General features: G+C 33.3%; 1 protein-coding gene across 1 annotated transcript; it reads left to right on the forward strand.

Moving 5' to 3' along the window:
• The first annotated feature begins 15677 nt into the window (after window positions 1-15677).
• LOC132941108 (52 kDa repressor of the inhibitor of the protein kinase-like) lies at window positions 15678-41125 on the forward strand. Its single transcript, XM_061009012.1, has 2 exons — window positions 15678-15700; window positions 40434-41125. Exons 1-2 carry the CDS (start codon window positions 15678-15680, stop codon window positions 41074-41076), a joined length of 666 nt encoding a protein of 221 aa, XP_060864995.1. The 3' UTR covers window positions 41077-41125.
• The last annotated feature ends 30964 nt before the right edge of the window (window positions 41126-72089 follow it).

The following is a 72089-nucleotide window of genomic DNA, read 5'->3' on the forward strand; positions in this document are numbered from 1 at the left end:
GCCCGCTGCGTAACTGGATTCTCACTTTACCGCCCGCCGCACACCGATCGGAAAAAAAGATATTTTGCTGTCCGCTGGACGGAAAGTGTTCAAACTGGCTGAAAGCTCCAACTGGCATCGAAAATTAAACTTTCTGTGCAGGTGTGATAAAATAGTATATTGTGTGGCGAGGGCGGGAAGTGAGCTATTTCAGTCGTGAGCTTCCCGCACGAGTCACACATACTATTTTTTGTCACGCCTCTGTGTTCATCAATCACGGCAAAGATAATGCAGGGATCTATGCAACAACTAGATTATTCTACAACAACAATATTTCATGAAAGAAACGATTTGGTTTTATTTATTTTAAGCGTCATACGTGGAGGTTATAATATGAATATATAAGATGTAGCCAAAAGTTTATGTTTTGTAATGACCGTGGTATATATTTCAGTGTCTGGTTGTGCAGGAGATACGCCAGCACTTTTGGGGATTTCCACTTTATCGACCGGCTTTATGGGGATTCCCACTTTACCGCCCGCTGGACGGAGAAAGTTAGCTTTCTAACGTTATCGACAACTAAACTTTCGGTGCAGGCGTGACATAATAGTATATCGTGTGGCAAGGCCTTGGGAAATAAGCTATTTCAGTCGCGGGAGACAGCCACATTTTGCCCAAGACGGAAATTGCCTTCCCGCACGAGCCAGACATTCTATTTTTTTGTCTCGCCTCTTTGTTCATCGATCACGGAAAAGACACTGGTTGTGCAGGTGATATGTGCGCCCAGCACTTTTGCAGGGGATTTTCATTTTACCATCCGACACTCGTGGGGAATTCCACTTTACCGCCAGCTGGATGGAAAAAGATCGCTTTCCAACTCTTCAACCGTCATCTAAAACTAGGCTTTCGGTGCCGGCGTAAAAAAAAATAATATATTCCATCTTAAGTGTTTGAAAATTTGGTTTCTCTCACGTGACGACTGTAATAGCCCACCGAGTGGTCACTTTTCGCGCGAAACGGTTTTCACGAGCAATTATTTATAGGCGTGTGGCGCAGCAGCAGCAGTATCAGTAGCGTTTTGTCGCCAAACATCCGCCCGACACCGCGGACGACTATATAATATAATATACGCCGCGTATCGCACGAGTCATTATTATGCTTGAGAGGAAACCACACCCGTGTTTTTGTCTCCGTTTTAAAAACGTATGACATGATGGTAAGTTTGTGTTCAGCAGTTCTAATTTATTTTGTATAGTTACCATAATATTATTATATTTTAATAGAGTGAATTGACCTATTATCAAGCTTAAAGGTAAACCCATTAACCGTGTTTTCGCATGGGGTTTTTACGATATTATTTTAATTTTTAACCGAGTTTTGAGTACATGCAAAATATTTTGTAAATAAAATTTCTCATGACTTCCTTAAAAAATTCAAATATATTATCGTAGGATACGCATGTGGAAAAACAGAAAATATGTTTTTACCTTTAAATTTAATATAATATTGATCAATTCACTATATTAAATTAAATAAATATCAATAATGCGGTTACTACACAAAATCGGAACTGCGCTGTACACAGATATTTGCCATGTCGTAGGCACGTCTGTGCGACGGAGACAACACATCACGCGCGCGGCGTCCTCTTAATATTGTAATAATATGTTATATTATTATTATTATTATTATTGATATTATATTATTATGTATTGTACGGACGCATTGTGTCGACGTGCTGAAATATCATCTGATGATTATTCAGGCTTGACAAATGGCCGAGGAGCGAGTATAACAATATATATACGCACGACGGACGGATTCATTGTGTGCGGTGGCGAGCATAATAACATGTTTACGGCACGTATTTCGCACCGGTGTCCGGTCGACGTTTTTGCTGGCATGCCGAGCGCGGCAGGGAATAGGAGTCGTCGTCGTCGTCGTCGGCCGACAATATAATTTCATCGTTGCCGAGTCGGCCGACCGTCCGCAGTGGCCGCGACGACGGTATATATCCGACGGCATTTTAGTACGGCCGATATAATGATCTCGCGCTAACGACGACGATAACGTGAAAATCCGTTCCTGTGCGGTATTATTGTAGTATATGTGCGTGGCAAGCAGAATAATAATATTATTTATTATTATTATATAAATTCGAGAGTCGCAACACGGCGGCGGTGTTACTCTGCCCGGCGTCGAGTTTGCCGCCGCGGTATTGAAATAAACGCCGAAATCACACAAACCGCGCTGATAACTGATTAGTCCGTATAATTATAATATCATAGGTTGACCGATGAGTCAGCACTGCCGCAGCGTTACTGACGTCCGACGAACACACACGTAATATCTTGGAAAAATAACGTAGTTTTCAAAACGTCGTTACTCTCTGTCTATCTCTCTCACTCTATCTATCTCTCTATCCCTATCTCTCCCCCTCTCCCCCTCTCCCCTCTCCGAGTGTGTTTCATTTACGGTTTTCGTGCCGATATCGTTATATTTCCACGTAAACCGTATGTTGCCTAATTTTTATGGTTTCTGGGGCGTATCACGTTATTTTTTTTCCGACGCCCGATAGTGCGCGTATACCGTATAAAAATTTCAGAATTTTATGACGGTCAGTGCGTGCGTTTTATGTAGGTATCCACGGCCAAGGTCCGAGGTATACCCGGGGCAGGCGTCGTGTGTGAAAATTATTATTATCATTATTATTATTTATGTATAAATTATGCATAATAATATTATGTAGATGTTTTTATAAATATAGATCTCAACTAATCGATCAATACACGTTTCTGTTTTCGTTCGTATACGTCCTTATTATTATATCTCTCCTTAGTGTAAATGTAAATGCGACGTCTACCACAACTTACACAATATACGTCTTGTTATGTGCGCGTAAATTGTCCTATATATTTTGCCCAAGTTCGTAAATTATTTAATTGTTTTTTACAAACCGAAAATATTAGCAATGTTGGATAGTTTTATTTATTTATCTTTGTACAATTATCGGGTTGAGCATTTACTGACACGTCGTGGTTTCAATAAACAATAATTAACCAAAAACGGGGACATGTGTCACACATACGCATGACGGGACTAATCTATACTTGGAGTGACCGTGTCAGTAATCGGTGTGTATAGGATGTATTTTGTCATATTGAATGTGATAGCAATTATCATTTTATCCTATAAAAATGGTTTTATATGCAGCAATATTATTGCAGTTTACAGCGATTCTTGTTAGAGTTAAATAATGCTAATGCATAGTTCATAATATTTATAATAAGACAACAAGTTTACAAGTATTGAAGTATGCCTATCTGGTATTTATAAATCAACACATTTAAGTTCTCAATAAGAATGAACGGTTAGCCGCTTGTAACTTCTGAAGTACTTAAAGTTGTATTACAGTATACATTAGTGAGCGAAAGTAATATTATTTAAATATTATTATTACGCATTATTGAAAAACAAGTAATAAGTAATAACTAATTCGTTGGGTTCAATAATGTTAGTTAATATATAAATATTAATTTTCAACTTCAATAATTTTTATATAAATTCCTGGAAAAGATTCTAACTTAAATTTAAAGTAAAATAGTTTTGAAAGTTAAGGAATATTTTTTTTTAACTGGAAATTAAATCGTTAGAGTTTGTAAATATCGGACACCATATCCCATCATAACGTTTGTAGTTGTAAACTTGTAAGTGATTTCAATATTATAGATACTTTTGAAAGATTATTTTGATTGCTGGTTGTTTTTTCCTAAATTAAAAGTTTATTTGTTTCAATGGTTGTATTAAAAGACGCGCAATAAAGATCATTATCAAACCAAACGTTATAATTTGGTATTTGTTGTTGACGCGTTTTATGTAGTTGTAAGAGCTAATACGATAATTAATATTAAACCATACTTATATATAGAGTAAAATGTAAAAGTTATAAGAGTATAATAGTGATATAAAAGCTATTTTGTTTAAGAGTCTTTTGTGCCTGAATTACGAAATGTATGGATTGTTTTTTTAATGGACCAAAAGTCCAAAGCTAAACTGCATTTAAGACTAGTATATAAAATTTGTCAGGTCTTATTAGCTATTTATAATGTTTGTTACTTTACCTACCTTATTTAAATAAGTGAGTACACGACATCTAATGACTGATAATTGGTACCTATTTGGTATTTGGTAATCAGAACTTATGCACAAACTTGGTACTCCATGTATAGATAAAGCAACGGAAAGATCATCCGGTGATCTACAAACAGGAAACAAACGACACGTGCGATAAAAAAAATATATAATGTATAGGTGCTCATCGTCTTTTGGGGGAATTGGTTTAAAGTATTTGTTGATATAATTCTGAATAGACATATATAGGTAGGTCGTCAAATATATGACGTGGATCCAAAATTAATATACCTACTCACCGCTCAGAGTTTGTAGTAGGTATATATAGAATGGTAAGAAATCCTATTAAGTCTTTGAAACATTCCCTTGCTGAATAAACAAATACATACGTATACGTCTGTGTATGTATCTGTATTGTGAATAATACTTATTCAGTATTCCGAAAACGTGACTTTTAAAAAATTTAAAACATAAATAGTGCACTTTAACATTCGGTCTTTAACATTCTTTCCTTGCCGATCATTTATAAAAAAAAAAAAATCTGTATTTAAAGTACACAACATTAACATTATTTAGCCGAATCGGTCAACTTTTGAGACGGCAAGCAAATCGAAAATGTAATATGACGTTCGGCATATATATTACAGTTAGTATTTACTAGGTACCTATATGCGCAATGCGCATTATATAGGTAATATACATATACGCTCATAATATTATGTGCGACTCCCTATATTATTATCCATTTCAGTGAAACGAGCGTAGTATTCATTAAGTTCAAATAATTTATGTTAAAGGGACACTTTTTTTTTTCGAACAGGTACCAGACCCGTCCCAATTACTATGCAGGACCGATTAACGTTTTAAGTGTAGTAGAATGGGGTTTTATGTAGATGGAAAAATATAAAATTAACAGTTGGAAACATTTTAAACGCCAGCAATGAATTATAATTTCATTAGATTTAATATTTTTATTCCTGCAACAGCGGTGCAGTGAAAAAAATTAAATTTGTTCCGACGGTAAATTTATTTATGTATAATTATACAATTGATTACAAAGTTTTTATCAACTGTTAATTAATGTTTGTGTTATAAATTATACACTTAATAAAATAAAACGTCGAGGTGCGTTTAAACCAAATGATAGGGGGGGGGGGAGAAGGTATATAATGTCATTGAGTGTGACAATTCCAATATTAACAATCTAGTTTAAGTTTATTTTACACCAATGAGCTATAGTTTTTCGACTTTTAATATTTTATTACACTATATTATGTAGCTATTACTATTCTACAATAATGTCTACGTGTCTACGTGTAAAGATATCTCAGAGATTAAACACTTACTTTTAGTACCATTAAGTATTGTTTAGTCTTCATTTTTATTGTGATTATTTCTGTAAGTACTTTAATCCGTATTAGAGCTTAACAATCGTTTTTAATTTACTTATACTTAAAACGTCTTCAGAACTTTGCGTAGTAATAATTGTTTTTGAATTTTGTTTATTATTACTTTCATACCCACGTATTATATAATAGTATATTATAAATTTATAACCATGTAAGTATGTGCGTATCAAAATATAGTTTACTACATACTGTTAACAGTAGTTTTAAAATAAAATATTTTGGTATAGGTATATATATATATTTAAAATGCATTTATGCGAAGTATTTTATTATTAAACTTAAAAGTCTATTATAACTTTTGAAGCGAGTTAATTATGTGTTATAATATATTCTAAAAGTTTAAAGTATACTATATATATTGTGGGAAAAAGCAGTTGAAATATTTTTAAAATTAAAATGTTTTAAACTGTGAATAAAATACGTTAAATAAAGTGACGTACCGTAAAATAAAATCAATTGATCAATTGCTCGCATCATTAAGAAAAAATCAATCAACTTATAAAAAATAATTTATTGATAAATTCATACTGTCTATATAATTAAAACAAAATATTTAGATATATTGTCAAAGAAATGGTTTATACTTTATTGAGGTTTAATACAACAGCCAATAGTGCTAATGATTAAAGCTCAACCAACGAGCAATAAACCGTTGATAGAACTTTTCAATTTTATAACTTAAGTCGTGACATGGTTTTTGATTTCCTTTGTGAATTTGCTCAAATTATCAAATTATCTTTAAGTTTGAATCCATTATTGATTTTATATTTTCTTCATGTGATATTATTTTATACTTTGCTTTGTTACTACTTATTTTACTATCTATTTATCTTATAAAATCCATTAAGAGTTTGTTATAATTTATAAGTTTGCTGAGGGACTTACAAAATATATTAAATACCTTTCTGGTGGAGTTATAATAATTCAAATAAACACCATGTTTTTTTCTGATATTTAAAAAATATGTTTGTATAATATTATTAACACAAAGAACACGTGAGCCAAGACCACATCATATTTACATAATATGATGGATAAAAGATTTTTAACGTGTCGTGTACAAGTGTGAATCTTGAATATCTTACTCATCCAAGTCCGATAGCTTACTTATTTATTTATTGCTATGATATAAAATAATAATAGTATTAAACTGAATTAATATTATACTACAGCTAATTAATCATAATTCATAATTATTTTTAACATGAATAAACATTTATATACTTTATTAACAAACAACATATTTTTTTATGATTAAGATCTAATGATTCTAGCCGGGCCACTGTCTCTGGGGTTACTTTGATGAAGACTCCCAGATGAACATCATATCCAGTCAACAGTCCAATATAATTAAGTGCTGCATCTTCGCAGGTCACTTTAAACTACAATTTCCGTTTCACCCTCCTATTGTCCTGTGCGTACTGCGTATGCATATTATGTGGTTGAGTCTGACCAAAGTTTTCCTCCGATAGTTATTTGAGTCTACCTATTTGGTTAGGAAAAAAACCACCTGTATATACTCTGATTAATGGAAGACCAATCAAAAATAATTATTTTAAAATTTAAATCGTCAGTTAATTTTGAATTTTTCAGTCTGGGTACACAAAAAACGAGTGTGAGTGAAGTTTTTAGAATATGATATTCTATTTACACGTCATATTCAGGCATTTCTGTTTATTATTTTCTCCAACACCAAAAGCAGGGGTGGTTACATGATGGCAAGGACATAATAATTTAAAATACCTACCTATCGCCTAGCAGCAGGACGAGGTCGGTGAACAATTAATTTTCAACACCTCCGGCGCGTGTTTGTAACAGTACCTATACCCATAGTCTATATATAAATAAATTATATATCTGAGCGTGTGCCTTTAGATATATATAGGTGCAAATTATCGTATAGACGTATCAGTGCATATTATTGGCTCGTCTTGCAACGCATTGTCTATAGTATATTAGTATATTATTATAGAGTGACACACATACTATAGCGCCGTCGCCGCTGTTTCATCTCCCTCCTACCTCCACCGGTTACGATCACGACGGCGATGGCCATGAATAGTATACGGCCGGGTCTGAGTGATGGACGGCACAGTCGGACAGGTACAGAGAGACATCATTTGATGTTTAGACTGTATTTTGACGTCTTGTTTGAGTGCTATGCATTTAAATAGTTAACACATACACGTAGTATAGTAAAATAATATATTCTACATTTCTACCCACAGCGACGTGTGCGACGACAGTCAATAATATGTCCATTGCATCGTCGAAATTGTCACATATCGCGACGTTTTTGTTGTATACCTACATATTATTTTATGTAAATATAACAATAATTTTTAATTTCTCATTTTATACACTACGCTCAGTAACGATGAAACGCGGATGTACCTAACAATATTCGAACTAATCCATACATATATAATGTAGATACTATGTATGATATATGTGTAGTATAAGTGACATAGCGTGTACCTATGTATTGTTTATTTTTATGTGTACATAGAGAGATTATAAATAACATTTTAAAAAAACGTATCAATTGTTACCGAATTTAGTGCGTATTGTAATATATAGTATATTATATATACCGATTATATGTGATGTAGATTCAACTATTCAAGAATCATGGATTAAATCTCGGAATAAAGAATGTCAATATTGTCATTTGTCAACATGCGATCGAACTTGTGCATATTATTGTACTACTAATATGCCTACATAGTATATTATATTATTTATAAAAAAGTTATATATATTATATATATATTGTTATAACTTAATATAAATATTATATTATTATTTATTACAGTTAAATTTCTAAGTGGAACAGATTTACTATGATTTGTATTTTCTTGTGTCTGTTATCATAACGTTCTGGAGCAGAAGATTTACTCCAATCTTCCACATTGAGGGTAGCAAATTTGTTCTGGTGACTATTTGGTACATTGAGGGGTCGAAAATTGAAAATTAAATTCCCAGCATTATGTCAAATAATCGAGTTAAACTAATGTACGATGTATATAATACAAACGTTTTAAATCGTTGTAGGTAGTATTTTGATTTTTGGTTAAAATTCAGAAAACAATTATCTTAGAGTTTTGAAGTTCTCAACGAATACTTATACTATTATTTTCAAAATACTTAAGTAATTTTCCAAATACTATAGACATTTATAATGTACAACTTTTTTAATATTTTTTTTAAAATGTTTGCTGATAATTTATTATATTAATATTTTTGTTGTTTGAATAATTATTCATAATCAATGATATTGGTAATAACTAATAGACCATTTCTGTCCGTAATGAATTCCAGCAATTATTAATATTAGATTCAAAGTAGAGGTGTATTGGTGGACACTGCACATACATTTTATCATCCTATCAGCAAAGTTATTTTGATACCAACAGAAAATGTCGACGTCTATATCAATTTTGGGAAGATAAAATAATTTTTCGGTAATTGTTAATTAGTATGAAATAAATATATTGTTTTGTAATATTAATTCCAATTATTTCCAATCTTTTTTTCAGTAATTCGTCATTTCTTCGAATACCGATCAAATTTAATAACTATAAAGATAATTTATTATTATTTTCTTTATACAATGTTTATTTAAATCTAGATACACTAATGTGTTTTCGGGGAAAAAAAATTGCAAGAGTCTCGTATAGTGTTGGTCTTGTTTTGGTCTTGGTCTTGCTGGTACCAGTACCATCTTGATCTTGGTCTTGCTAGTACCAGTACCATCTTAAACTTGGTCTTGCTAGTACCAGTACCATCTTGATCTTGGTCTTGCTAGTACCAGTACCATCTTGATCTTGGTCTTGCTAGTACCAGTACTATCTTGATCTTGCTAGTACCAGTACCATCTTGGTCTTGGTCTTACTATAGTACCATTACTCCCTGGTCTTGGTCTTGGTATTGTAGCAAGAGTTTTGAGAGACCACAAGACCCAGATCAATACATTTTGATCATCACTATCCGGAACTTGATGTCCTAAAAATCTTTGAAAAATGCACACAAACAATTTTTAAAATGACTTATAAACATTGAAAAATACCAAAAATTACTTGAACATATTCAAAAATGTACTTTTCACAAAATGTATGTTTTATACAATTCGTGTATCATAAATCATAATTATTACACAGGGGCTAGCTCAATGTTTACTCTCAAAGGAGCCATCAAAAGTATTTTTTGCTTTTTTAATAAGTTGATCGACTTTTGGGAAATTTTTTCTGATTGACAGGACCTAAAATAGTATATACTTATAGTTAATTACATAATCGTAGATTGTGACAACAGACGATAAAGATAATCGACAAGCTAATGGAAACTGAATGTGTTACAACAAAATGTAACTTTCAACAAGAAAAATACAAAATAAAAGTACAAAATAAATTAAATGCACCAAAAATACTAAAAAATGACCGTAAAGCAATTAATTCCCTAAAAATGCAAAAAATGCAAAATAAAAATTGTATCATTAAATTCTATATATTCTATGAATCAAATTGCTGTAAAGACGAGCCTCGAATGTATTTGAAAAAAGGAATGCAAATGCATCAAGTTCTAGGCCCTACATAATATAATCTAACCTTAGAAATTAGAATTAGATTCCTCTACATCTGTCTCATCCTCAATCAGAATCGTTTTTCGTACTCGTACAATTATATAGGTATCATAAACTCAAATTTAACACATCCATTAGGTATATTTTACAGTGACCTATAAGTACTTAATTACGTGATATGTATACTTGAAACCTAAATATAGTAGGTTTACACTATATAGCAGAAATGAGTTCCCTTGCTGTTTTTTTTTTTTTAATTTGAAACGTTTGACGGGCGACGATAACGCAATATTAATTAGTTGGAGTTCACTGGCTTTTGATAAAGCTACATATAGTCTGTGTGAAAACGAAGAGAAGAGTGTATTATATATTTTAATAATATGATGACATACAATTATTGGTAAATGTCGCTATATAGAGTAATTATTATCAAACGTCCCTTGTGTTGGATGGAATTTAAACTAGCTGTAGGGTAAAATTTCACCATTACAATTTAGTGTATAATATAGTATCCCTGCACGCCTCGCTACAGCTGCAGGTTGGTTACCTATAATAATAATAATAATAATTCGAACTCGATTCATTTTCTCCCTTACCGGCGAGGCGGCGCGTTATCTCGTTAAAACATTCGCAAATAAAACACCGCACTATTACTTAATTATTAATATTTAATATAGATTGAAGATAAAAGATATAATGCTCACAGTGCTACACGTATAGCCTTACAAAATATGTCGAACGGTATAGTGAAAAAATACGTTTTTTATATTATCTAATATAATAGACAATACTTAGATGTAGTGAAATAACAGATAGGTAATAGTACGCTACTATATTAGAATTACTATTACTATTTAGTAGGTATTATAGTTCCATTACATTTAAATATTATATATTATATAAGATAATATTAAAAATGTATTCTTAGGTTCAGGTAGATAATAATAGACAATAAATAGCTTAAATTAAAGTTGAGAGCACTAGCTGCAGCAGTGTATTATAATATGCTGTACCTTTATAGTAGAATTGGTACATTCTGTCCCACTAGGACATATATTTAATATATTAAGAGTTAAGTCTTATAATGTCAGATATATCAATATTTTTTGTTTTTTGATATTTTAATGTTTAAAATTTCATTGATTTGATTTTTTTAATTTCTCCTATTTTTGATACTTCAATACTTTTATATTTTCAATAAATATAACATAGGTAAAAAATTACACTTTTTCAGTTATATATTATATAATAAACGTATATTATTTTAATTGTCAATACTTTGATCATTCGATATTTTCAAACAATCGGTAAGTACCTATACTTATACCGAAACATTGCATTTTTTTCGGTTTACCACTTAACCAGTATTTCGATGACATATTGGTACCGGGTACATCCATATTACAGTAATAACTGTGGTCTGTAGTATAATATTATATTAGTATCGTAACTCGTAATAAGTAGGAGTAGAATCAGTATAGTAGTTGTATAATAGTAATAGAAGTAGAAGTAGTAGAAGTAGAAGAAAAGTTAATTATTTCCGCGACACCTTAACCTGCGAATTTCTTGTCCAAAACGTTATATTCAACTGCAAACAATAAAGTTGTTGTTGGACATCAAAGAGACCGCATCGTCATTAATTAAGAAATATAATAATAATAAAATGTTGTGGCGCGTGAAAGGACATAATCTTCTGCAGCGGCGGTCCTGAGTTATATATTATTATAAGTACCTACATACAGCGTTGTCACAATTATGAGTATATTAAACATGGTGTAATAGTAATAATAACAAATTTATTATTATTTATAATATTATTATTAAAAATGATATCAAAAGAAATCGTTTACAAGCCGTTTTTCCGATCAAACACGTGACACGCAAGCTGGTGAGTGGAGTTATGAATCGCAAGTATGACTTTTAGAGTTGTTTTGTTAGAAAAGTATATAATTGAACATTTTTGAATTCCTGGTCAAGAACACACGCACCATATACCGCCAGCGATCGTCGCTCGAGAGAATCGCGATCGCTTGTCCGCGGGACGCGCATGTGCAATCGATGCGCTCGCCGTGTTACGTCATTTCGTTTCCGTTCATACACACACGATTATATACGCATGTACGCATATACACATCGTTTATTGTGAACAACAAAGCGGCAACTGCGTTTTAGAACCGCAGGGAAAAAAATGTTTAAAAAAGTTTAGACGATAAAATCGCAAAATCGTATAATAATCTCGCAGGTTTTTTTTTTCGATCGCCGCTCTCGACGACGACGACGAATGTCGAATATTATTCCTTCAAACGATTCATATATACCTACGTTAGCCCCGACCGCAGACGAGGTCAAGAGCAAAAATCGCTTCGACGAGGATGTCCATTATATTGTGTACAGATATATACCTATATTATACAGACGCCCTCCGCCCCTCCTATATATTATAACGCCAACTTTGCTGTGCATATAGCCTTCGCCAACTGCAAAACATAACACCTTAAACCGTGTCTGTCCATGTAAAATAATAACAGCGAATAAAAAATAACTACATGGAAAATCATCAATTTTTTCATATTAAAAAACATTGTCGATCATCACGCGTATCGCGTATGTTATAGGTATTAGGTTATACCGCCGTATACTTACTATAATATTTTTGTATCTTAGACGTATTCCACGTGTATAATAGTGCGCGAATGATTTCAGTTTGGTATTAAAAAATAAGCGATATAAATTAGAGGTATTTAATACTAATGTATACAGTATACTGCAGAATATATTATATATTATGTAAAGTTTGTACATGCGCTTATATAATAATAGGTAGCAGGTAGATATTGAAACTAAACTGCGTGAAGCATTGAATACAGATTATTAGTTTTCAGTTAAATCGCAATCTGCGAAAGACGTTAATACATGTGTAGGTAGTATATTTAGTTAAATGAGACTAATGAGAGACGTTTATTTTGATGATGTGTTTGGTGTATGACAAACACAAACCTTATCTATATCGCAGTTAATTGTATTATAACTATAATATGATGTATAGGACCCAATGCATGAAAATTAAAATATGACTAAACCGATATTATTTCGGAAGGGTAAATTATAATAAATACATACCTATCAACTATAGTTGAACACGTTTGAATACCGATTGACATTAAAAATAAGGTGATTAAATATCACAGTTTGAAGCAGACTGCAGTGGGCAATTCTTCAGCTGCCGTGAAAAATATCGATAATCGATGCATATTTATATCTGTGTATGTCAGAGAGTGTGTAATGGTGATAGGGAATATTCGTGAGGGTTCTTATATATTATATATTCGCAACTTGTAGCAGAGGTCTTTACTTGAAAATGTTGTGCCTGTGTTCACCCTGCAGCACAAATATATAGTGCTCCGGGATCGGGGAATTCACCGCCCCTTGTCTATACCAAAAACCACTCCACCATCCGGGCACAGTTTCAGAAAATAATAAGGCATGCGATGATAATATAAAATATAAGGTGTTTTTCACGAAATTTTCAATATTGCCGTAAAGTCTCATCTTGTTATAATATAATAACAATATGCTATGCTAGAAAAATCATGCGAAAACAATATTTTATGATAACAATTTCATCATAAAAGCGATAAAATGTGTATCGAACGTAATTTATGTTCACGATAATTTAAATTTTTACGAAGATTTTAATAACTTTACGCGCGCTTATACAATGATTGCGAAGGTACTGCGTATATACTACATAGTTATACCCGTACTAATAAGTAATAGTATAATACTATAATGCGGTAACTTATGTGCAACAAAAATAAAATGTGAATTCAATTTCAGCATTACAAAGTTTCTATCTAAACATCGTTTGATTGATTTCCAAACTTCTGTAAGTCATTCTATATTTTGTATATTTTTATTTTCTGCAAAAAAAAATCAAGGTCATTCGGGTGTAATAACTTTGTAGAAGTCTTAAGTAAAAACATTGTGTTTACTGGACATCGTGAATTACCCATGCAATGATATCATTAGGTTACGTAGACGTCACTTTGTATATGAACAATAAAACGCATTGTCGTTTTTAACGCAGGACATAACGACTGCATTATTCTTACATTGAAGCCATTATCAAACAGAATTTCCAGCCAGACTGTCACATAATGTCGGTAATTTTCTTTTCTCCTAAATGACATGTTCAATGTTCATTATTTCATTGAAATTGTTGTTGTTTTCTTTGGACTATCTGCAGATGTAATATTTAAAAAGAACATGACGTTACAACTCTATATATATTCACCTCGATCAAGTATCATCTTTGATTTAAATATATTTCCTATTTCAAAATGTATACCGTACGTGTCACCTTAACGTATGTAAATCAAAGCAACTGTTTTGACATCGCAAATTCATAACAATTATGATAAATTATTTTATGTAGGCGTTTATGTTACCGAGTTATATTTGAGAATTATTATTTGTATTTTTTTATTACACGACAGCAATAATATAATTTTGATCGATATCATATTATAATATATTTTATAACGTACGAAAAAATAAAAACCAGTAGTCGTCTTATGTAAAAAAACAAATGAATTTTTCAATAAATTTGTATAAAATTATAAGTTACATAAACAAATCAAACTATAAAATATTCTAATTCACTGTAAATTGATTTCAGAAACTGCATTAGTGAAACATTTAAATTTATTCAGATGTGCAGGACTGTGGTGTCTAATTATAATTAAACTCGTACACTGTATATTATACGTATTCAATTATATAACTGAAGATAAAATAACATATAGATATAAATATATAATACACATTTACGATTTACACATACCAATATTCTTTATAATATTCAATAAGTATACAAAATAATTATTAAGTTTTGACAAATGTTATGACAATTATTGTTGTTTAATCGCACTTGCAGGATATAGGTATGCATACCTACATGTAAGTGAACTGTTTTTTCAAAAATATATTATTGATGAGCTGAAATAAAATATTTATATCAATAAACTTTACTGATGTTTAGTAGTTGTTGTGATTATTTTACAAATTATTATTGAATACGTCGCGGCCGTACCTATATAGGTACACTCATAGGCGTAGTTATGGGGAGGGAGCTTAGTCCCCCCAAAAAATTGACCACCCTACGTCTATGTACACACTATACTGTACTTACACATATTAGAATATAGTATATTTACCATCACAAATCCTAAGTGACAACATTAATCATATTATATTTATATAAACTAGGTAATTATTAATATGATATATAAAATATCGTTATACAAATTAAATCCAAAAACTTAATTAATGCCTGATGCCTGATGGCTGATGGTGTGATATTATAATAAACAATGTTTCAAAAAAGGCTAAAATAGATCATTATTTTAATCATATTTTATTTTAATACATACATAATATCCTCCTTTACAATTTGGCATAAATATTTATTTATAAAATAAAAATATACATTTATGCATATAATTATAACTCTTAACCATAATATAGGTGTCACATAATGCATTTCATTAGATTTAAACTATTTATTTTTTATTAACATGAAGTACTTGCTGACGGAAAAGTGAGGTCGGTCAAACACGGTGTTTTAAGTTAACAATTTAACATAATAATTGTTATTTGATTTGAATAAATATTTTGAATAAACATATCGCCTGCAGGCTGCAATAAATCCAAACCAATATAAAGTACACATATACTATAATTAAATTATTAGTGCAACCTATTTAGTATTTTGTTAGCAAACAGCGTTTATGATAATATGTAAAACAAACATCTATAAAAGTCATCATCAGTGTCCAATAACAAAGTTGTATTGTTATAGATGTAATCAAAAGCAGCAGTTGGTTTTATTAAATGATTGGGGTGCAAAGGGTTGTCATTTCACTGAAGTATAAAATGTATGAAGGGTGAAATGGATTTTAATTGACTTATTTATAAACTATAATGACTAGTGTGAATTTTTTTTAACGTTTATGTAGAATATACGAACACTAATATGTTAATTTACTCATATAATTAGTCAACGCGGATTGTAAAGTTTTTATTCTTTATTTTTTACATTTAGTGGGGTATAATATTTAATTGTACGTTTGATTGAATTCAACGCAATACTTATAATATTATACAGAAATACTGACATTTTTAAATTGTATTTTTTGGTATTAGAAAATCCTTAAGCGTTTGTATGATATCAGACATTTTAACGTTGAAGTAATTTGTACATTTTATTATAAATATACGTTTATATTAATTTCGTGTAATCAAAATTATTTTTAATTTAACGACGTGCTGTGTTCATTTTTAGTATTAATTAGAAAAATTGTACGCTAAAAAAAAGCAATGAGTCTATACTAAAATTGATGGTTGGTGATCAATTTGCATGTCAATAATTATCAAAATATTACATATCACCCCTCTGATGTGTGTATTTATTATCGATTAAAAATAATAAACTTTGATGAATCCGAGTAAATAGATTATAGCTTAAAAGCAATATATTTTCCGATAAACATAATTCGTTTATTATATTTTTATCTCGTGTGGTCAGTCTTTTTTTTGTTTGTCGAGAAATTTTGCATAATGTATCTGCACTATAGCTATATATATAATTTATGTATTAAAACATTAAAGTAATTACATTTTTTTTTGAATTGACAGTTCATTTTTAGCAATTTATTTTTGGATTTAAATTCTGTTCTAAACTCATGATTATATTTTGTATTGCAAATTTATCGTCGTATTTAGAATAATAATTTAAATATTTATGGTTATACCTAAATCCATTAGATTTTGACTTTTGGCTTTGTATAAAAACATTTATCTCTGCAGCAGTATATAGATTTATGTTCGTAGTATTCCTCGGTTTGTTTAAACTTTGTTAGGAGTGTGTTAAGACCATTGATTTTATGTACACTACTTTTACTGCGACTTTGACCGTGGACCCGTAATATATCTCACAATTAAAGTTATTTTACAAACTGCAACAAACAAAAAAATAAAAATGTGCAAGAACGTAATAAATTTATCCGTACCATTTTACAAAGATGGTCATAAAGAAAATATTTGAAAACAAAAATTCAACTAAAGTGTATCACGCGTATATTTTGTTAATTTGTAATGTTTTATTTTTTAAACGTATATCTGCATCGACTGTACAATTTAAATACATGTATACAATTTTGTAACTTTTTTATTCATGTTATTATGCATTTATAGTTGGTGAAACACATTATAATATTGTATAATTTGTTATAATTCAAGCGTAAGAAACTATGGTAATAAATGATTATGAAGCGAAATTTTCCTCTTAGTCTCGACGAATTATTAACGAAGAAACCCTGTAACCCGAGCAACGAGATCACGCAGCGTTTCGGAAATTTCGGGTCGGTTGGGGTTTTGCTTAAAGCGATATTATGGTACCACATAATACTGATACCGGTAACACAAACGTGGTTAATGTTTACCGAACAAAATGCGTGGATGACTTAGCGAGAGCGTAAACATGGGATGGATTAATGGTTTTTGCGTCCTTTCGACAAAATTCTTGAAAATCAATACCTTACATCGAGCAAACCTATACCTACTATGGACTCTTATATACGCGCAACTTTATATTATATAACATCATTAATATCCACAAAGAAAAAAATCGTTAAAAATGTAAAATTAACATTTAAAATGTAAAACGAAAGTTTTATTTTTACACTAAATTATAAAGGTACGCAAAATTGTGCGTAGGACGTGTACCTACAGCGCGTATATATCAGGTGTGTAATTAATGTGGGGGGGAGGGAGATAGATCCAACCCAGAGCCTCTATAATATAATATATAGACCACTCACCACTGCTTTCCTTGAAAATGCAGTATTTTATGTGTGAAAAATTGATATCCCTCCAAGAAAAATGTCTAATTACGCCACTGGTATATGCAATGTACATAATATTATATTGTTTAATTCAAAAATCCTTAAAATTGATTGAATACAATGTATATTGTTATAAAATAAGGTTGCTGCTGCAATGATGGTATTTAGAGTTAAAACACAGTGTCGGCCATATGCGAGGACCCTTCGCATCCTTGACGAAGCCCATAAAAACGAAAAATAATGTGTACAAGTACACGCGTGGTGTAAAGTTGTCGTTATTGGAACATCATACGAATGAGAAATCGGAAAACATTCGAACTCAAGTATAGCCGGTCGCCGCCGTTCATTGTCACACATATTATTATTATTTACTATACTACTGTATACATCGATCGTAATTTTGTGCCGCGTTGATAATAATAAATTGTATTACTCTTGCGGATGTGTTTCGGATCTTTTTTTTTAAAAAACAATTTCTGATCGGCTATCAACCGTATGTGCGCGTGATATTCAAACTGACGAGTGATGACTGGCATAGCGCACGGCGGGTGTGCTGCGGGTTTGTCACGGTATAATAACAACGAACGGGTGATATATATTATACGTTTACGTGTATACACCTACGCGATGCGTAAAGTGTGTTCGAAATCCTTTGTCAACACATATATACACACGCCGAATCTTGTGTGATCGTTCTCGTAGACAGAAAGTTTTATTGGCGAATATAAGTGAAACAAAGTGCGCACGGGGTCGTGGTCCGTGAAATGTCCTTTTAGTCTAATAAGCCGGACCACAGCAGTCGCGGGCTGCGGCGGCGATAAATTGTCCGGGATACGCGACCGTGGGCCCGACGTGGTTTTTCGCGATCGTTTTCCAAACCGGAGAACACTGCAGCAAAGTCCCGTGCGTGGTGGTTTTTTTTTTCTTATTATTCCACCGGACCGTGAGAAACGCGCGTTCTTCTCGCGTGTAAAAATATACGACGGTCGAAATGAATTATTATTATTATATTATTACGAGTGAGAAAAAACCGAGAGAAAAAAAAACGTTATCCCACATGAATGTATATACATATATTATGTACACGGGCGAAATTGATCGAAAGAAGATTCCCCTCGCCCACATACTATTACAGTACCTATATATAGTATTGTTATTATGTTATATAATATATACGCGCGCGGTCAACTCCTAAATATTGTCCGCGGCGGCGACGGCTATGCTGCCTCAAACGACGTGTACGGGGGTTTTTATTATCACCCTACCCATTACGCGCATATACGAGATATTATAATAATATACAATATAATGATAATAAAATATACAATATAGTTGAGGTACCTATAATATATAATATTATAATGCGCGCGACGACACCCCCGGTCAACCGATATCCCATTGTACGACGCCCGCGAATCGTATTATTGTTATTATTGTTCGATGGGAAAGTGAGCGGGGGAAAAAAACAAAACAAAAATACAACCTTGACGGATAGCGTGTAGAGATTTATTGAATGCAAAAGTTAATACCGCCGGACCCCCACCCGGCCAGCCACCCACCCACCCGCCGTACCCTACACAGTCTACGGCGACACACCCCGCCGCCGCCCCCGACAAGGCGCGGAGGACCCCTTTCGTAACGGTAATTCGGCCGCTTCGACGGCGCGGCGGCGGCGATATAGAAAATTTCTCGTTCGTATGCGCGTGGGGTGGCGGCGGACGTCGGCCGAGCGGCATTGGGTGAGAGTGAGACAACGGGTGAGAGGGAGTGAGAGGGAGCCAGCGAGAGACGGCGAGCGAGAGAGAGTGTAATAGTATATATTGCAAGCCGCGACGGAACAGCGTGACGTGTACGGCGACGGTGTGGGGCGGGGTGAACGCGCGCATCTAATTATTATTATCGCCGCCGTCGTTGTTATTGTCGTCGTCGCCGTCGTCGTCGGTGCCGCCGCCGCCTTTTTCGTCGTCGTCGTACAGTGTGCGTGTGTGTGTATGTGTGAGTTCGCGGCGCGCAGTGTGTGTGCGTTGCGTGAGTGTGGGTGTGTGTGTGTGTGTGCGTATATATATTGCCGACGACGCCGCCACCCTCTGTCGCCTATATTATTATTATTATTATTATTATTATTATTATTATATATACAGAGCCGCTGCCTCGTCGCTCCGCTCTACCGTGGCCGCCGCCGACTCGCCCGTCCGTCCGTCCGTCCGCCCCCTCCTTCCGACCCGCCGGCCCGCTCGCCACACCGGCGACTCCCCCGCCGATAACACCGCGGCGCGTAACGACACTGCGACCCGCCCGCCGTCCCGTCGACCCTCTTTTAAGCCGTTGCCGTAACGCCGGGACGAGGTATGGGGGAGAGTGAGGGAAAACGACGAGCGCACTATACATAATATAATATATAATATATATATATATATATATAACGACTACGACGACGACGACGACGACGACGACGTACGTACCGTACGTACGTATATATATATTTATAATATAAAACGCGAGTCGTGTGCGCGAGTTAGCGTGAGTGTGTGTGTGTGTGTGCGGGCGCGACGGAGGGTAAAACGCGTCTCGGCGGGATGCACGCGGAGCGGTGCGGGCCCGTCCCGAAGGGGAGCGCCGTTCGTCGGTGTGGTAGTGTGCGGGTGTTGTGTGGAGCGCGCGCGAGAGAGTATGAGTTTGAGGGAGAGAAGGAGCGAGAGACGGCTAGCGAGCGAGCGAGAGAGGAAAAAAAAATAAATGAATATTCGCCGGCGTCGGTCTGTCGGGGGTGTCTTTATTATTATTCAACGGATAAAAACCCCATAGCGTCGTATAGTAGTATTATGGCATATAGTGATGGTAGTAGTGGTAGTAGTAGTAGTAGTAGTCGTCGTCGTCGTCGTCCTCGTCGACGTCGTATATATATATAATATACCATTATAATATTATATTATATATTATTATTATTATTATAAATTACAATATATACTCGCGAACGCGGTTCTCCCGCGCGCACACACACATACACGACACACACGACACACACACACACCGGACAATGACGCAACCCCCCCGCGCATTTTTATCGGTTATCCGCCGACGCCGCCAGCTTCCCACGGTATACTGTTTCGCCTCCCCGCCCGCCCGTCCGAAGGTTTTAAACGATATTGGCACGGAACCGTTCCGCCGCGTCGTGCGGGTGCCACCGCCGTCCGCTGCCGCCTCCGTTCGTCGTTGTCGTCACACACACGCGCGCAGCTCTTATATTATCATTATATTATTATTATTATTTTTATCGTCATCATCATCATCATCATCATCATCGTGACGATGATGATCGTCGTCGTCGTGGTCGTCGTGGTCGTGGTACACCTCTCTGGTACGCGCGCGTACTAGTTCTTTACAACAACGCCACGTTAAAACGAAACGAAAACGAATTTCGAAAAACACGATTTACCCGCTTCGCGCGTCTTTTCCACGTCCCCACGCTGCGGTTTCGCGTGAGTTTCGTGTGGTCCAGATGTCGGTCGACGACGTCCGTCCGATAATTACCAACATATTTTCGCGAAGTCACTGTCCATTATTTTCCATCTCTGCGGTACGTCATTTTACCGAAAACACATGTGCGCCACCCACGCCCTCACGTTCAATACATTCGGAATCATCGAAATTATACCACACACGCATCCGCGTTGCACACATGACAAAAAAAATATCAAGAAGTCACCCTTGTCACGGATTATATAGCGTTTCCTAGTTATCGATCAAAAAAAAAAAAAAAAAAAAATAAAGAAAAAAATGTCTGTACATGCATAATATCCCCGCGGCGCGGCGTCGTCAAACCCCGAGCCCGGGGAGACACATGTTCGGTCGTATGCGTTCCAGAGAAAGAGAAATAATCCTCTGAAACACCGGGGTTCTCGGAAAAAGGACCATAAGCATTCATATTTGTTCGTATTTTATCGTATTTCGAACACGCTTTTAAATAATAATATAGAACATTATATCATATTTATCGTAAAAACGTTGTGTCAGTATCACGGTGCCCGGTAATATATTATAAATATAATATAATATATAACTATGATCAGCGTGCAATGATAACGAGCTGCAGTATACTATGTATAATATATTTTACAAACGCACACCCGCATGCCACCCGCACCCGAGGCACGCCGGATTGGTCATTTAAACCATACATAATATACTACTAAAACTGCCGATCGGGTAAATCGTTTTCGGTAGATTATCTCGTCCCTTTTCTTAGAACAGCACAGTGTGATTCCAGAAGAACAAAAAGAAACGGTCGGGCATTTATAATAGCTGCCGCTGCGCATTACGACCATATTTATTGTAGGCATTAAAACTATTAATTCAACACACACATACGGTCGGGGCATGTATTATATTATTATAACATATTGAAACGCATTCGTTCGGACGTTTGGTCATATTATTTTCGAATTATTGTGTACATAATAATAATATTATAGTGTGCCCCCAATGCTCGTATTTCGTTAGTATTTTTATTATATATTCGTTATTCGACACAACGCGAGTTTGTGTGCCGCGGGAGGCGACGAGAAAGACCCGAAACGTCATGTTCGACACGTGTTCCAGCGGCGGCGGCGGCGGTAAACAGAAAACACATGCGTGTTCTGCCAAAGTTGACCCGATTTCTGGGAACCGCTTTATAACCCTCAATTAAAGTTTAGCAACTAAATCTGCGTCTGACGATTGAATGCGCGTCTCCGCATAATGTTGTAAATCGTTTGTATATAATAATAATTTATACCGCGGATAAAGGGTTGTCATGGTGCCCGCGATCCGAAGAAGAATGAAACCGTTCGTTCATTGTTTATATAAAGTATAAAAAAAAAGGTCGTCGATTATTGTTCACGCGACATTTAGATGTTATACATACAATACCTACGTAGAACGTTGTTTATATATATGTTTATGTATATACATCCGTTCGATTATATATATAATATATATACATATATTATGTATATACCGTTACTTAAATGTATAACAAGTAATTGATTTGTGCTACTGACTCTCGGGGTAAATATTTATTCTCCACTTGTTAAACATATTTCCTTAGGCTCAATAATAAACCGATTACTTAAATAAACCCGCGTTTATTAGTTGGATTTATTTATTTAGTTGCCGTGGGGAGGGGGAGGGGAAACTATCAAACCATAAAACAATTGAAAAACAATTTTATTATTTCCGCCTTTTAAATTGACCGCGTTCACAATAAACCTTTTGCATTATACAACTATAATTAAATAGTTTTATGGTTGAAAAAAAAAATGTGTCGCAAAACAATTAATGATGTTTATTTATATAGCAGTTGATGAGTTTAAAAAGTTTATACATGAAAACTTTCAGTGAAAACATCCTAAATGTATTAATGAAGTTCGATCAAAAGTGGTCGGCAAAATAAACTTTAAACAAAAATAGTTTTTTAATATAATGTTTTTTTTTTTTTTTATTTGTTGCTTGCTTGTTTGTTCGGTAGATATGTTTAATTTTATAATTATTTAACTTGTTCGTCTTTAATATAATTAATTAGATATTAATTTTTAAATATTTAATGTTATTATGTATTTTATTACCTTTGCAAATTGGATTATAGCGAGTTGTATTACGCCATTCCACAACCACTCTTATTTTTAAAGATCATTCTGTTAGGTATTACCTACTTGATAAATATTATTAAAAATGGGTCAAACATATTTTATTTTTGTTGTTATTATACTTTTCAAGCATCAAATAAAATTAGTTACACATATTATGCTCTGAAGTTGAGCTTTCGATATGGTTCTTAATTACTCTCTTTGAGTTAAAAAGTAAGTAATTTTAAATGTTTTTACTTATACTATATATTAAAGCTAACAATATTAGTATTAATAATTGTAAAACAAATAGTGAACAAAAACTAGGTATTAAAAAAAAAGGGAACTCTCTCTGCTGTATAAATTATAGGTCCCGAGTGTACCTCTGTACCTATATAGTCATTGAGTTATAGGTCACCATAATGGATATGTTAAATTTAAATACATCACTCAACGATAAATCATTACAGCACAAATCAATTTCTGTATATCTTACGATGTGGATCAGCATCTAAAGATAGTTTATCTTATATTATGTTATATTAGTATTTTCCTTATAATTGTCATAATTAAATAATTTCATTTTTCCCTAAAACATTGATTATAATGGTATATATATTGCTTATACTATGGCTTATTTTGGTGCCTTAAATCCCGAACCTTACTTATAATTTCACTACTATACAATATGTAATAACTATATATGTAGGTATAACTGCAGTTATAAGTAACCAATACAAGTCAGCCAATTCAGCCAATACCGTTATACCGGCGTATCGTATAGAGTGGTGTGAATTCTGTAAGTTTCTTGGTATGAATATCTTCAAAGGATCTAAGTATTTTAAAAATGTCATTACAATTAATATAAAAAAATAGTAAACGTAGTGATGAGAAGTTTCGTGCCTCTGCAATTAAATTTTTAATTGAGGAAAATTGGTGATTTTTGTTTAAATATCCAATTAGTCAAAATTGTAATTATTACAAACGCTTATGAAAAACAATGGTGACTGTAATGCGTAATTACTTCAAGTTGACCAAAACGTTTGATGGTAAGTAATATTCCTAAGAAAATTAACAAGAATTTTTCAGTAAATACTGAATAAAATGATCCATTTAAGAGTTATTTTTTTTTATATTTATGCGAATTTTTAATGTTATTTTTGTTAAGTACATTATGTAAACAATAAACATATTTAAATTAATACAATGAATTGTATACTGAATTTTCCTACGATATAAACAATGAAATATGTTCAAATATAATAAAATGCTTTGCGATGTTTAAATGTTTCATAATGCTATCTCGATTTACAAATAAGAAAAAAATAGCACCTTATGCAGCCAGGTACCTATATTTTTAAAGTTTAAATCCAGTCTATATTACCATCCAATGATATTTACTGATGATTGGCGATTACCGAACGGCAACCCTCTTTGCGATTTGTTTAACCAGATAATAATTTTATTGCGTACTACGAGATTCCTTTAATAGCTACTCGGTTATTTTTATTTATTATTTATCATCGTCATTATTATTATTACTATTATTTAACAAAGACATAACACACTTAAACCTGTTGCTTCTTTGTTGTGTACACAATAAATCACCAAGGCAACATAAGATAATAATATATATTGTACAAGGCACTTTAAATTTTAATACAGTTAAACCACCAAACTTTTAAATGTACAATATCTGCGAATAAACGGTACCTATTTATATTTAAATATGTATGTTCATCAGTTTTACTCTATTTCTTAAAGTTTTACAAATTTAACGTTTTTTTACGGTTTTAAATTCTACGGAACTTCTATTACTTGTTACGTCACGTCACATTACTTAATCGTTAAGCATATAACCACCAACTTTAAATCGTTTCGCCAATAATATGCAAAGTTTTATCATAAGCATAATTATTGTGAATTAGAAAATGATGTTAACCATTCTTACATTTTAACGTTCTTGCAAAAATATAATTTATATATACAAATAATAATAGTAATTTTTGAGGTGGTACCCGTATTGTACTTATATGCAATATGCCCATCGTAAATATTTATTAATTGTTTATTATTTATATTAATAATACAACTGTAATAATCGTATAATAATTATTATTGTACAAATATTAATATTTAATTATATACCTAACCACATAAGAAATACACACACACACACACACTACATAGTCCCATGCAAGTGATCCAACATAATCTTTAATAGCTTATGAGCATTTTAACATGAATAGTATTTTTGAGGGGTAATTTATCTGAAGTTTTCGAGGAAATTGTGAAAAAGTTCATAAAAACAGTAAAGACGCATGCAAACAAGTGACCGCTTTTAACAAAATCTCGGTAATCCAGAACCACTCACTCAGAATTGTTTTTTTCTCTGACACATCAGTTACTTCCAAACTTAAAGACGAATGTCCATTATAATACCCTTGTATACCATACTTTTTTGGTTTTCATTTTTGATGCGTGGATTTTTAGACTTTATATACTCTACAGTCAGTGTCGTCATATGGATACAGTTGTCAGTTTTATCAACGATATTTACTATAAAAAATCATAATCGATCATAATCAAATAGTAAGCATTTCATATTATATTCTATTTTAATACGAGAATTATTAATAATTGAATATTAATAAATGTATAGCTATTTTTTTTTTTTTTAATTTTAACTTAAGACAATCCATACATTTATGTAGCACGCATTAAGTAATTATAATAAAATATATAGTTTTTTAATTTAGTCAACACCGATAATTTTTATACATTTTAATGGCATTAAAACTTATAATAACTGCGATTGGTTGAAATAAAATATTGATATTTTATTTGTGTTACAACATTGCCGATAACAAGTAAAACGACGACCGCTATAAACCACAACGTTCTTGAACAGTATTTATTACATGGTTAATCCTTTAAGTTGGAATTATCTAAAATCGTATACTACACAGAAAAAACACAAATAATAGTGACTTACATAGATTTACGTAAATACTAAATCCATCACTAATAAGATCGATGATATTATAGAGACTATAGGTGCCTTAATACATAAGACTGTATAATATAATACAATATAGGCGTTATTAATCAGAAATAATATTATTGATTTTTAATTAAAAATTTATCATACAAATGTCAACGACAATTTATTAGTTATTACTCAATCATTTAAGCCACCAGCAGTAATTTAATAGAATATAGTATACATTTCATAATATACGTATGATTAAAATAAGCACAACGAGATAGTAAGGTACACACGAGTGTATTGCTCCGTTCTCTATATATATGTCTTTAAACATTCATACTGTATGATATAATAAATTCTAATCATCAAATTGTAATTTTTATAGGTTGAGCCATATTACTAAAAAATAGCCATACTAAAAAAATACTATTTACATCTGAGATAATAAAATCTGTTATCAATTTTATTTATTGTAGGTATTTAAATGTAATTAAGATTTAAAAATATATTTGATTTATTGCGCTTAATTTTAAGTATATTATTCTGTTATTCTGCGCGTGCTTATACATTTGTCATTTTGTCTATTCCCATAACCGATGATTATCCCATCTTGTCAAGTGAATGATATTTCAGCGGATATAAACTTATTTGTTAGATTACAATGAACACAGGGTAGTATTATTTTTATTACTATTGTTTTTATTAGGGAATAATAGAATTGAGAGTGCGCTCAGTCGTAACTCGTAGTGCCACCCGACAAATATGACTTAAAATAATTTCTGCCCAATTTGTCAACTATCTATGTAGTTTGCATAATTATTTGTAATGTGCAATTTGTGATTATAGCAGCAGTTTTTATATTATTCAGCTAATGTTAATTAGCCATTGAATTGTAGGTGACCAAGTCAGGATTAAGGGGGGGGGGTCCAGGTGGGGCCATGGCCACTGGGCCTCAATAGAATTTATTTAGGGACCTCAAATTTGTCCACTACTTTTTTCGTTATAGGCTAGTTATAACATACCATAAATCACCTAAAAAAATCGATGATTATTTAACGAGAAAAAAAGCTTGTAAATTATAATTTATAAATAAAGTGATACATTATTCATTATTTATTGCTATGTACCTAATACTTATATATATTTATTATAACAGGTACCTAATATTAAATAATATATGGATTATTATTTTTTTTTCATACAGGGGCCTCATTTAAAACTTTGGCCCCTGGGCCTCAAAATGTCTTAATCCGGGTTTGTAGGTAACACAGATTTTCTGTAACCTCTTTATTTGCCAAAGTGACTGCATAGCATTACGTTAATATATATGAAATAGTTTAGTAGATTGTCGAATGGATAATTAACGAGCCCAGAATACAGATTTTTTCTGAAATGAAAGAAATGTATGACATGATTTTGAATATTATACTTATTGTGGTGTATACCTCGCATTAAGACAGTGGTCCGAGTCATTTGGGCCAAATTTACTCATAAAGGTTTAAGGTACTTTTGACAACAAGGCGTATACAATTACGTATTGTAAAAAAATAAAATTGTGTCAATGGTTACTACTATATTATTATATTATTATGACATTATCTAGAATGCAACTAATATCAACTAATAGAATATTATCCGTCCATTTTTATTATTAGTTATTAGTTATTACCCGAGATTTTAATAATACACAATATAGTGGTTAATATTGATATTTCAGTACTGTTACAATAATCGGCTAATGTTAACCTTAACATTATCCAGATGTAAACTACAACTGCTACTGCAGCCGTTACATACTCATAATATATAATATAATATCATTGTCGATTATTTTCTCGTTCTATCGGTGTAGAACGATCAAGCCAATATTGTTTATATTTATAATTTATATTATTAATGTAATAGCAGTGCATAATAATTATCTAATTATGTTTTCAACCGAAAATATATGCCGCTTAATTATAACAATTATACAATATAGCTACACCTAGCACACTTTTTACGAGAAACCAACAATTATAACTGTAGCACATTGGCACCAATTAATGATTACCTAGTGATAAAACATGTTATTACATTTCCGAACTATCTTCCTGCAACAGTATTTATCGTGCAATTTTATACTGTAATTATCGGCTGTACAATACAATATATAGGATGATTCACCAAGAATGCTCAACCACATTTTTTTTTCCAGAGGTAATAATGAATTTATTCAAATACTGATATTATTTAGAATCGTTAAGTATATTTAAGGACCATATTTCCAATTGTATAGATCTTATATCATTTAAGAAGTGTCCTGTGGCGATACAAACTTGTTCAATTCAAATAAGAACCGACCTTTTTAGCAAAAATTATTAAGAAAAAGATTTTATTGTAGATTTTGATTTATCTAATATCTAAGACCAGACCTCGGCCTTAATAAAAATTTGAACCAGTAGTTTCTGTGAGTAATTCAAATGTATATATTGAAAATAATGGTCCTTATAAAAATATAAAATATATGTACCTATAATATTGGAAATAGTATTTATTACATACACGAGCAGTTTTTAGTGATTATTAGTGATTACTGATTAACAATTTAAAGAGAAAAATGGAGATTCTTGTTTAAAAAAATAAGTTAGTATGGCCACAGAACCCTCCTTAATTGTTAAAAAAAAATCTAAGTGTTTGAAAATATGGCCATTAAGTAACTAGCATTCAGTTGTAAACGGTGTAAATTTCAATAAATTAGTTAATAAATATTTAAATAGGAAAAAATTAGGACGTGTATGCTTGGTGAATTGCTCGGTACACTATATTATATTATATGATTGTAAGAGGCAAAATATATAATATTTAAAATAAAATGAAATAATTTAATATACAAGTATGCAGCATGCACCAGTTTAAAGCTTTATCGGTGTAAATGTAGATTAAAGTTCATAACATGTTCAGTGAAAAAAATTGACTATTTAAAGAGTACTTTAATTTTTTAAACTATTTTTAATTCATCAGTATTTTTAGTTTTTTCAATGTTACTATGTGAGGTAGGTCTTTGACAAAAAATATTGATTTTTTTATATTTTAATGGACTCAATATTAAGTTTTTTTAGAAATTAACATGGTATTTTACAATCATTAAAATGTAAATATCAAAAAACGATTTCCACAAAACCTAGCAAAAAAAAAATAGTTTTTATTTGGTTTAATCTAAGTGGTGTTTTTACAATAAATAAAAATAAAAAATAATCATAATTCATAATACAGTCTCTGTATAGGTATAGCCCACAATGTCGTGCGACGTACTATATATACAAAATTGTAGTCATTGACACTTATATACATAAAATACGTATCAAAGTCGTTCAACAATATTAATTATATATTGTGGCCACGTGAATATATCGTCAATACTCAATTATGTTATTATATATGTATACATTTATGATAAAATTATCTCGTTATATAGTCTTACCGAATTATCGTTAATACGATTGTCTTGTTTTTATTTTTTTATTATTTAATCATTTATGTTATTTGTATTTATGACGTAAGTGTGTGTTAATTCACTGTACGCCTATACAGTTTCCACACGGAATATATAAGTACCCCAATTAGTATTTTATGACTATATATACACAACAGTGTGCGTAAATGGAAATGTTTATTTCTCAAAGGCCCGTTTCGTATTTATTTTTTTTGTATCCCGAATACTTTCTCTCTTTTTTTTATAGTGGTTGAATAAATAATTTACATTTCCAATGAATCTGATAAAATTGAAAGATTCAAACCGGTAATTCGTGGCTTCAATAATATACGTACAGTTTTATTTGTATATTTCTACGTTTACGTTAATTTTAAATTACCTTTTTCAGACTAACATGATACATTTTTTTTATTGAGTTTATTACATAAAATAAAATATTGAATTTTTTTTTACTCAACTGCGACTTATACTTTATAGTGTTTATACTGTTTGCGAGTATCTACCTAATTTTATTTAAATTATATCACATTATTATTTATTATCGAGGCAAACTATAAATATTTTATTTATGCAATGTGTTCATATTATTATTATTGAATTACACGATTCGTCAGTAATGCCTGAAATATTTAAATGACTAGTATGGAATATTATATAGGAAACAATTGTGACCACTTATGACAAGTTCAGTGTATAACAATAAAACACGAAACATACATTTTTAACGTGCAGTGATATGCAATTTATTGTAAATAGGTATTCATTCGTATGTGTTACACACACCTATATAATATTAAAATTCTATCAAATTTAGGCTCGAAAAGCTGTTAGTAGTATATTATATATGTATAATATATTGAGCATTATAATAGTTATAACATATTCATAGATATTGTTTTGTTGATTTTTAAAATTTTTTTTTTAATATAGGTGTCTATTATAGTCATATTACAGCAGCTGACTGTTGAAAGTATCTTATATAAAGTTAGTTTTCTTCTTGTTGTGGCATTTGACCATTCCCTTTTTCCTATGTACTTTCCATATTATGCATTTTGAGAATTGTAATATTGTCCGCAGTTACATTCCAATGGGAGGTTATTCATATGGAGGATGAATTCTAGAAATAATGTGCACATATCCAGTGTGGCGATGTTTATTGCAAACCCGATTTCATAGGAAAAAACCCAAAACTCAAGATAAAAGGAGATTTTTGTACTTAGACTTTTTTAATTATTCAACTAAAAGTTATTATTTACACTAAGTAATTGTTTGATCATTATGGTATATATTAACGCGGTGGCGTTTCAGTAGTCACACCAATGTGACTTGAATTGGAAGACAAACTGCCTAAAGTAAGATTTTAACTATTGGATTTTTAGAGAACAATCATCGTAATATAATATTTTGCTTTTATTTCAAAAAGAAAGCATTTTAAGTATAATATGGATGTATATAACATATACATATATAACATTAAATCGAGGAGAGGAATTGCGAACGAGTCATACAATTGCTGCAATTCAAAGCAATAATAAAATATGGTACCCGATATAAGACGGCATAGGTATCGTCGATATTTATTGGGATAGTTTGTTGTCGCAATAATTCACTACTTCATAGTTCATAGTAAGCCACAATTAGTCAGCTGTATTTCATATTTACTGATGTCTGGCTCTTATCTGACGCGAGACACATTGATGCGAGTACCTACCTATGCCACTTAAGTTTTACTGCAGATAGCAAGTATTACATATTTGAAGAAGGTTGAAATTCTTATTGTGTACCTATTTACCTACTTGTTTAGTTTGCGAGAAGATTATGCGTTGAATATACAATTAAACGTTTAAATAAATACAGTAATTAATTCGAGTAAAAAAAACCCCGACTGCCAAAAGGAAAATTCGAACTGACATTAATAAAAAGAGATTGCCCAGATTATACAATATAAGACTAAGCGGTAATTGTGTGTATGTGTGTGAATACCTACCTATGATAAGTTGAAACTCGAGCACACTATTAACGAGCGAGGGGTGATAGTCATTGCCGACAAAAGATTTAAATGGTCAACTTGAGTCTTTTTATACATACCTCTCGCATAATAATAATAATAATTATAATAGTTTCTGCAGTGTGCTCATTGTCTTATCTTATTCTCAAGTGTTTATACGGTTAGTTGTTACTAGTATTATAATAGTCGCATAGACTGTAGACATATTATACTTGATATACCAACTAGTGTGTTCTACATGATGGGATCGTTTGAATTGTTTTAGCAATGACATGACATTGAAAGGGGGTCGTATGCAACTCCGAGTTAAGTTTCGGTGGTGTTTACGTACAATGTAAATATATACGATCTGGACGAAACTATACGATACGGTTATACTTATGATACATACATGATGAAACCACCGTGTTCGTGTGTACATATTTAACTGATCGAAGTCGGAAGTCCACTGCACTGTATAATATAGCCGTAGAAAATACTAAGCGCGTGTACATTATTATACGCACACAAATGATACGACATACCGATACAATAGCGTGCGCCTTTCTCGCAATTAAATGGATGGTATATTGTGTTTGAATTAATGGGGGCCACTGACTGCTGCAATCATTTGACAATAAATCTTAATATGAATTTACTTTTAACACTATATTATTGCCGACCGATCCATTTATAAATAGTTATTTACAATTTCATACATCGTACACCGTTATTCGCTACCTACCTATATTATAATTTAGGCAATTAATTTGTTCGGCCGATTCGGTTGTTTGCTTAGTCTATCGAAGTCAGGTTTTTTATTATTGTTCTTTAATATTCAATTAAAACCATTTTTATACTCACCTAGGCGGCTAGACGATTCGTAAATATATAGTCGGTAATCAGTAGCACATCACGCAGACATCGATTCATGGTGGGAGGATGATCTTGTAGCTGCACGTACATATATATCGCTAGCGTTAGGGTATGCCCGTGGCATATACAAGGTTATTTAATATTGTATTGATATTAATATAATATTTCACATAGGCTATATTATTATCAAACCAAAAAAAAATGGCAGCGTAAGGGTACAGACGTACATATCTTGGTATATAATACCATAGTATAGCCAGTATATATGTCGTCCCCTTACGCTACCATTTTAATTCCTTTACGTGATGAAATGATATAGTGAGGGTACTATTGTAATAACCTTGCATATTTAAGCCATGGGTATACCTATACTATTATAATATACTATATTAAACAATATCAAATATTATGTATTTAATGTTAAGTGCATATATATCCTATAATATGAAAGCTAAACAGCGGTCCTGCGACAGACATTTATCTATAGAGTTACTACACACTTGATTCACGCCGCTTTACGAAAACATGCGTAACAGTATGGATAGGTATACCACGCGCGGTTATCTGGTAAATTGTAAATAATATAATATGGGTTATAGTTGTATATAGGTAACCTACACGCGTGCAATAGATGAAAGCCCGACGGTGAACGGTTATACTCAAGCACATGTTGTATATATACCAATTTATATGTAAGTACCCGGATATATTATACGAACTAAAAAGTAAAAATCAGCAATATATCCACTAAAAAATGCTTAAATATGCTTTAAAAAAGTATCGGATAAATATATTTAAATATAGGTTATGATAAAGAAATTCTAAGTGCCCTTAACTTATTAATATAATGTACCAATATGTCAATGTATGTCCAATAGCGTGGTGTATTATGCGCAAGGTATTCAAAAGCCATCGAGCGTTATGATCTGAAACTCACAAACTATATTGAGGTAACATATCGATTTTATTCCAAAATATAACGGTCGGAAAATGTTAACCAGAACTTGTGTTTTGTTATATAAGACAGCACCCATGCATGTTCCGAAAAATAAAATTAAATATATAGTGGAAACCGCAAAAAAACGCCAAAACGCCCTTTTAAACTTAAAAAATAACAAAATATGCGAAACGTACAACGAAAAAAAATTCACATGTACATTATATGCAAATGCACATAAATCCGGACTCGATTTATATGTATATCCGTTATACGAACCGCTACACATCCCTGCAGCAACATATATAATACTATATCGACGTTCAGTGTATATATGATATTATGTATATGGCTATATATATATAGGGCAACGTTACTCGAGTATATATATATATATATATATATAATTTCGCCTAGCAATAACGCATTTGAACCCAGTCAACGATAGGGTTATATATTCGTACGCCTATTCCTGGAATGTTGCCATGTAAACATGGTTTTGCCGCGACTGGTGACTGCAGAGTTCTGCTCCCCCCGGTGCCGTTTTGCGATCCCTTTTGTATACATGACGTACCCTCACCTCTGCGCGTTTTTCGGATTTTGTTACTTTGACGCGAACACGCCTACGGCTGCTATATAGTTTAGTTTTGTGCTGTTCTCTCTATATTGGCGATCACGACTTTCCCCTATATATATATTGAACCGTTTGACGCAAGACCCGTGAAAATTGCAGGTCCAACCGTTTTGGCTCCAAAAGTCTATACCACGTATGCCTTTACAGAAACCAAATGTTTATAGGAAAACGTTCATATTGCACACGACGTATAAAAATGTATTACATATAATGCGTGGGGGTGCAGTGGCCTGCAGTAGGATGAAAAAAGTGTCCTTGTGGGAAATCGAATTTGAAATTTTCTAAATCAGTAGGTATTTATAGGTACGCATATAGATATTTCAATACACCAGCAAGGTATTGCGAGATTTGTTCGTATCATTAAATCAAAGTTTGGGATTTTACTCGCAATTATCCACTGCAGTTTAAAATACAATATAGAAAATAGAAATGTATTCCAAATGAGTTTTGGTGTTCTATGTTAGGTACCTATTAAAATATTTTTTATATTTATTCATTACGTATTTATTATTTTCGTATACAATAAAATATAAATCCTAGATAAATTCCTGAATTCCAAACACTATTTCACCCTGGTTTATCCGGTTAAACATAAAAGGCCTCTGAAATTCGCAATTTTGACATATTTAGGAAAATCTTCGACACTGCAGTGCCTTTTGATATACAATAATATATGAACGGATTGCGGCGCGAGACGAGTGTTTACAAAGTAAAAGAAAAAATACATTATTGTAAAACCAAAAGATTCTTCACTTAAGTAGAATCTTCTTTGCTACACTGTGGGAATTTAAAACCCCCTGGGAACATTTTAACACGAACATTAAAAGCAATACTAAATCTGTTTTTACCCTGTTTATAATATTGCGGGACATCGTCATAAATTCTTTAAATACTTTTATACTTTATTTAGAAACAAAAATCCCGACATACTTTTGATCTTATTTAAGCCCGGTCAAGTCAATAGGAAGTGTCATTACTGGGTGGCTTCTTTCAACAACTCACTCATGTCACTGTAATATAGCCCATATTCTTATTGTGCCTCAGGGTACAGATTGTATAGGTGTTTCTTATAAAAATATAAAAAAAAGACCGAAAAGTGTCCGTTGAAAATCGATGAAAATAGTAAACAAATATAATACGGTAAACAAACTACAATTTAGTATAATATATTAATTGATTCAATAAAACCACGCGGGTAAGTATTATATTTTGAATTATTCTAGTGTGATGTTGAGAAGTGATGCGAAATAAGTTTGCAAAGCTGTGGGTATATATATGTGCCTACTGCCTAAATACCGGCCTTAATTATTGTTATAGACTTCCTCAATAAACATCGATTGTGATTCCGAACGTCCCGATAATGACTCGAATCGGTATTTAATCCCGGCTCTTTTGTAATTTAACTCGGTGTTTAATCCCGGCCCTTTTGTAATTTTATCACTTCTTGATGGCTCGATTTAAAAATCGATTACTCTCTCATTCACCGTATAATAAATTTCCCATTCAAACATCAACGCGCGGGGACGGTACATTTTTTTCCAATTCAATTTTTTCCCCCATTTGTTATTATAATACGATGAATAGGCGGCGATGTGTATGTGTGTGTGCGTATTATATTATAATATAATATATTGTACACTGTAGTACAGCCATCATTATTTCGCTTATTCCGATGGCCATTTATAAACACAATATCGGTACGCGTACACAATGGTGGTTTACCATTCGATTTGTTTTGTAAAAATAATAATATAATCTATTAAAATATTATTCACTGAAGCTGCCAGGAATGTGATCTGCTAACGTGTAATTTGTAAATTACAAGTAGGTAGGTATAATGCACGACGGTTAAACCATTCGCACAACATAATGATATGTACGAATGTATATAAAACGCTTCGCCTCGTGCTGTAATCGAACATATTATTTCTCCGCGCGATTCTCCAATTTTTATTGTCGCTTTCCAAGTACCCACGTGTAATACATACACCCATACGTATAATAGGTACACGGTTCTTTTTTTCATTACCCGTATTTATTTATATATATGTATGTATGTATGTAATATACGTATGCGATCGTTCGCTGTAATAAATTAGACCCAAACAGCCACATAATTGTTATTTCGTGGACTCTGAACAAACGTCTGCGGTGCCGTCTGGACCATAAATTCGTGCAAGGTATATACAACCGGTTGCGGGCGACGGTCTGGTGACCCAATTCCAGATATTGTTGTAAACTATACAAAACAAAATAAATACTAGTAAATCAAAGGCTGTCTGATGTGTCGTCGTCGTCGTCGTCGTCTTCTCCGCCAGTGGTCCGTTTAATAATCGCGTTATATTACCAGGTAGTTTTCCGATTATATATAGTTGTATCTGGGCAGGTATTTTAATTGAAAATGCCCACGAGGGATTCTACATGACTTCAGACCCTTTGTACGTTATAACATAATACGCACAGTGCACACATACTACGAGCAGCAATTAAAAAAGCAAGCTAAACTAATATGGGCGACTATGGACGAGAATTTATTAAATAATCGTATGCAGTTATTGGCCATTCCGTTGATATACATTAACGTTGTTTGTTCAAGTGGCTTTCAAAATGTTGAAAAATAATTTCTCCAAATGCAGTTCAATAAACGCACCTACACTTTTTGTTTTTGGTCGAAATACAGGTAACTTTTGTGCTTTTCTTATGTTCCGTAAAGATGGGTAGGTACCTACACGATTTAAATGGGCCTTTTTACGACGGAAACCATAAGATATAATGATTACTTAAACGCGTATTTTATAGTTGAAACTACAGAATAGCGATAGCCATTATTAACAATTACAATCATTAGACGGTATTTTAGTATAATGTTATGACGTGTACCTATATAACAAAGCATGGTGATGCATTTAGGGTTATTTTATAGCTCAATTAGGTTCCCTATTCCAAATTCGATTTAAACGACTATGCGATTTTGGAAAATATGTACGAATTGTGTTACAAAACTATCCCCGCCAACAACAGACTACTAATATCAAACTACTGGTATTAAAAACTTTTATAACAATTATATTTTTTATACTTGTAATAGATTTATATTTCACTCTAATGTTCTATATACGTACCTACCATGATATTATAACAGACAGCATGAAATGTGTTTGGTGTATATATAGTTTTTGTTGTTTTGATATCGAGTAACTAAATCGAACTATTAAATTGTACATGTTTGTGCAGTAAAGCATAAAAAAAAGTGATCGTAAAAATATAATACACCTATAATATTATAGAGGGGTGAAATACCGAAATATGGATTTATATTACGTAACACCCAATAAACGCGAGATTAACGAATAAGACCCGCTGCGTAATATATATATATATATAGGATAATAAAAATATAAATATAGTTCGCCGATGCCAAACAATTATTATTATTGTATACTCCATGAAATACGCTTTGGTGTGTGTAATAATAATTATTAATATAGTAAGGAGGACTACTATTCGCGAGAAATTCGTCAGTCAGTGTTATATAATATATTATTACGTTGACAACGCAAGACTCACGTTTTGATGTGCCGCCGATTACAAATAGACTGCAGCGTTTATAATTAATGAAATAATATGCACATACCACCTCCACGCCTATTGTTCGAGTCGTACAATTATAAGTGTACTTACAACATTTTATTAGGTAAAAAAAAAAAAAAAGTGTTCAAAGAGGTGGTTTTTTATTCGTATTAAATTAATACGTACATAATAATATAATATAAATGTAACTCGATTCCCCTGACGTTATTTTAATTAAAAAAGTTTAATTTCAATAATAAAAAAACAAAAAAAAAAAAAAAAAACGCACGCCGAGAAAAGAAAAGACTTTTTTTCTCGTATAGTCGCTCTCCAAAATGTCTTTCTCCGTGTCGCTTTTCGCCGAGTTCATTACGAATATTGTGTTATTATTATACATATAGGCGCAGTACGGTGGTGGTAGCTAGGTACAACTTATATTTTATTATTATGCACACAATCGGACGAGACTGCTGCTACACTACAACTATTATACTATACTGCTTTTCGAGTTTTTAATTTTACACTAGACCGCCGCCGTGTCTGTTCACTGCAGGAGTAATTGAGTGGTGCTGGCCCGAGTCTCGTCGCCGCCGTAAACAATTATAATATTATAATACTATTATATAACATCGATGGTACCGCGGCAAAAGGAACTGAGCAACATTTTTCGAACTTTTCAGTAGAGTGAAAAAAACGTTTTGTTGTGATTTTAATATTTTTTTTTTTCTTATACTTTTGACGAGTAATTATTACTTTTTTCGTGTAATTTTTGTTCGTATAATACTTATTTTTTATTCGCACGTCCTTTATATAAATAAACAGTTATGATTGGCTTTCGATTTTATTATTTACGTGGACACGGACATTTGAATAAATTTTTTTTTAATAACTTTGGTGTAGATTGGTTTTTTTTTACATAATTCACCTATAATGCACTTTTATTAGGTATATTATCGTATTATTATAACTTATGATCTCATCAAAATAAAGTGTAGACAAATATTTTTTGTAAAAAAAATCAAAAATCAATATTTAATAAACGTCGCTTGTCCCCTAATCCCTATACAATAATTGTGAAAATGTCGTGTATACCCCATTATTGTCGTTTAGACCATTTTTTTTTTTTTGAGCTAATAAAAATATAATATAAAAGCGTAGTTTATACTGAAAATTTAAATTACGTTTGTCGTCGCACTCCTTTTCACGCATGCGCATTGGAAAACTAGAAAACACATAATATTTTTTCCCGGTTCAACACCGCTTTATGGTCGCTCGGAGTGTCGCTTCCTCGCTTGGACCCTCTTGCGTCTGTTGAGCATCGACATAATAGTAGCAAACAATTACGAGCGGCCGGTAAAAGCGGCAGCCTCGCGCGGAAACGGCGCAACAAGACTCGCCGGGAAAACGTTACCGACGTGTGCGGTGCACAGCCATGGATTACTTTGTCATTTAAAAAAAAAAATTTTAATTGGCTCGGACACGAACCTATGGAATACGTTTATTGAGCGTCGTGTGCAGCGTGTATGCTCGCACGAGCCGAGAACGTCGCGGGAAAAGCAGTCAGACGACGTGAAATCGCGCCGTCGACCACCGCTGTCGACAACCGATCGGCCCTAAGGGGTGCGTTCGAAAACTCAACTCTAGTTAACTCTATAAAAAAAATAGTTACCCAACTTCGTTCGGGAACGCAGAGTTAACTCTGTACTATCGTTCGGGAACGCAGAGTTAACTCTGTACTATCGTTCGGTAACGCAGAGTTGTTATACTCCGGGTTAACTCTTTAACCCGAAAAAATAGGTAGGTTGTTTTAACTCCACCGATAATAATGCTTATCTCCGAACAGTGCCGTATCCAGGGGGTGGGCTTTTGGGCTTAAGCCCCCCCCGAAATCTCAGGAAAAATATTTTTTTAGTAATGCGTTATGCGTAATGGGTTCATATCACAGAACAATATCATATTATCGTTCATGTCATAGTAATAATGTTGACGACCTTTTAGTATATTATGGTTGTGGTGACGCGGTAGTCTTATCACCACGTCTTACTCACTCCGCTCGCGTTACCGCGCTATACGCGCCCCATGATAATATATTGATAACAATAATCTTATTCGTGATATCACAAATTGTTTTATAATATAATCTGTGGTGATACGTGGTGATACCATCATAAAATAATGCAATACTCCAATATACCTACTATCATTAATTATCAACATCAATTTGTGGCTTTTTGCTTTTTAGTTTTTACTTTATATTATATTTAGTGAAGTGTGTCAGTTTTATTAGTTTATAAAATGAATGAAAACGAAAATGAACCTAAGAGAAAAAAAACCAAAACATTGTATTCATACTTTAGTATTGTTGGTACATCACCAACCATACCAAGAGTAGTCGGGACTCAAAAACATCGAGAAAATTATGCCATACTCAATAATGACCATGTCTCTTACTACAGACAATCATTATATTATCCATATTTAGATGATATTTTAGCATCATTTAATGAACGTTTTAAAATGAACTCTAATATTTTTATTTCTTTATCTTCTTTATTACCAAGCAAAATTGGTAATTTATCATTTAGTGATATACAGCCAGCTATTGATTTTTATGAAGAAGATTTAAGATCTAATAACCAAAACATTCACATGGACTTATTAAAAAATGAATTTGAATTTTGGAAGCAAAAATGGTCTAATGAAGAAAATAATTTACCAAAAAATGCATTAGACACATTATCAAAATGCCCCGAAGATTTATTCCCACATATAAATATTTTATTAAAACTTCTTGCTATTTTGCCTGTATCAACGGCATCGGTTGAAAGAAGTTTTTCTTCTTTAAAAAGAATCAAGACCTATTTAAGAAACTCTACCGGTGAGGCAAGATTAAACGGATTAGCTCTTATGAATATCCACAGAGACATACAAATTGACACAGATGCTATTTTAAATATGTTTGCGTCTAAAAAGGAAAGGCGTTTAGATTTTAAATTGTGACAATTTAATAATGAATGCATAATACATTAAAAACTATGTGTATATATTATATGTTTTAAATTTTTTCCTATAAAGTTAAGTATGTTAAAGCCCCCCCCGAAAACAAATCCTGGGTACGGCACTGTCTCCGAAGTTAACAAAATCAACTCTACTCTAATTATAACCTACTCTAAACGTACTCGACTCTAACTATTCATATTCGAACGCACCTAAGGACAGCGTCATCGTCTCTGCGCACGCCAAAACTATGGTCGCCGACGTTTCGTAAGAGCGTGGTGTGATAACAATATAAGTAATATTATATTATTTTTATATTATACAACTGTCGTCTAGCGGACTACTATACTTCCTATACGCCCGCACGTGTTTAAATGCAGTTTTAAAGCGCGACAAATGGCATGGCGACTATTAAAGAGGCCCATCGAAGGTCAATTATTCCGTCGCTGTTAACAACCCAATAGCGATGTACAAAATCCAATTTGTTTATTTTGGTATTATTGTCGTAGCATCACAATTTGTTCAATTTTCAATTACCAAAATGTAACTGAGGGCCTCTTATTTGATTAGAACAAACGTCCGAGTTTGACGTCAAAATCAACTCGGATGTCTAATATATTTGTAATATAATATTACAATATGTGTCATTGGTGTGATAATATTATTATTATACGCCTCTCATATTATACAAATATAATATTTTAAAATTTCGCGTACAACAACGACGACCGAAAAGTGTCGATGCAGTCGCGCGTGTGCGTGCGACCCCGGAGTTGGGTGTACCGTATTTCGCGAAATAACAACAATAATAATAATATAATATTATGGTAATTCGGTCGTTTCGCGGCGGCGGCGGCGGCGGCGGCGTACGAGCGTGCAGTGTGGTGCGCGCGCGGTGCGTATCCGCTTCGTATCGGCCACGCGAACACGCCTAAAATACACGCGGAATTCGTTTTGCGTCGGACGCGCAATGCAAATAAAAAAAAAATAAATAAATAAAAAAACACGCCGTGCAAGAGACACACTCGTACGCACACGTATACACTACGTATCCGCACGGACGTGTATTATATATACGTGTTCGGGCCGTATACATATATACGCGTATATAAATAGTCGCGTATATATGCAGACACTCGTCTATATGATATGTATATATAAATAGTAAATACGCGCGTATAATATAGCGACGGCCGAGCCTGCACTCGAGCCGTGAGTATTATTCTACACGTATACACGTATTTATTGTGTCTGTGTGTGCATGTGTGTGTGTGTGTGCAAGCGTATAGAGTACGAGTCGATAAAAAAAAGAGAGAAGAAAAAAAAAAAACGGTGGCCCGAAGAGACTTATCTCCGCGTTACTTTTCGCCGGCAAAATTCTCGGGAAACCGTAAAGTAGAGCGGCGGCGGAGAGGGGCGATAGAAAAAACGTTATTATATCGTCTAAATTCGCACGCACACACACACACGCGGTGAGCGCGAGCGGTGATGGCCGGCGGCGGCACCCGCGTCCGTCGACGACGACGACGACGACGACGACGTACCACGCACACGCACACTCACGCACACGCACACGCACACACACACACGATCGCGCGTGCATACACGCACGACGGCGGCCGCGCTGTCACGTTATCAATCATAAAAGAAGAGAGAGGAGAGAGAGGAGTGAGAGAGAAAACGTAATAAAAAATAAAACCGCCTCTGCCGGCTGCACACGGTAATAATTCCGCGTGACGGCGGCGGCGGCGGTGGCGGCGGGACGACGATGCGCGCAAAAAGGAAAAGAGCTGCGGTACGGATAAATAAAATAATAAAAATAATAATCATATATTATATATTATTATTATTATTATATAGAAACGAAGCGAAAAGAACCGTCGTCGTCGTCGTCGTCGTCGTCGTCGTCGTCGTCGTCGTCGTCGACGAGCGAGTGAGAGCGAAAGAGAGACGGTCCAAAGTCGGTCGCGCGGCAGAAAAAATATTATAAAAAATCAACGACCGGCGGCGCTATGCGCGCGAGCCGCTCCGCCGTTTTTCAAGGTTGTTGTTGCTCGCGCGACGCGTCCGTCTCGCTCTCTCACTGCGGCGCGCGTGTGTAATATACGACCGTGGTCGGGTTTTCGCCGTCGCAGTTTTTCGGCCACTGTTTTTTTTTTTATTATTATTATTTATTTATTTCGTTTCGCGTTATCGCGAGAGTGTAGTACGCGCGGCGGCGGCGTCGTATCTGCCGGTTTTTTTCTCGTCGTCGACGTGGTTTTTTTTATTTTTTATCATTATTATCGTTATTACTCTGCCGCGCGGTCGCTGCCGACGGTCGCGGTATATACGCATTATTATTATTATTATTATATAGGAGGGTCGGCGGCAGCGGCGACGGCTGCGGCAAAAAAAAATATATATATATATTATATATAATAATAATAATAATAATAATAATAATAAAAACCCGAGCGGCGTCGTAGTTATTATGAAAACGTGGACGGTGGCGGCGGGGGGTACACACGACTGGCGGCGTCGGCGGCGGTGGTCACGGCCAAGTTATTTGTGCATGCGGGTGTGCGTGCGTGTACATGCCAGTGTGTACCCATTATATATTTATATATATATATATATGTGCACGTGTGTGTGTGCGTGGAAAACGTATTGGGAACCGCCGTATAGTGTGGCGTGACTCGCGCGCGCGAGGGTCGTTCGACCGCCGTCATCGTCATCGCCATCATCATCGTCATCGTCATTGCCGGCACCGCCACCGCTCCTCGTCCGCCGCCACCGGCGCGTCGCAACCGCTGTGCCGCCGCCGTCGCAACTGCCTTCACCGCCGCCGCCGACCGATCGTTTTAACATCCGCCGGCGGCGACCCGACAGGATGAACAATGGTGCGCGGCGGCGGAAACAACGGTGTTGTGTTACCGGGTGACGTCTCTCTGACCAAGAGCGCACCGCCGCAGCCCTTTTACCGCGCGGCGTTTCGCCTGGGACGGCGGCGGCGATCCGTGTCACGTTCGGGTCGCCGTAGTCGCACAGCCGCCCGCGTCTCGTTGCCGGCACGGTCCCGCGTTTTCCCGCAGAAACCTCATATCGCGGTCGTGTGACGGCGGCGGCGGTGGTGGTGCCAGCAGAAGCGGCAGCAGTCGGCCGAACCAGCCGCGCGACCTTCCCCATTCCGCCCTCCCATCCGCCGGTTGTACAGACGCGAACGCGAATAATGTATTCACATGACCGCCGTGTGCATCATAATATGTACATTATTATTATTATACGCGTATAATGTGCTTTCCAAATTAACGGTCGGCCAAACACCGTGTCTGTCCGCTGCTCCCCACAGCTCTCGCGTATAATGCAACGCGCACGCTTCGCTGCTGCTGCTCCTGCTGCCATCGCCGACGCTGCTGCCGTTGTATGACGACAATTATTTCGCGCACAGCAGTCGGCGGCGGCGACGGCGGCCCATTACCTTCTCCTCCCCATCCTCCGTCAGACGACACCGCACACACACATGCCTCGCGCTCGCCATCGTACACGCGGGCCTGCGACCGCCGCCGTTCCACCGAACGATCCTCTACCCCTTTCCCGGCCACGACAACTTATATCGCCGTCGTCGTCGTCGCAAAAAAAAAAAAATGGGAAAAAATACACACACACACACACGGTACCCGTGACCCGGCCGCTAGACCTCGTCGTCGTCGTTGGCGGGCGGCGGACGCGTCGGCGACGGGTGGTGGCGGTGGTGAAAACGACGGCGTCGTCGACGACGACGGGCAAGTGCGTGCGTGTGCGTGCGTGCTCGTTCGGTCGCTTGCCCGCCGTCAAGGGGGACACCCCCCACCTCGCCGCTCCGTACTGTGCGACCGAACTGCGTGATGCGTGTGCGTTTACGACTTGTGTGTGTACAGTGTACACATATATATATATATTATAATAATATGTATATAAGCCGAGGAGGCGGCTGTGGATAAATATCACCGGAATATCGTCGGCTAATTAGATGCCGCCGCCTTCGCGACTCGCGGCCGACGACGACGAGGAACGTTCGTGACCCGATATAATAATAATCCGACGACCGAGCATGTATATATATATATATGAATAACATGTCGGTCTTACTCTGCGTATAATAATAATATGATTAACCGCTCGTCGAATCAAAGGGTTAATTGCCCCGCCGCGAGAATCGACCGGCGACGGCCGTGTACGGCGGAATCGTACGCGAGGACGGACGAAAGCGGCGACGTCGCCGCGGACGACGACGGAGAGGACCGTTGGCGGAGCGGAACGGGCGGTGCGGGATGCTTCATGCGGCGGAAGCGGCGGTGGCGGTGTACGACTGCACTGCAAGCAGGAGGAGGAGAGGCTTTGTGCGGCGCACAACTGCCGACGACGATTCCGGTGGCACCGATAATAATAATAATAATAATTATTATTATTATTATTATTATTATATTATACGGCCACGGCCGAGCCGCCGTCTGCGTTTTATTATTATTGTTGTTGTTGTTGTTATTTTTTTTTTATTTTTTTTTCACATACGTATTATGCGTGCGTCGTCGTCGTCGTCGTCGTCGTCGTCGTTGGAAATTCAGCTCGGCTACAAAAGGAAAACCGTGTCCGCCGCCGCCACAGCCACGGCCGCGTGCACGCGGGGCAGATAGAATTTTTTTTCTCTCCACGCACACATTCAATTCAACACGAGTGTTATTACGACGATCGTATATATATATATATATGTATATATACGGTTTCGGGAAACGCGTTATTATTATTGCTCTTTCGTTACAGACACGTCATGTACTACCCCCGGGGGCAGAGGCAGCGCGCGATATATAATAACAATATTATATAATATTATAATAATAACGCCGTGTATAATAATAATATTATGCGTGCGCGACTTCCTCCCTCCCGCCACGCCGACCCGACGGCCCGACGCCGCCGACGGATAATCCGATGGAAATGTGCGTGCGAGTGCGTCAGAGCTGTGTGTGGTGTAATAAAAATATCTAATCACCAATAACGTCGTGGACGGGTTGTGCGTGTGCGTAAGTGTGTGTGTGTGTGTGTGTGCGCGCGCGCGCGAGTATAATTATATACATATTATTATTATGTACGTGGAGGTTAAGGGGACGATTGGTGCGGGGAAGGTATTCGCCTCCCCTCCCGCGACCCGTTAATCGATAATAAACGCTACCATAATTTATTATTGTTGTTGTTGTTGTTGTTGTTGTTGTTGTTGTTGTTGTTGTGTTGTTGCTGCTGTTATGGGAGTAGGACGACTGTATAACGATAATGATAATACATACTATATACGTAATACGTATATATTATAAGCTCCGCGTGCCCCCCCCCCCCCCACGGTCAGTTTGGAATTTCGAAACGGAACGTTAGTGGTAACGTAGGTTAAAAGGTATATTATAATATAATAATAATAATAATAATGATAATATTATTATGTTCGTATGATATATATCGCGCGAGGAATCGCCGTCGTCGTCGTCGTGGTAGTAGTTGGCGGAAAACGTGAAATGAAAAAAATTAGTACAAAAAAACACGCAACAAGTGGAAATATTAACAACGTAAAAACACGATAACAACGATACCTAATTACTATCGTTATTGACGCGGGGAAATTGCGTTTCGTTTCATTCCCAGTGTTACGGGTGTAAAGCCGGTCCTGTCCGTACGAGCGATTGTGTCGGCGTGTGTGTATACTTTAAAATAATAATAATAATGATAGTGATATTGTAATAACGATATAGTAATATTGAAGTCACGGCGCAGCGTCGTTTGGACGAAATAAAATGTTATGTGCTTACTACACATAATATAGTGACCGAACCGAATTCCAGTCGGATTATTATTTATTGCCTTTTGCGACCATTTTTTGCGTATTTTTTTAAAGCCATTCGTGTCGCCGCAGTATCGTTTCCAATAAAGTATCGAGGGAAGAAAACGGATACGGTTTCCGCTTTTCGATGGAAAAAGTATCAGAATACCTTGATTTTCCGACCGCGTTTACCATATCGCGGTCAGCTAAGGCCCAAGACCTAATAAATGTCCGCCGTCGTTTAAATGCCAGCCGTCCTTTTTTAATGAGTTTTTTTTAACATTCGATCACAGTATTAGCGTCTCTACGCAAGTATTGCTCAGTGATGTCCAGTATATTCTAATTTGTTTGCAAGGAAATTAAATTAAATAAATATATTTCATTATTTTTATTTTCCTTTTCTGCTAAATCCTTATTACTCGTGCGTAGGACGAAGGTTAACATATTTAACGTTTATGTTTAATACTTTCAAACAAGGCAAAATCGTTTTTTTTCCAGCAAGTTAAAAATATTGTAGTTTTATGAGTAAAAAAGTTTAGTTTATACTGTCAGTAAAAAAACTTGAAAATAAGCTTCGATTTACATAAATAAATTTGTTTTATTTGCGTGTTAAGTATTTGAACTTCGTTGACGATAATACAGTTTTTTTTAAAACCGAAGGTAGGTAGAATATTTGGTGCTGCCGAATTTTCTAAACCCTATACACTGGCTGACCAATTTTCAAGCTTTATTTAGTACAGTGAATACTGTTTGTTTTACCTGGGAAGACTTAAACTATTGCAATCACTTCAATTAAAATGTATTATAATAATATTACCTATATAATTTTATTTTGCATTCATTTAAATTTCAAAGACACATGAAATTCAATTGAAAATATTTTTTTATGTTCTATCGAATAAGCTTTCGCGGATGAATTATTTTTGTATTTATTCGTAAACGACTTTTTATCGTATATTATTAGAATATTATTATGTATATTTATGCGTATAATTTATAAACCAATAACATTTTTGACGCATTTATGTGGTGGGTAGTAACGAGGTCTTACAGCATCACTGGCACAAGCAGCACCTACATGTCCTAACCTACTGTTGAATTTGAATTTTCAAAAACATGAAGGTCTGAAAGTAATTTTGTTTGTCGTATTTTATAGGTAAATGTAATAATGTACTTGGAAATTAAGAGGACGCTGTACGGTGCACACGCCGTGTAATTATGCCTTTGTTGATACTACACTTCAAAACTCACGTTCACAGCTCCGAGAAATATCGCCTAAAATTTGAAACGAAAAATAATTATCATGCTATATTATATTATACCTATTACATATTATATAATAATTGTGAACAACATTCAAGATGTTGGGATATTATGTCAAAATACTTTTGACGCATATCATGAATAGCTTTGAAATTATGAAGTTTTATAATATATGTATATATATAAGGTTGTACGTATACACCTGCACAATGTATAGTGTACCTCACAGTATGAAAACATCAAACTTTTGCAAGGCACGCCATAAATCATAATAATAGGTTGGCATTTAAAGTAATACATATTTTTAATATATTATATACTCACACATTTTATAACCAAAACTATATGAAAATTGAAGTAACATAATTTTATTCCGTTTATTTGATCAAATAACGAATTTAAATAAATATAAATAATTATTATCGGCAATTGATTGTAGCTCAAATGCTCAATGTGGTGTAGTTAAAAAAGCTACAGAGAACAAATCACATATCGAAAGCTTCGTCAAAATAGTTTAAAATAGATACCTACATATAATAGAACAACCAAACACGGCGTATATAACTATTAAGCTGCGTCCACACCTGGCACACACCTAGCAAACATTTTACAAAAATGTTATGAACATTGGGCCAATGTTTGACAAACAATGTTTCTCCAGATGTTTGCTAGGCGTGGACGCAGATTTATAGGTAGTCTATAAGCAGAACGTTTCCAATCTTAGACAAATAAAAAATGATAAATAATAATTTTTAGTTAGCCTTTAATACGTAGTGAATAATTTTATCGTTTCAAAGAGGTACCTGTGATCATATAATACAGGTATGAATAGATCATGTTTAACTTATGTTACAAAAAAAAAAAATTAGATGTTAAGACTTGAAATTGAACAACAAAAACAATGTCGACAGTATTTGACGAAATCAATTATTCGTTATATACGCATTAATTAGCTTAGGTTCCAACATTTTTACCCACCGTATCAATATATTTCAAGCCGTATATTATATATATATATAGGTTAGGATTGAGGCTTCAATCATTCAACTTGAATTTTCACTCTTCGCGGTAAGTGGTTCTACGCGTTTTTAGAAGCCATCGAAGCCTGAAGGCACATTGATATTTTGATACGTTGATATGGTTGATACTATCACCTTGAAAATCGAGACGACTCGACTCTCGTTGTAACCCAATTTCGTTGATTATCATAATATATAAGTACCTACCTATTCACTTAATCATAACTATTAATATATACAAATATAAATCAGTGTTTTTTTTTCAGTGCAACATCGGTCGATTCAGGGACATAAAATTACATTTAGGAGACTAAAAATATTATTTTTAAATGTTAATAGTTAAAAAAAAACCTGTAGAGAATAATATATAATATAGATAAATTTCTTAAAAGGACGGTCTGATACCTATGCATGTATCAGCTGTTGTATAGTATGTTAACATACACATACCAGGGGAAGCATAGTATTATACCACAATCATTTTACACGTTTGACATAATAAGGATACAGTTTTATAATTAAAATATTAAACTTTTAAAATATAGTTAATAATAGTTAATTTACCGTCAATCTAACGGTATATGATATGTGTTATCCGTGTTCTCATGAGCATCGGTTACTTTTAATAAATGTATTATCTAAATAAGTCATAAATTATTGAAAGAAGTATTCCTAGGCATATTATGAAATATATTAATAAAAAAAAAAAATGCTTATACCTCACATTGCGATTAGAATATCAAAAAACCCGACCACAAGATTATGTTCTTATCTGTATAGCCTATAGGTAGATTCGTTATATTATTTGAAATAACATTAAGATGGTATCGATTATACAGAACGTTGATTTACTATATCGTCATCATTTTTTATATACATAGTATTTTAATAATATCATCAGCATTTATTTTGTTACGGCGGAATAATACACGATAACTAAACACATATTATAGGGTGTATATTACACGGGCTTTTTTTCATTACAAATCGCATATCCGATTTTGACCGTCGAAAAAAATCTACAAAAAACGATGATCGACCGAAAAAAATTAAAAATATATAAAACAATTTCGGCCTTCAAATATTAATCTCTCGATTCATATATTATATCATACAATATTATTATCATAATGAATTCATGATATATATTCGCGGGATTCGAAACCAGGCGCAAACGGCCTGACTAATCGAAATACCCTGTGTGGCTATATATTGTACACCATGTGGTCCATGTCCAATACAATAATGATGATGATGATAATAATAATAATAATAATAATAATAATAATAATAATAATAATAATAATAATAATAATAATAATAATAATAATAACAACAACAATAATAATAATAATAATATATAGTCTACTTCCTAACCTGGCCGCGCGCGATTCGAGATATACCAATCGATAGCGAAACACACGCGGTTATATAGGTGTGCTGCAGTGTTTATATAATCGCTTCCGGCCGACCGCTGATTGGCGGACGTTGGACGATGCGTAAAAAAACGACGACGGAAAACACGCGTTATTCTCGTCCAGTCTCTGCCGACCCCCCGGAAACCATTATCCCGTCACCAATCTGCAGAAATCTCTGAGCGTTAATAATATAGTAATGTTTAATAATGTTTGGTGCTTATCGATCGTTATTGACTTGATTTTATTATATCTATCATAATCGTATACATTTATTACTAAATATCATATTATTCATATTAATGTACATTACTTACCCCACCAATGAAAAAAACGGAATTTCACACATTCATCATGTTAACAAGTGCCGGCCGGCTACTGTTTATTTTTTTGTTTTCCCAATATTTCTCAATATTTTTACTGTTCTGCAGTATGATATATTTTTAAAACTGTATACGAATGAAAATATAAAATATCTAATATTATGCGCGTTAATCTTTTTTTGTTTTCTCGCCGTGGCGACGGGTGACACAATCGAACACAAATTTTGACTTTCGGATTATAGCCTCTGTATTGTAGGTACAAGGATTTCCGTTGAAACCTTTGATGTTCTATATTATTTTACCATCGGATACATCCAAAAAATGTCGTATAGTGTATACTCGTATCGGTACGACAACAACAACAACGACAACATTACTATAGTTGGCAGATTGTCTGTAGTTCGAGTAGAAACACAGCTTCTGTAAAATATATTCTAATATTATAAAATTTGAAGTTTAAGCCAAAAACCAATGAAAAAACAATTCAGCACTCGGTACTTAATAATCAATTAATATACATAAAAACGATAATCAAAACAATATAGATATTATCATGTATAAAGATGGTATAATATATAGGTTGAAATATCGATAAAACCATATTATTTTTTTTATTTATGATTAAAAATATAAACCGCGTTTGCACAATTTGGCAGCTGAATCCATATTATTGTATACACTTGATCCACGTGTAAATAAAATGTTTTTTTAGCACACCACCACCACCACCTTCAGCGTATCTATTCCCCAAATTGCAGTTATACGGAATAAAGTGGAAGACACCATATTATCAGATAAGAAACTTCAAGTTGCAGCGTGACAAGGTCATTAATTACAATGTCGAGCGCGGCGTGCACATAAAAAACGTGTAAAATTTGTTTTATTTGAAAACAAGTAACCCCGCAGTTCCGCGGGATTGATGTTCACAAACGTGTCTGCACAACTACAGTGTGGCACATACATACTTGTTTATTTGTTATCGGCCGATAATTTAGTTCCGATCATCGATCGTTTTATTTTTGTTTTTATAATTTTTTGTATTGCAGAGTATTCAACCGAATCTAAAAAAAAACCCCTAAAACTATACCTAACTGTTGGATACAATTGTCAAAAATAATAATTAATAATAATACAAATATAAAATTTAAACGATAATTATTATCATATTATCATATTATAATTTATAATATTGATAAATAGGTACCTACATTTTATACTAATATATTATGTATTACCTATATGATATTGTTATATAAATATTCATTTACTTATAAACGGGTAAGTAGTTAATAATAGTATACAGTATGTATAGAATCTCAATTTGACAAATATAACAGTGAAATTAAATAATATAATGTTTTAAATGAGTTAATATTTTTAAAATTAATCGTATTCCTGTTTATGAATCCTAACATCTTAAACGATTTTTAACTAAAGTATTAATATGTAATGTACTAAAATATCAATTTTATAATTATAAATAATTACTTACATGATTTAGACTAGAAAAAGTAATAACACTACATTTATTTATATTTGGTGGGAGGTAATTTTGACGACCCCAAGTAACAAATTTGTATAGATTTTATTGTAAAATTAAAGTATCAGTTGGATACTTTAAATAGTCAAATATGTTTAATATTTATTTACAATAATATAAATTATAATTTTGATTTCTGGTCGGAAACAGTAAACTACTCGTATACAAAATCGATCTACTCATGAAAAGTTGTCCATTTTATGAAGTGGAAATGGTAAATAATATACTGTGTGTCCACAAAAATACTTACACGGCTATATTATACATAAATATTCAAGTCATTTTAAATAAAAAAAAATGAAAATACCTATTTAATAAAAACAAAAAAATTTAAAGCCAGCAGATCAAGTTAGTTTAAAAATTAGAGTGAATTTACCTCTCACTGTGCAATCTAAGTCACAAAACATTACCGCTACCTATGTTAAGTTTTGATCTCATAAAAATATTACCAAGTAACAATATTGCAATATTGAATAATTTATTGTTACATACAAATAATATATAATGTATCATACCATATTACTATCATCAAATAACATTATTTAAATGTTAAAAGTATCATTTAACATTATTCAACAGTTTAAATTATTTTATATATTTTACATAACCATTGTCAATATGTTCAAATTTATACGAAATTACATAAATAAAATACATTAAATAAGTAATAACCAAGAATAACGATTTTACTTATGTTGTTGTAATTTTATAATATTAAGGGCCGTTCTTACAATGTCTGATTAAAGTTAACAGACACTTAACCGGCCGAATTCTGTTGGTAATAAAATCTGTTATCAGTCGGTTAGCGTTAACCGACACTTTACCGGACATTGTATAAGAATTAAATGGCCCTAATTCAACTTACCGTTAATAATAAGTAATAACAATATAAATATAATTTAAAATACACAATGACAACCGTCTCCGCTCAGAATCGTTTTTCGTATACAATGATATTATATAATTAAATTCAAATTTAATACTGTACAGCAGAGCGACATCCACTTGCCCACCTTTTTTTATTTTATGCTAATTTTTAGGGTATTTACACTTTGAATCCGATTTTTTAAAATCTTATTTTATGATTTGTACGCGATAACAAGGATTTTATATAAGTGGGTATATAATACAAATAACAGAATACATTATTATTTATTAATCGGGAAATAGTAATTTAGCGTACGATGTCGAAATTGGTAATAAATATTTAGAATCACTTTAATTCAACGCTCAATAATGTGTCTAGAAACTATGAAGATATTGATTTGTGACGGTACCCGTCACTCGTCAGTATTCACATTATCCTCATTCCTCATACACCAAACACGTGTGAATAAATTTGTATTATTTTTTCGTTCAAACTTAAATAAAAAAAATCAAGTGCATTTTTACACTCCCTGCCCTAGTTATTATTCAAATTCGAAAATGGGTTATTGACACATGCATTTATGTATTGGTTTGCAGTTTTACATAATACATCGTATAACTAGTAAATATATTTACGGCTATTAATGTGGGGAAATTGAAACATCTTATATATTGATAATCATATTCAAATTAATAATAAAATTGTGTTTTGTGCACCAATTTCTTCTGCTCATCCATAAAACACAAATTTCTTTTTTCCAACCGCTACGCAGGCTTATAAATTCAGCGATTTATATTTTGTATTCGAAAGAAATTAATCACTACGGTTAAAAAAGTCTTAACTACATCATTGCAAGTCGAAAGTTGAAACTGACCCGGAGTGATATGTCGGAAAATTGTAAAACAACGTGTTAAACGAAACGTTTTTTTATGGGTAGCTATGCTTACATGTGAAGATTTAAACAACATAGACGTAATTATATTATATTATCATTATCGTGTGTATATCATATCGTTATTGCCGACAGCGTTGTAAACGGCTCAAAGTAATTTCTAGCCGTTTTACTCGGAATTCTTGAATTGTTTTCCGACTTGGTGAATTTAAAATATTATGTATTCCTTAAAACGACGCCCGTGTATAATATATACAGTCGACGAATGCGGAATAGGTTTAATTAATCGATGACGGTATATAATATATATTATAAGGTGCACGAAAACAAAACACAAATCGTATGGGAATCATGCACACGAGCCGTTCCGAGGATTTCCCGAGCGAAACGAAACTCCGCGAGACTGCTGCTGCAGCCCGCAGGTATAATATGTATAATACGGCTGCAGGTAAGTGGATTTATGTGCCATGGCAATATTAAAATTGTTGAAATTGTATTCAACGCTAGTTGCAGATACAGTATTGTCGTATACGTCGTAGGTATATCAGTGCACAAATATATTAAAACGTCATAAGAAATTATTCGAATATAACAACACGGGAAAAGTCGATAAACCGTCGGGACGCAAGAATGCGAGACGTCCAAAAATCCGTTCATTTAAAATTTTAAATGCGTATTATATCTGGTGTTGTTCCGACGGTGTTTTTTCTCCGAATTAGGGCTTTTTTTTACTCCGAGTGTTTTACATTCAGTGTACGCATATTTTACGATTGAGACGAGCGATTCGCCGAGGTTAAAATATATGGCTAGGTAATATAACCTACGTCTTGGCGCTGGAATTACATGATATATAGTATTATTAAATATTATGTAGTCGTAGTGTATTAGACACAAGTGTAGGTATTATATTATTATATAACAATATCATAATATATGCGTATTTCTATATTATACAAATGGGTCAACATTGAGAGGTGGCGAAATGACACAGTGTGTCCTCTTATTTCTGAAATCTTTAAAATTGTCTTGACAAGGTACGCTACAGGTACAAGGTACACACTCAACCGTTATAGTTGAATCAAAATAATTTCATCGGTTTGAAATAATAATTAGGGTTTTATTTTCAAAATATAATTTTTTTTTTCTTGCAGGAAAAAAAATATTAGTACTTGATGAAATTATTTTAGCCTTAAGTTATACTAATAAGTCAGATCGATAAAAATGTTATCATACAGATTATACCGATTATACCTATTATTTTATCGTCGCAGTGCACTTGGGACCTTATATTATGTTTGTCACCAATATATTTATAATATATTATATACTTTAAATTAAATTAAATAATGTTTATTCCAAAATTCTATTATATTATTATTTATTTGTATATTGTATTAATTCAAAAACATAGGTACTTTTTTACTTAAGATAAAAATTTTGTTTTTGTACCACTATTCATTACTTACACAGTTTAAATTCTGAAGATATTGGTCCTAAATATTGGTTTAAAAAAATGAGAAATTAAATTGTATTAATATACAATTATGTGGTCCCGGGGGGGGGGGGGGGGGGGGGAAATGACCACCCGACGTCAAATGAAAGTATACCAGAAATGATAAAGAAATACCCTTTAAAGATTTGGTATAACTTTTTTATTTTTTAAGTTATGGGCAATTTACTTTTTTTTAATCGAAACCAAATCTATCACGTATTTGTTTATGTATCTTCATAACTTTTAAACATTTTGACGTAATTTTTTTTATTTTGAAGCTGTTTAATTTTTCTATTAACCAACATACGCAATTAAACTATAAATGTGCAAATTATTTTTATTAAATTAAAAAAGTTAAAAGGAAATTTTGTATTATTCCAAATAATTTATTATTTACTTCGGGTTTTTGTTTTCTGTATTATTCTACTGAATAATACCTAGAATACTTAAAAGTTTGGTTTTTACCAAATAGTATAAAATTAAACGATTGACAACGAATTAACGACCAATACTCAATATACTCGATTCTAAGAAAAACTGAGATAGTGTCAAATGACAATTAACAGTAAGATAGAAACCAAACTTTCAAGGTAATCTACGTATTATTCAGTATAAATAATATAATTCAGTAGAATAATACAGAAAACAAAAACCCGAAGTAAATAATAAATTATTTGGAATAATACACAATTTCCTTTCAACTTTTTTCTACTTTTTTAATTTAATAAAAATAATTTGTACATTTCTGGTTTAATTGCGTATGTTGGTTAATCAAAAAATTAAATAGCTTCAAAATAAAAAAAAATTACGTCAAAATGTTGAAAAGTTTTGAAGATACGTTTTAACGTCAAAGCAAATGCGTGATATGTTTGGTTTTGATTAAAAAGATTTAATTTCCCATAACTTAAAAAATAAAAAGTTAGACCAATCTTTAAAGGGTATTTCTTCGTCATTTTTGGTACTATTTTCATATGGCGTCGGGCGGTCACTTTCCCCCAGAACACATTATAGGGTAATAACTAATAAACACAAGGAACCTCCCCCCTCATAGGTTGCGACAATGTTATAAAATGAACGCATTTTTATAAATAAGAATATCGTTTAAATTTTGTGTTTATACATTGCATTAACTATTACGCATGAAAAACATGCAAAATATTATTGAGATTACTGCACCCTTTGCTATTTCATGCCATTTTGTGCCAGGGCTGCTTAGGTAATCTTCATTGCAATAATGAAATATAGCGGGAAATCCACTCGCCCAGCATTTTATATAGGGCTCATTATTTATACGGCGTACAGACCGACGAGCTCTCTGAAAAGGTATAATCACTTCAGAGCTTCGGGTAAATAATTGATGTAAATTTATAGTAATATGTCGATCGATTGTCCGCGAATGATTAACATATTAATACTGCAGGCTGAACTCTGTATGTACGGGAGACGTCGTATTATATATTATGTATTATCCTTCTCGAAATTCCCGGGGAACGGCACAATATATAATATATAATATGCGCCACCTACTATATATATTATGTATATGATATATATACAGATATACTGTTGTACACGATGTAATATGCATATTATATTGCTATTGGTCGTCGTTATAATATCGTTAAACGCGAAAAACCGTGCGATTTGTTGTGTTTGTATGCATGTATTCATGTATTTAAACTGTACAGGGACCTGTATATCGTCACTGCGTATAAACACGATTTTGCCGGTTACCGAACGGCACCACCGCGATACGCTTTGCCCGCGATTTCCAATAAACCTAATCCCAGTCGACATTTTTAAGACACGTAAACCGCCGCACCCCTCACACACGCATTTTTGGAGCGGAATTCGTCATGCCTTACGCCTTTTGTCGAAATAATAATCGGGTCGCTCGCAGCGGCAAGTCGGCGACTCGCGGTCCGCTGTGGGTACCCCACATATGTACCATATAATAATATATATTTTATAAATTCGTATGGGCTATATCACGCATTTATCTCTGGATCTTTGAACCGGCGACGTTCTGACACATATATAGTTATCGTGACCTTTTTTTTTTTTGTCGTTTGGTTGTTTCTATTATATGCTTGATGATCTACGACTGTAACCGCGGTATACATAATCCGCACCGTGGAGAAACGACAACGTATGTGCGCAGTATATTATTACAATAATATATATATATATGATATATTGAATTCGTTGTCCATCGTCTCTCTCGAGCTGTATATATATATAATAAATGTGAGCGTGTGTGTCCCGCACACGGCCACACATGTGGTGCGCGCGAGTTTCAAAGCGAGATTTCTCACTTTAAACACAAAACCGTATATAATATAATGCACATAATGTACGACTCGAGTTGACGCTCGCGGATGTAGAGCGAAAAAAATACAGAAATAATGACGAACAGGGAGTGCCCACATATAATATACAATATATAATGTATATATAGTTACACGAGTATATTATATATAAATGCGTTCAATGGGTCTTTTATTTATTGTTATTATTATTCTTAATCGGCTTATAGGCCCGAACTTCGGGCATACAATGCGAGCGAGGAGAAATCGACGAGTCCAAATAAATCAGCTTCGATTCGGTTGACATTTGTATAAACGAAAAAAGGACATGCGGAATGGTTAAGGTTAAATAAGCACCAACATATATATGTACACGAGTTCTCTGGAAATCACTCGTAGAGTGGTGTGTGTAAGTGTGTGTGTGTGTGTGTTTGTGAGAGAGGCGAGAGTCATGTATATATAGAGAAAGATACATGTTTATAAGGACTCGCGCTTCCGCAGGACTTTATTGTTCCCATATTCAACCCCTGGCACACATTCTTGATGATTTTTTTTTCTCCATTAGAAGTTACCATTTTACTGTTTCCATTGTCACTCGTGCTGTATCTCGTTCAGTGTTTAGGGATTGTATATTATTCCTAGAAACCCCGCAAGCATCCAACAATATATAATGAAATAAGATTCGAATTATTAAATATAGGAGCTATAGCCGAAACAGTTGTATCTACCTGCGAAATACGGTGCGTATCGTATACCGTTTTTTTTTCTTTTATTAATGCTGGATTTCGTAGATTTCTTAGTGAACATACAATACATACAATAACGTATATAAGTATGTAACAAAACGATTTTCTTACAAAACGGATGTGTATTTTTATTCATTTTACAAACCACACTACCTATAGCAAAATCTCCATCTGAAAAAAATTCGTCATGGTGGTCGTCGGCTATGTATGAAACAGGCACTCTGAACTTGTGGACCGAATGATAATGTACATAACAGATACCTACAGTGGTGGTTTTAAGGGGGGGGGGGATCCCGGCCTTTGGGATTTTGTTAATTTTTTTAATATGTAAATATGAAAAAAAAAACGATTTATGGCAAGTATATTAACAGTAAGTATTGTTATAAAAATTTGAATAAAAATAAAAATTTTAGTACACATAAGTACGTTTTAGCAGTATTCGGCAAGAGGACGATAAACATTTTTTTCTGCCACAGTAACTCCTTCACCTTCACCCGCTTGCAATTTTCTCAAAACAGCCACTAGAAACACTATATTTACTATATACGACCTGACGAATTATGCGGGTATTTCAAACTTTCCTCCGAGACCGCCAATCAATTGCAAAACGATTTGCGAGGTATACACAATATACATAATATAGTAATATAGGTAATATTATCATAGTATACAGGACAACTATAAATTATATCGTTATTCTGTTAATCTCTTTCGTACGGACACGATGTACGTCTGTGTTTTTATAACAAAATGTAATTTCGGTATGAAATTCGATTTGATTTCACGTATATAGATACCTATATTTAATAGGTACGCCTTGTTATTAGATATACGCACTATATTATGTACACACGCTAAAGCTGTTGATTGAAAAGGCTGTAGGCTTATCGATTTCACTATACGAAATTACGAGCGCTTCCAAAACGTAGGAATTCACTTATAGGAGGTGGTGCGTCGTATACTCGTATAGGGGTATAGAAATTTCTATACATTTAGTTACACGAGGCCAGAATGACCTATTGGAGCAATACCGTGATAGCTGATAGGTATAATCTCGGGGGACCTCTCTCAAAGCATGCACCGGTCAGCGCAGTCATCTGCACGTGTGCTCCGAGCTGGATAAATGATGTGTATATGTGTAGGTTGCAAAGATGACGCAGTAAACATTTATATGCATTCGCGTCGGACGAAAACAATTGACCGGCGATAATATAGTATGTGTGTGTGTACTCGGTCGGTCCGAAAATAACAGATATCTCGCTCTTTCCCATTTCAATCCGGTTCCGTCATTTGACTATGGTTTCCTGTTATGTGATAATAGCTGTAACGACGAAAGTACTCTACTACTCGATTACCCACGACGTTACTATGTATAACGATCGATTTTCTATATCCAACTTATCGTCTTCGGGGTTAGTGCTTTTCAAATTCAAACTGAAATTTATCGCGGTAAAAAGAGAAAATCTCTATACACACCTAAAAAACACATAATTGTGCGTTTCACCGATTTCCACACATAAAACCTATATTTCCGACCGATTTCGATGGTCGTACACCAATATAGGACTCGTATACGAAACGTATTCTTCAGAATGGATTTTATTTTACTTATGTATTCCAGAATATTATGGTCTATGCGAATAGATTTTTTGGTGTTCCGAAAAACAATCAATACAATATGATTATGTTTAGGATTGACCCGTTTCAGCAAATCGAATTCAAACAATTGTAAATAAACAGAGAATACTATATACAAATTATTTAATTGGTTTGTGTGCAGTGCAAGTACAATTCAATTGACACATACAACGTGGGTATACGTTTTTTTTATCGCAGAAATAACGAAGTCAATAAAACAAAGGATTAACACGTTTACGAAATAAAAAAATATAGAAATGACTTATAGGTATAATTTCAACCCATTTCACATTTTTATTGACATTTTCGACTATGTATGATATTTTATTTTCTGCGGAAAATATACTTTTAATAGCAAGGGTTACTTATTCAAATTATAATTATTAAACGCATATTATATTGTTAGTGTCAGTCAAACTAATTAGTAGTTGTTGTTCAGCAATCTAAAATTAAACAAATATTCAAACATAATTTATTACAGTGCAAACAGCTATGATTAAGTATTTATTTTACTTATCCTAATTTTCCTATTATATATTAGTTATTATAGTTATTAATATAACTATAGTTCTGTATTACTTATTATGGTATTCGTAAAAGTATCTATATTAGTTATATTTTACGATTCATGAAAGGACATTTATTTTCACGTAGAACGTGTGTACTATACGTAAGTATTCGGGTTGTTGTTTTAACACAACTAATAGGTATTCTGAACTCATAAAGCCGCCATCAAATCCACAACACACACAAACTTTTTTGATTTGAACGAAGGTTTTTAAAACAAAAAACTGTACACAATCAACAACCCGTTGGTTGGCCAACATTTAACTATAGGTACCTATAATAATTACAATCAATATAATATGTTTGTTGACAATTAACAAACTAATATAATATGTTATGTGAGTATAGTTTAAATATATTTTTTTATATTCTGAACATTGTCAATACTGCAATTCAAAAATGAAATAGGTTATAATATGCGAACCACATTGTATTCCCATCTGCGTTATGTCTAGCCGTCTATACACCAACATTAAAATGCCATTATTAGCGATAACACTTATTGCCTTGTTATCAGTAATCAGTGTCGGCCAGACTAATATGAAATTAAGTAAATATCTGTTATTTGACAATAGGAACCATTTTAAAACTGTCACTGTATACAAAAGTAGTAAGTACCAACAGCCTACAATGATATATTATAGTATCGGTCCGTGATTATGTTAGAATAACTACAAAAATTTATATTGGTAAAAATAAATCCAACAAAACAAAAATTACATTATTACTTTAAACATTTTTTTAACCAAGAGCACATTAATTTCTGTGTTTAAAAAGTATTTATTCGCCTGTATATTACTACCTTTATCACTCGCCACGCAATGAAAGCGCGCTTAAAGTGAGCTTTGCACCTAACTCCCATTCTTAAATGTTAAATAGATACATAACATAAATATATGAGCAGGTACGTATTTGAAATGGTGGGAGAACCTACCATCACCAAGCGGCAAGGGAGGATTTTTTTTGGATTTTATTGCTGCAGCAGTTTTTTCCAGTTTCCACAACGTATAACGATCGTTCATCGTAATTCGTCAAATAGGAGATATAGTCACTTTTATAATATCATAATTTTATGTAGGTAATCAACTAATCAAGATTTTTTTTCATTTCATTTTTGTTACCATATATTTGGTAAAATATTATTAATTTTGTCACAGATAATAAGCTAGTTTTCGTGGAGGTTCCTCGAGCAAATTTATTGTGTACTAAAATGCGGTTTTGGTGATTTTTTTACTTTAAAACTGTTAATCGAAATGTTTGCTCCTATAATATCACTAAACAGAGTTTTCCACAGTTTAGTGTGCCTAGTACCAATTGTATGATTTTCGTTTTAGTGACTAACCACCATATTTTTATATCGATAAAGGCTATAGTAAAAGGATTGTTCTTAGTACTTTCATGAAAATTGGCTTCATATAAAATTATTTTATATAATCTGAACTAATATTATAATATAGTTATAACTTACAACCGTTAACAGAACGGCTGCTGCTGTATCGTTTAAAAATCGAAATTATCTACATATTTCAATTTATATAAATATAACAACACCAATTAGTTATTTTAAATTTTTATCATTTTAATTTTTTTTTTTACTAGGAAAGCAAATATAACATAATTATGTAGCTAATAACTTGTAGTAACATAATGAATCATTTTTATATTATTTTAAAATCTTGTTTTCAATGTTTTGTGGTTTATGGTTTATATATCTAGATTGTTGTATTCGTTGTTTTTGACTTTGAATTTTGATTGATACAATCTGATCATTTTTTTAAATAATTTTTTTAATCAATAATAACAATTAATAAAAATGATAGCATATTAAAAAGACTGGTACAAGAATAAAACTGAGTGATACAGCTTTCAAAAAGTTACTTAAATTAACTTGTTATTTTTAAAGTTTTTTAATCGTACAATTATTATTTTAATATTAAAATATAAAATATAATTATGACGAGAAAACCTGAAGATTTGCCACGGATGTATCAAATGACAAATGTTGATGTTTGATGGTTCATATTATACAGACAAATGTTGTAAGTGTGGCTAATATGAGCGGCATAAAAGCTTTTACCTGTGGTGTCGATACTCTGAACACGTAGGTATACTGGTTGCAACTCTTTGCAATGACCGTGTAAAGAACATTTTAATTGCGTAAATGGCTATTCATACAAATATAATATAAGTTTAAGTAAGCATATTTCGATGGAACCCTGCAGCTATACCGATTACGGTGATACGTATTTTTGGAAATAAAATTAATAATAATTTAAACGGTTTTACATGCGTGTAGATTATACATCAATAATAAATAAAGTTGACTCTGTATTAGTCAGTATTATAGCTAGTCGATAAGTAAAAACAAGATTATATATTGCCATATAATGGCGTATCTAGTAGATATATTATATAAAAAAATATACAATACTGATTATTGACGATAAAATAATGAGAGGGCAGAGAATATATCTAACATAATATAACTTCAATTCTCTATTATAAAAGTATTATTATAGTCTATAACAAATTAATAAAAATACATTCTTTTCTGTATTTGCAAAAAATTTTTTTATCATTTTCATTTTGAAGATAACTTGCTACTTGACTATTAGGTACCTGAATAAAAGTAAAACATATATCAATTCTGATGCAGCAGATAGAAAAATTAAATTGTGATGACATATCTGAAATACTATAATATGCACTTAAAAGTTTAAATCATAATAAACTACACATATGTGTATCGCATAGGGGTGGCTGAGGGAAGGGGGTTCTAACCAGAACCAGGGTTATAGATTAAAAATGTAGTTGTTTTTATTATAGTATTATTTATGTAGATTTAATCTATATACAAATTTATATAACAATGAGAATGTTTCTTTGTTTATTTGTCCTCTATAGACTCAAAAACTATATTAAACCGTTTTTGTTAAAAGTTATATCAATAGATTCCTTGAGTCTCTGAGGGCGTTTAAAAGCTTATTTTATCAACCCCTCTATAGGTTTCTACATAGAATGGTTCGCGCATGAATTTAGTTTTGCTTACGAAAATCGAATTTTTTTGTTTATTTAAATGGTTACCTTTGGTTACAAATGTAATCACATTACTATTATAATTATAGTAGAAATATGGCTAATACAAATGTTTAGAAATAGGTAAATTAAAAAAAAAAACCATAATATTATAAACACTTATGAACAAAAGTTCCGCACTGATTACTTTAATGATTTGCAATCATGATTGGCATTCTCAATAGTTCTGGACATATTTTTTATGTAAACAAATAAAGACGAATGCCAATTTTAAAATATCGAATTTAGGTCAGCGTTTGAGCATTTGCTGAATCTATCTAAACTTGTTTGTGTTTACATCAAAATAAGAGTTTAAAATATTTAAGAAATGAAAAATCATAAAATTAATCATAGTAATTGTATTTGCTGCCTTCCATGATTTTGAACCTCTCCCCTTAATCAATTCATGAGTACACACCTGTGACACGTACAAAATACAACAATTTTATATTTCGGGATTGATTGGAATGAGTGTAAAAACATCATAGCAATACTCAGATTAAATATATTTGCTGATCCAAAAAATACGGTTTTAAAAACGTTGGTGTGCTAAAAAAAAACGGTTGAAAAAATCGTGTCTTATTTATTACGCGTGATATTATATATTACATTTTATTAATACTAAAGCACCACACGTGCGCAGAAAAAGAGTCGAGCACGGGACTTTTTAATTTTTGTTAGCTCTGCTTCGACGTGTGAAAATAATAATATAAATACTACCCGTTGGCCGTAATATATCACTCGAATATATTATATATTATAATATCTGCTATAAATATCGCGTCGGTCCTGTCCCCCTCGCCCCTCCCCGCGAATCCGGCGGGTGCGATTTAACGCAATGCGACGCGAACACACGACGGCCGTGACAAAAATAACCAAAAAACGATATAATATATTATGCCCATGCGTAAATAATAATAATAATTATAGTATTTTAGATAAATAGATGGTAGGTATCAACTTAATCTACAGCCGGGAGCGACGAAAATTCGGCACGTGCAAAGGCAAACAGATTTCAATGTTTTCGTCATCGGTCATCGGTCGTCGGTATAATAATAAATATACAATATTACGATGTGAACAAATCGGAATAATTCACGGTTTCGCGCTACAAGTCTCCGTGAAGATGTGCAGCGTGATTTATTTACCGATAGGCTTATATTTAGGACTGCGGACGGGAGTCGGACGTTTGAGGGTGTTTAGATAAAATCGTAGGGCACGTGATTGCAATTTCAATGACCAATTTCATCGAGGGCACCATGTCAGTTGGGTAGTTGTTTTGTACAGGTAGTAAAGTTCCACAGACCAAATGAGAGCGATTATTGAATGTTCGATGATCAGTTAATATTTATAGAGCCTTTGATTTCCAGTGCCTACACTTATCATTTATAATATTACTAATTAACTATATTGTATACATTGTTTAGTACAGGTACGTTTATAGTTTAAACATTTAAATTATCGTTACTGCTTCTTTTGCTCATAAGCACGTACTTATATTGAGTTAAAAATGAAAGAGAAAAAATAATATTTAGTATAACCGGAAAGTGTTCAATTGATGATGGAATACAATAGTATCATCGTATCGATTAATTAGAACTCTTAAATAAATAGTATCTTTTATTATCAATAGTTCTGTTGAAAAATAAAAAATAAAATATAGTTTATAATCACATAAACGAGGGAAGACAATTATTGACTTGTTACTTTTTCCTTTACAAAACGACTATCATCATAGACGAATCAGTATAAACCCACGCTCAAAATATAGACACTACAGCACGACAAAGGCGGGCCAAGGATCATAAATCATAATGTAAGAAAGTCCTGGGATATACGTATTAAAAAGAGTTGTAAATACTGTTTATACTTGTAAGTTGTATATACTTATATCTTTGGATACTATATACGTAATTTACTACAAATTGTTCGATGTTTAAAATTAGTGATTGGCTGACTTGTTATAGGTAGGGGAAACTGGGTACAGTTGTAACAGTTTCCATAAAATTATTATTTCTACCAAAATTCAAAATTGTTTGGTTCGTTTAAACTTTCAATTAGTAAAGTAAGTTGTTATATATAAAAATATATTTAAAAACATTTTTCACATGTTGAATAAATATAAATATAGAAAAAAAAACTAAAAGAACAATAAATATCCATATTGTATTACAAAGCACAAAGCCACAAAAGTAAAAAGAAACGTCACTTACATAATCACATCTCACTGGTCAACCGTTACACATTAATTAATAGTTGGTAGGTACTAAAATATTTCAGGCCTACCCATTGGGCACGCCACTTCTATACAAGTCAAGCCCAAATGGCCTATGGTAATTTTAGGGTAAAAGAGGTATACCCGCTCTCTGCAAACAGGCTACGCCCCCGCCGACTACGCTGCACGATTGCACCGTAATAATTATATTAAAATAATAAAATATAGGCACGCATAACATTTAGAGAGAAACAAAATGTGTTTCCGTTGATCACCACCGTCGAAATTAAATGTCACATAATACAAATATAAAAAGCCTCGTTCCGTAAATAGGTAGGTAGATGTACTCGCCAAAAACCGCGATCAGAATCGTCCGCTGGTAATGCTTTATTTTATTCGTGCCTATGTTATGGATTTTTCTCCGTATGATGCATACAAAAGACATCATTGCATTGCGTGTGTATAGCAAACGCCAAAATCGTACAAAAATATCCGCGTGACGTGTGTCGACACGTTTTATGCAGCGAACGCGAAAGGCCCATTTAGGTATATAATATATATATATAGGATTATAATATTATACATTTTATTATTATTATTATAATATATCCGGTGACGCACTATGGTGGGATTCTATGCGCGGGCCACAGGCGTTTAATCTCTATCTATACATTATAATATTATAATATTACTAATGAGTCTCTGCGCGCAATGGTACGGATTTAGGTGTACATCCGCGACGCCATTACAATATTATTGTGTATAAATTGTATAATGTAATACAGGCCCTGAAATCTGTCTACGCATCCGTCGGAGGAGTAAGGTAGAACGTCACCGTATGTATAATAGTATAATATAAGGTGCGTGCTCAGCGGTGGTCGCTGCAAAAGCAACATAAAAAAAAAATGTAGAAAAAGAATACGGTCTTTTGAGCCGTCGGGACGATTTTTCTTGCGTTCAGACCGTATAAGAATGATGAAATCGTATAGGTACCCCCCGAGTAACGCGAAAAGAACAATATTGTTGTATTATTACCTATATATTATATTATATTATTGTTATCGTTTATATAACCACGGAGTGAAAACTACAATGCTCAGCAGTGGCGTGGTGAATTCTGTGTTTTGAGGCCTGCGCTTCAACCAAAATCGTGGGAAGGGGAGTCCGGGGTGGTCGGATGCGTAATACTGTACATCAGTGAGTTTGAGCTAATAAACTATGAAAATTGATAAAAATGTACTACATTTAACTTCCGTACAATCTTTAAAAGTGTATAATATGTTATAATATAGTTAATAGTTATACTACTACTACACGACTAGCCCATAGCCCATGATATAGGTATTATAAGTGTATAGCTAACAAACAGTGAGTTAAATTATGCTTCTAGCCTCTTTTCTTCTATAGGTAACGCCTAAGTACCTGCACATTAAAATAATAAATAACAAAAACATACGCTCTGTATTTAGTGTGTACTATATAGCATTATAGCCTATTTAGTCCACATCCGGCGCGTCATTCTATGCAGCTTAACTCCTAGTAAATATTTTTATATAATTTAATCAAGGTGCAGATTCAACTCAAAATATTTATTAAACAACGAAATGTTGCCCTAACCCCGAGTAATTATTTTTAATTATTATTGGGCTCTTTGTATAATGTTTACGGATTGCAGGCCTTTTATCATTAAATTCGTCAATGCGTCTACCAGCTCGTACCTATATACGTACAGTCTATTTAGAACTCGTTTTCGTCACTAGGATGTAATATAATAATATATGATATAGGTTAAGATTAGTATTTAGGTATAGAAAATAGAAATCGAACAGAGCAAAAATTGCGCATAACGCATATACACGTTTGGTGGTACATAAGTCTATATTATATTATAGTGGACACATGGATTATTGACGACATTCGCGCGTTGTACGTCATATTATATATTATTATTAGTTGTGACGCACAGGTACGCTAAAGGGTATAATATACAAATCCGCACAGTTTCCACGACCCTACAGGCGATGGTATGCTTTTACGCCTATTATTATAGGTACTGCTGTGCATACCAGGTTTGATGATATAGTATAGTTTGTTGCTCGTCATTTACCACATCAGTACAATATATGTATATATATAGTAGACATCTCGTAAGTAAACGAGGAAATCGGAACGCTCGTCAAAATTTCCGACCGCGCGAGGTGTATCGCCTATAATAATAATAATATATTGTCTGTAACGGGTGTTCGCGATGTATACGGCGCCGTTAATCGTGCCGCGGTGTCGTGGCGCCTACGGGGATTACCGACAATGCCGCGCGCGTGGAGTTAAACATAATATTCAACTTTGAACGCGCGAGGTCACCGGATTCCGTCGATATTATTTCCCCTATGGCCAAACGAAATCGTAGCCCGCGATCCATACACCGACATGCCGTACCTATATATTATATAATATTATTATCCAAACACTGCATCGGTTTGTATGCACCCAGTAGTGGCATATACACACCGCGAGGAGGATATTTTCGGGGTTCAAAACTTCAACAGTCCTACCTTTTCCCCCAGCAGCTTCGGATTTTGATCACTACTTATAAACACTTACTTGAAAATGTTTGTATAAGCCTTAAGGTATATTATATATCGTATTATAATATAGGTATATATTTAGAACACAACCACCTCCAACCACCGTATAGGAAATTTATATGTAACACATCACTATATAGGTATAATATCTATTGGCTATTGTGGAATAACACAATATATTATAATGTATGCTATAACTACATACATAATATTATATCATATTATATGCACCACGCCATGCTGAGTGTATAAATATAATAATACGCTGTACATCGTGATGATGATTTGATTTTTTCAGTATACATATATTATAATACGGTAAAACCTCCTTATAACGGACACCCTATAAGGAGGAAAACTCCCTAGAACGGAAAATAACAACGTTCCCCAATAAGTTATGTACCGTATATTTTAGTCTCCCTATAACGGAAAACTCTTTATAACGAAAAAATTTGTTGGTCTCAAACGATTCCGTTATAGAGGGGTTTTGCTGTATAAGCTTGTTATGATTAAAATTTAAAACGATTAAAATATAATTACGTGTTTAAAACTTTGTTTTTTGGTTAATGGTTAATTAGTATGAAATATTTTGTAATATGAATTCCAATTATTTCCAATCTTTTTTTCAGTAATTCGCCATTTCTTCGAATACCGATCAAATTTAATAACTATAAAGATAATTTCTTATTATTTTCTTTATACATTATTTAATTAAATCTATATACACTAATGTATTGTAATGTTGGTCTTGTTTTGGTCTTGATCTTGAAACCTTATCTTGGTCTTGGTCTTGCTAGTACCAGTACCATCTAATATCTTGGTCTTGGTCTTGGTCTTGCTAGTACCAGTACCATCTAATATCTTGGTCTTGGTCTTGGTAGTACCAGTACCATATTGGTCTTGGTCTTGCTAGTACCAGTACCATATTGGTCTTGGTCTTGCTAGTACCAGTACCATCTTGGTCTTGGTTTTAATACAAAACCAAGATCAATTTTAATCATCACTAGGTACATGTACGGAACTTTATCTGTGTTCTAAATTGATTTATTATACAATGTTTTGAATTTTAAGAGAGTTATGAGCATTTTTAAATAATATTATATTATTATTGTATTTTTTCTTTTTTGATCCAGAACGAATTCGACTTTGATAACTAGGCCTTTAGTATTATATTTACACACATACATGTTTATATAAAATATATATTATATTATTGGTGATTATCTTCGTCTCATAGATTTCATATTATATTTCGGTCAATAGTGCGATTTATACAATAATTTCTTAATAATTTAAGTAATACATAAGATATTACCATGATATGCCTTAGTTAAAAGAAATTAAACCAATATAAAAAATGCATAATATATACACTTATAATATATATTGTTTACAATTTGCTTGCAAAATAGTGATTATACTTTATATCTCATGGTGAAAAAATTAATGAACATACTAACCTTGTATAGACGTATAGTGAACATAACATATTTTCGTGGTATTATGGTTGAAAAATACTATGTTTTTTAATTATAATATTACCAATGTTATAATATACCGACGAGTGCTGAAACATTTAATGTAATATAATTATATTATGTATTTATGCATATTATGTACTGCAGTCAACAGATTTCGCGGAAGCTGGAACTATGTAGGTACGTAGGAAGGTATTGCGTGTGTCTATGACTGCTGGTCCATTTCAAAAAACACTACTTAATGGTATATATATACTGGGCGTCTAGGTGATTCATCAATCATTGTTCACCCCCATATTTCCTATAATAATGAATTTATTCAAATTCTGATTTTTGGATTTTTGGAATTTTTAAATATATTTAAAGACCTATCCTTTTGTTTTTGTGTCTTAAAAATAGAACGAATAACAATTAACGAAAATAAAAGAGCAGGCAGGCAATGGCGGACGAGATTTTATATCAGTCATGAGTCATGAGTCAGACACTCAGACTGATCGTACGCTATTGCATTTGTCGCTCGAATTTTTATATCATGTATTGTAATTTGCAAATATTAACTGAATTATTTTAGTTGATATATTTTAAGCGATATTTACGTTGTGATATTGATTTCATCAAACTAATATAATATATTAATATATAATTTGTACATCAGCTGCTACGTAATTCATTTCAAATTGTTCGAAAATAGTATAAATGTGACCTATGAGGCTGTCTGATCAGTTGTAGGCGGCGTACGTTGGTAGATATTGACATATATTGTGACGGTTATATACGGGGTCATAATATTGTTAATTGACACACTGTATCCACGAGTTCATTTTAAGTCAAATCGAAAAAAAAACGAAACCAACTACACACTCAGTAACGGTTATACAATCCGCCGCATATACATATCACGTCGTAGGTAATATTACCGTATAGATCAATGTGTGTGTGTGTGTGTGTGTGTGTGTGTGTAAACCGAATCTAAAAATATAAAAACATTAACAAATCCGCAAAAATATGATTAAAAAAAACGCTGCAGTGCGCGTTGACAACGCATAAAACCATAGCGTATCGTGCCGTATATTATCATATTAATATCGTATGACATCAAAATATATCCGGCCGGTAAGACTCGGACGTTTCGTTACGTGTCGTCCACCCTGCAGAACACGGTGGCTCGTATCGCCAAAGTATGAACCGTAAAATATGTTTATGTATATTATTATACATAGCGTAATATTTAATATAGCGAACGCATTCGCCGGTCTGTGTGTGCGTATAGTGCGTGTATGGTGATTTTTTTCCCTGCGAAAAAATATAATAAGGCTATTGGAATCGATAATGCAATATTTGGGTAAATCAAAAAAAACTGCAATAGGTACTTGGCTGCATGCCTGAAGAAACGCGCCGCGCAACTGCTATACCTATATAGTTTGCCGGTTGAAAAGAGTTTTGTAAATTTGTTCAGTTTGATAATATCATAATAAAATCAATCGCAGTGTCTTATCGAACCATTAACGATTTAAAAAAAAAAAAAATTAATAAAAATAACATACCTAATAATATTATATTTTATCAGAGATTCCCAAACTGGCAAACTATACATATATGGTAGCGACCCAAAAGTGAGTCACAATTATAAGTTTGTGGGGTCGTGGAAAGTTTTGAAATATAAATTTATTTTTTATAATGTAATAACATAATATTTAATATAATATTACTATAAAATATAATACATATAAAAAAGAAAATATATATTGTAGGTATAAAATGTTTAGT

Source organism: Metopolophium dirhodum, chromosome 1, assembly GCF_019925205.1.
Source record: "Metopolophium dirhodum isolate CAU chromosome 1, ASM1992520v1, whole genome shotgun sequence".
Lineage (NCBI taxonomy): Eukaryota > Metazoa > Arthropoda > Insecta > Hemiptera > Aphididae > Metopolophium > Metopolophium dirhodum.

Excerpts from the sequence above, each read along its gene's own strand:
- LOC132941108 (XM_061009012.1), top strand. The coding sequence starts at position 15,678 with ATGAAGTACTTGCTGACGGAAAA. Across the intron at positions 15,701-40,433 it reads AAGTACTTGCTGACGGAAAA|TATTGTTGGTACATCACCAA; the intron begins GTGAGGTCGGTC and ends TTCATACTTTAG.